The 72089-nt window shown below is 44.3% G+C and overlaps 1 long non-coding RNA gene across 3 annotated transcripts; it reads right to left on the bottom strand.

Moving 5' to 3' along the window:
- Positions 1-42150: 42150 nt before the first annotated feature.
- LOC143683494 (uncharacterized) lies at positions 42151-66669 on the bottom strand. 3 transcript variants are annotated; one of them, XR_013175474.1, is made up of 6 exons: positions 66414-66668; positions 63876-64077; positions 63331-63415; positions 57201-57274; positions 47294-47441; positions 42151-42898 (listed from the first exon to the last, which is right to left on the bottom strand). It is a non-coding gene; the product is annotated as an uncharacterized LOC143683494 (long non-coding RNA). The 3 variants fall into 3 exon arrangements; XR_013175476.1 differs by lacking the exon at positions 42151-42898 and adding an exon at positions 42974-43214; XR_013175473.1 differs by lacking the exon at positions 42151-42898 and having other exon boundaries at positions 46080-47441; positions 66414-66669.
- Positions 66670-72089: the final 5420 nt, after the last annotated feature.

The raw sequence follows: 72089 nt of genomic DNA, 5'->3' as shown, positions 1-72089 counted from the left end.
GGCACCCCGGAGAGGGTTTTACCCTAAATGGCATCATAACGCATTGCCTGAAACGATATGTTATAAATTGCACGATGGGGCTTTGCCTCACAACCAAGTTTTCCCTTCCTTTATTAAAATGTATTCCATTTTTGAGAGAGGATGTTCTTTCCTTCCCAATGGGAGGGGAAGAAAACAAAAACAAATGCTACAAAAACATGAACCAAGTTAAAAATGCAGCCCTGCCGCACTTCGGTCAGCTAGGTAGCCCGGGGGAACATGCATACGGCTGGAGTGAGCTTCCGGCGGGCAATGGTAGGGAGCAGAAGAACGGCACGTGAATTAGTGTGAAAACGCAAGGGTCACTATTGATGTCTGCAATTCAGTGTCATGTAAAACTGGGCCTGAAGGACACGGCCTGTCTCAGGAGGTTGGACTGCCACATGTGGTGCTGAAATGTCAGCCAACTCATGTCAAGGCAGGAAAAGTATTTTCTGGTTGGTACAGAGCCAGGTAATGAAAATGACGCAGGTAATGAAAATTCATAGCCCCAGGCTCAGGTGTGCTCTGGCCATACTGGTGATGTGTACTTGGGAATTTCAAGAAGTCTCTGTCTGCCTGTTTCTGAGAGAAAGTCAATCTAGAGAGTGGAGAAGGTGGAGGAATGAAAGATACAAAGAAGTTTCTTCCTGGGCTCCCAAGTACAACCCACCATTGGATCCATGAGACACGTGCCTCTGGTAATAAATTCCTGAACCTTAATTTAAGCAAGTGCTTGGGAAGTCCTGGGCTGGGGGCAATAGCTCAAAACCAGAAAAATCTAATGGATGAAGAAGCCAAAACAATAATAGTTTTGCAATGGCTCAGTAACACTTCCTTCCCACCCCCCAAATTTTCAGAATGCTTATATAATCCAACAGATACTCCTTAGGTTCCAATCAGTGATAACCAACAGAAGTTTGTAAGTAGGTAGGCATTTCTGAAATGATCTTCTGCCGTAGCTCACTCTTTTCAGTGACTCCTTAAATAACACTAGCGGCTGATACATATTTGCCCTCTTCGGGGGGATGTCTTAGTTTGCCAGGGCTGCTATGACAAATGCAGCACAGTGCATTAGCTTAAACAACAAAGATTTACTGTCGCACAGTTTGGAGGCTAGAAGCCCAAAATCAAGGTCTCAGCAGGCCCTGCTTCCTCCCAGAGTCTGGGGTGTTGTGGGCCCAGGTTGCTGCTACTCTCGGGGTGCCCCGGCTGGCCTCTCTGCCTGTGCCTTTGCTTCTCCCTCCAGCTTCTCCTCCTCCTGCTCAGTCTTCTGGTCTCTAGACTTCCTCTGCTTGTAGGGACTACAGTGAGATGGATTAAGGCCCATCCTGATTCAATTTGGGCTTGTCTGAATAGGATCCTCAAGATTCTGTCCACAAAGGAATCTGCACCTTAACTAATAAAAACATCCTCAAAGGTCCTGCTGCAGCCAGGTCCACACCCAAAGGAAGGCAGGCTGAGACCTGAACGTGGATGTCTTTTGTCGGGGGCATGATTTAGTGGCCCAAAAGGGGGTTCTCTTGCACCCATGCAGCCCCTCCTCGGGGTGCATAGAGCTTACTTGCTAAGTGTGTCTAGACAGCTGGCACTCTTAGGAAACCAGTTTATTTTTTCCCCATGCATTATGGGAGTCCAGTCTCTTTCATGTTTAAGCTACTCTGAGTCAGATTCTGTTATACTGAAAAGAAAAAAAAATCAAACAACAAATAAAAGAGACAACCTCTGAATAGCACATCAAAAGAAGGCCTCCAGCCTGCCTGTGCCGACTTCCAGCGATGGAGAGCTCACTACTTCCCAGGGAAGTCTGGCCTACCTTTGGCAGCTTTTCTGTTACTTTTATTTTACTCTTTAACCTATGGAAACACAAAGATAAATACTTTATGTCTTTCCTCAATTGTTAGCTCCAGGCATTAGAGACAGGTTAAAATTACAGAAATTTGGGCATGCAGCTCCAGAAGAAGAGGAGGAGGGGGTAAAGAAGTAATGCTTTCAATCTTGCAAGCAAAGTGAGGCAATGCCCACTGAACAGGACATGGATGAAGGGGACCTGCTAGTTCTTCCATCTGCCCCTTAAAGCCTCCACGGTGTAAACATTTCACAACCTGGAGAAGGACTGCAGTATCCAAAGAGATGTTTAGGGTACAGTGTGGCCCTAAAGGTGTCACCCTCTGCACTTGGAGCTCAGCAGCAGAAATGGTGGATTGCTGCCACACTGGACAGGGAGACAGACAGAACTTGACTTTTGGAGAAATGGCCAGAGGCTGGGGTTGTGGATCCCCCCTGGGTAATTTTCGCTATTTGAAATGGTTGCCGCCTTCAAAGCTGACAAGTGTTACCTTCTCCCCAGTAGGCCCTGCAACGCTAAGGAGCTTTCCCTCCCCAACCCACCCTCTCAGCATATGCCCCAGGCTCCAGGGTTCCCTGACACGGGGATCTGCAGATGCCTCCACACGCAGAGTCTCAGATGGCTGGGATCAGCTATATGAACTGTGTGTGCTGTGCATCCCATAACCATGAGGGCCACACCTTCACTTCCCCTGCATCACCCATGGCTGTGCTTTTTCTTCTTTTTTTAACAGAGCTGTCGATGATGGGTTTTTGTTTTGGTGTGGTTTGTTCGTGTGTGTATGTGTTACCAGCTGCATTCCACTAATGAAGAACATGACCTGCCGGCCATTTATTTAGCAGCGTGTCCCTGAGAACCTGTCCAGAGCCCAACCTTGCTCTGGGCCCAGGGAGACAAGCACATACCTTCAACTACTACTACTGATACAGACACTACTCGGCACAGGTGATGGGCCAGGAACGTTATGAGACATTACTAGAAACATAAGGCATCCTCAGGATGGACTGAGACTTTCCCAGTTTTTGCACTGAAAGTTTTGCAACCTGGGAAAACCCTCAGTCCCAGGAAAACTGGGAATGTTTGTCACCCAACTCAGAAAAATGTTATGAATTTTATCCTAGTGAGCTGAAATGCTGTGGTAATTTCTAACTTGTGTGACTCTGCACATTCAGGAAGCCCCTGTTCAGCTGGCCATCTGTTTCCTGGACTAAGGGCACCCTGGGGGCAGAGGTGGTGCCTTTCTCATCTCTGTGCTGGGACAAAGCAGTCATGAAGTATAAGTTGGCTTGTTTTTTAATTATGAGTTGAATCACACCATACAGAAATTAACTACATTAAATTAAAAAGAACTCAAGGCTGAGTAAGGTCTTGGAGTCTGTGCTGCAGCAGTTTGATTCTGTGGCCAAATGCATTCAAGAGTCATCCTGTAATCTACTACTTGGAGGAGGCAAACCTCTAGGACCAGGCCAGGGACCCAAAAGCCTCCAGGGCCAGGCAGGTGATGTAAATTAGTGACAGGGTCATTGGGGTAGCAGCTTTATAAAAATTTCCCTGAGCAGGAAAAAGGACTGAGTTTGTAAAAACTTTATGATCCTTTGATTCATCCATTACCTCCAAAGCTGCTTTTCTGCACTTAACAGAACTTCAAAAATTTGTTTACAGGCTACAGCAAACTCATCTTTCACCTGATAGATGGCTGCAGATACAGAGAATCAAGAAGTTGCATTATTAGGTATTGGGCAGGAATCTAAATTTAAAGTGCATTTCAATTTTTAATTTAAATTGCAATGGGATGCAAACATCGCAAGGACAGTTCCTAAATCCAAACAACAAGAAAGGAAACACTGCAGCTATCATACACGCCCTTGGAAGCGGCACCCCCAATCCCAGGCTTGTTCCTGCTTCCCAGAGGGAAATATAACATTCTGCACAAATCTTTCTGAGTATTTTTCTCCCCGCCTGCTGGGAGGCCTCACGCTCTTGCCTTGGTGTTTAAGCTAAGCTTCCCGAAGTCGGTGCAGCTGCAGCATCTTCGGCTGGAGGGGCAGCTGGATGACTGACCATCAGGATGGAGCAAGGGAAGTGGGAAGTCCAAGCTTCATCTTCTCCCATGACTCCACCATACTGCTCCAGAGAGAGAAGGACCCCCTCTCCTACTGTCTCTGCCCCACCCTAGGGTAAGGATCCAGGCTGGAGGACACACTTCTGAAGCAAATCGTTCCAAGATAAGGCAGACTAGGAAAAGTACTGAACTAAGAGGAACGTGAACTACTAATGGGAATGCCACCTGCATTCTTAATACCACGCTGAATGACCCTGGAAGAAAGGGATGCAAACGGATGAGCTCTGCATGGAACAGGGAATCAAGACAGAAATATGCACAAAACACTCTCCGTGTTTCCACAGGCCCGTATGTCTGGGAAATACCCAGACAAAGGTCTGGAAGCAATCGCAATTGGGCACTGGGATGAGGTGCAGGGTTGTCATCAATATTAATTTTTCCCTTTAATTTAATTTTCCTTTCAATTTAATATCCTTTTAATATGTTTATTAATGTTTATACTGAAACTTTTCTGCAACCAATTTTGATCTTCATGTTACACTGTGCATGCCCATTTCTTAGATAAGTAAGCAGATTTAAAAATGAAAACAGTGGAATGTTAGACAGGAATGGCAAAAATGAGCTTACACTTCATGAGATTATCTGCAGGTGTGGTAAATCACCCCCTATGCCCACTAGTCACCAACCATCATTAATTATTTTGCAAATTCAACAAAGCTGCATAGATATAAAATCCATTATGCATGTAGAACTCATGACCAATTAATCAAATTTGGGATCAACTGTATTTTCCTTCATCATGTCTAAGATGAAAGGGTTTCCCAAGTGAGGGGACAGGAGGGATTTCAGATGTTTAAACCAAATCAAGACAATCAGCATTTTAAGAGAGCTGCTGGCACATCTCATCTTATTGGCACACAGATGAGAATCATGTTAGCTATGAAAGGAGTAACAGGACATAATGACTAGTCCTCCAATTAGTCTCCAAAGAACATCACCATGCCACCCCAGAAATATTCTGTTAGTTTCAGGAGTTCAGAGTAATCTCAAATGTCCTTGATGTGTAATCATTTCTTTGACATTTCCTCTAATTCAGATCTTTCCCTCAATCAAAATAGCCACTTTAATTCTGTGGTCAGCATGTTTTACCCGGATCCTGCTGGCCTGGAGGAGCTGCTTTGGGTGGGGGTCATACCTGGGATTTGGTGCCCCGGGCCTGGGTTGCCCGGCCACCAGGCATGACAGCTGTGTGACCTTGAGGATCAAGCTGCCCCTCTCTGTGCCCAGACATCCTCAGGGGCCAAGGCAGGGCCAGCCTCAAGGGCGTGTTGGGAGGTCTGGAGGAGCTCACCCAGGGAGAACACTCAGAACGGGGCCTGGTGTAGGATAAGCACGGTAGGAGGGTGAGCCAGCATTACCTTCACCTTCCACAAAATACTGTGAATGTCTGTATTTCTGGTCTTGTTGTAAATTAGAAACTTTAATATCCAACTTTCTAGTATTCACTGGCACCCACTGCTTTGCCCTTGATTTCATTCCTTCTCCAACCTGCTCCTCTCAGAACTCACTCCTTAATAAACCTGGCAGTCCCCACCCTCTTCTCCTTCTTGGCACACTATCTCTAAGCCAAGCGCATTCACCCCACCTATAAAGGGTGGCCCCAGCCCACCCCTTTGCCTGGTCCAAGCCGCTGTCAGCTCTACTCTGGAGCCTGAAGCAGCCCCTCCTGGGTCGTCCCCCTGCACTCCTGACCACCCCAGACCTCCTCCCCCCAGCAGCCAGAGGGGCCTGTTAAACCAGAAAGCACATCACAGCCATCCCATAATCTCCACTGGGTCTTGATCATCGTAGCGAAAAATCTCAATTCCATGCCATTGTATCCAGGGCCCCGTGTGAACTGCATCCCACTGGCATTACACCTCACTTCCCGCCACCCCCCTCCTGCTCATCACCCTCCCCCCAACTACCTCCCTTTCCCCAAGACCCCCAGGAAGGCACCAGGTCATCTCCACCAGAAGCTCTCGGCTTTGTCTGGCTCACTCTTCCTCCAAGTCTTCTCACCTTTCCTCTTATTTCTTATAGACTCTGATTAAATATCACCTCCTCCAACAGACTCTCCGAGACCACCCTACTTAATGTACTGCTCTCCCCTCCCCTTCACTCCCCACACCTCCCCCTGCTTGAGAACACACAGCACTTGCCCCTTCTTGCCCCTTTTGCTGTGTGGCCTAGAGTAAACTTCAGGATCTCTCTGTACCTCAGCTGGTCTTCTGTGCTATGGGAAAAGAGCAACATTACCTACAGTGCTGGTTTGAAAGGATGTATGTACCCTAGAAAAGCCATGTTTTAATCTTAATCCCATTTTGTAAAGCCATTTCTTCTAATCCCTGTCAGTACTGTATGTTTCAAACTGTAATTAGATCATCTCCCTGGAGATGTGACTCAGTCAAGAGTGGTTGTCAAACTGGATTAGGTGGAGACATGTCTCCACTCATTCGGGTGGGTCTTGATTAGTTTACTGGAGTCCTATAAAAGAAGAAACATTTTGGAGAATGAGAGAGATTCAGAGAGAGCAGAGAAGAATGGCATAGCCATGAGAAGCAGAGAGTTCGCAAGCCAGTGACCTTTGGAGATGAAGAAGGAAAATGCCTCCCGTGGAGTTTCATGAAACAGGAAGCCAGGAAGGAAAGTAGCTAGCCTTCATTGGCCTTCTTGAACCAAGGTATCTTTCCCTGGATGCCTTAGATTGGACATCTCTATAGACTGGCTTTAATTGGGACATTTCCATGGCCTAAAAACTGTTAACTTGTAATTTATTAAACTCCCTTTTTGAAAAGCCATTCCATTTCTGGTACATTGCATTCCAGCAGCTAGCAACTAGAATACCTACTCTTAGAATTATGGTGAGGATTGAGTGAGCCAATATCAGAAAAGTTCCTAGAAGAGCGACTACTGCACAGGAACAACTATGCTAGTGTGAGCCACAAATCTTATTTCACTCACACCTGTCTCAACCTCTGTAATGGAACATCCCATAGGAGCAGGGCCAGGTCTCATTTACTCACCCAGGTGCCCTCTACACCCAGAAGAGAGCAGGGCACATGGAAGACACTGGTTAATTAATATGTGTTGAATACACGAATAAAAGAAAGATTACGAATAGAATAAGTGCTTGCAGGGTAGAAACTCAAACATTTTCATCAGCAACTATATGTGGAACAACAAAACCGACCCTATTCCCTGAATGCAGTTATTCCAACTAGAGCTGGCCCAGCCTGTTGTGCTCTCAAGGGCACAAAGGCCTAGTTTGGCATTGGATCATTTTACTTTAATTTTGTTTTGCAATTTGCCTATTGAGTTAGAGCACATTTTAAAAGAAAGCAATAAACAGATGTCGCTCAGCACAAAAGAACTCTAATCTTTCACACTGCTTTAATTTTATCTTCCTGTTTAATGCTTATCTGTAAATATTGTGAAATAAAGACTTGAGCCCAAATAATCTAATTTCATGAAAACTCGGCAGAGTTGAGACAGAGGGCACACCAACTTGGCCAAATGGAACCAGCCACACTCCCACCATTTAAAATTTTTCCTAGGACTAAATGATCTACCCAAAACTCATCCAAAGACTGTGTTATCTCTAAAGAACTCTTTATTTAGAGTTCATTCCAAAGTAACAGTGGCAAAACCAAAAAAGACTCAGCAGTGACCCTGACCTGACCATGGGGCCACCCCATGTGTTTCTAAACTCCAGTGTTCAGAGGAGTCTGGAAATAACCCTGATATCTCTCTGGGCTACAGAATCTGTCCAGGTTCATCAGTCTGCAGTCTGAGAGCTCCCAAGCTCAAATCCCTACAAGGAGCAGGCAAATCTATAAGGGAGTAAAGCAGCCAGGGAATTTCCTTAATGACACACTTATTGATATATTAAACAAACTGCGATGTTAATAACTTTCCTAAAGAAAAGTGAAATTCTCTTATTTTCTGGAAACAAATGGCCATGTTGGTTTAGCTTTTATTTCTCTACTGTTGATAAAGATGTGGGGGCAAGGTAAATTTCACTTTTTTACTGCAAGATTCACACAACACACGAGTGACTCTAACCCATGTTGCCACAATGTTAAGGGCAACAAAGGTGGCCTTACGTCAATGTTTACCTATTTTTCTTGAATTTCCAAGTCCTAACTTCTACTCTTCACACCTCCCAGAATCAGAATACATTATCTGAGCCAATACCTTGGATGCATGCATTTTCTTCTTCAGCTCTCTCTTCAGCAAAAATCAGATTTAGATTCAATCCTTAGTTATATGATCAGATTGGTGGCCAAATTGAGGCCATCTCATTTGAGTGAATGTGGCCGTACAGATGTGAGATGGCACAATTCCAGTTATGTCCATTAATTGCTAATTATATGTAACTGGAAAAATTATTGGTGGCATTGCAATACTCAGCAAATGTCCTCAAAGTGGCCCCAGGGAGCACACGTCAATTTAGTAACTGACTTCCCAACCCTAACAAGTAAGTGACTAAAGATTTCTCCTAATGTTGGTTATAAATTAACTACAGAACATTGGACATCTCCTGCTGTCTTCTGAGCAGGAGATATCAATCTGTTTCAATTTGTCAATATCTCCATAAGTCTGGGATCATTAAAATATAAACCCAAGCAGAATATCTTTCTGGTTGAGTTAAACATACTTAACTCAATCTAGAGAGTTACTGTTCTAAGCCCAAAATATTTCCATTTCATACCCCTACTTTTGTTTCCTCATGAGTTTGATATATTAGTTCTAACACTGAGTGGTAGAATCTTCCCAGCACTATAAGAAGATGGAAGAAATAAGGAAAATGCCTGCAGACATCCCCTAACACGCCTTTTCATTCGCCAGCCATAAAACAGAGGCAAGAAAACAGTCTCCCAGAGTTTCCACTTAGGGATTATTTCTTCTCACTCATAATTCTCCCCATCTTTGTGTCACAGATACGGTGAAATACATTTAAATGTATTTAAACTCTAAGAACTCAAAATTCGTTAAGACCCAATCTTTGGTGATAGCACATGGATTTCTGGGTCAAGAGTTCTCTCCCGTGCCACACAATTCAAACAAAATGTAGATCGTGGCTTCCAGAATCACTAAACTGAAATAATAATGTTACCAAAACAATTGTGGAAAACCTGTTGATTGTATTTACTATCATTTTTCACACTTGGAGAAATGCCCACGCTTACTGCTGCTTTTCATCTTGGAAGGAGTGAGAAACCCAGTTCCCCTCCCAACAGTATAATCCAGAATGAAAACAAAGACTGAGAACATACCATGCAGTGCATGGGACCACAAAGATACTGCTTCCTAGAGGAGAGGGAACATGTAACCCTGTGAATGGGGAGTTGAATTTCTAGGGCTACACCATGCATGCCCCAAACAAAATGTATGCTAAAACCTAGGGCAGCCCCTGTGCTTTGGCCCGGAGCTATTCTCTACACTCATTGTATGGATAAATTCTGAAGAAGAACACTTGCACAGGTCAATCTGCAGAGAAGGGGAAAGGTGTTTTCATTTTTTATCTTCCTTATCCTCCTATGTCTCCTCCTCCTCATTCTATAGTTGTCAGCTCCAGGCATTCAAGGAAAGCTCTATTAGTACACTGGCTGGATACTATCTTAAGAAAAGTCTAAATGCCAGTGATGATGAAGCTATCTATGATAGGGAGAGAGGAGAGAGGCAATACTGAAAAGTAAACCCCTTGAACAAGAGCAGCTCATCAAGGTCAGGAGGGCCTGTCCCTGTAGACACCCTGTCCGTGGGCCACCCACTTTCGGGAAGCACCATGTGGGAGCAGACCCACCCAAATGTAGCATCTACCACCAGGCACCACCCCGGAGAGATGGGAGGGTAGGAGAAAGAGCCCAGGCAAGTGAGGGGGAGGGAGAGTAGGTAAGCTGAGCAAACAGAGCAGATGGCCCCAACACTTTGGGCCTCTCGCCCCTCACCTCTGTCTTGGTGAGAGCACCTGCATGCCCCCTCATATGTGTTCTCAATATATTTTCTGCCTGCTTACTCTATGCTGTGTTATATCCTTGAATTCTTTCTTGCAGCATGGCCAAGAACCTGGAAAGCTGAATCTGGTAACGATAACATACTAAAGTATAAAAATATCAAAAATAAAAAAAACACAAAACCTTTTTTTGCAACAACAGGTTGCAAAGCATACAATGAAACAGGAAGCTATTGCCCAGACAAAGGAGAAGATTTAAACCTTAGGAACCATCACCGAGGAGGACCAGACAAGGGATATAAGAAACAAAACTTAAAAAAAAGAAAATGGTCCTAAATACACTCAAAGGGCTAAGGGAAAATATTGACAAGAAATCAGGACAATGATAAATATAAAGAGAATAAAGAGAATATCAATAGAGAGACTGAAATTATGAGAAGGAACCACACAGAGCTGAAGTTCACAGTAACAAAATTTAAAAATTTCCTAGAGGGGTACAACAGTAGATTGGAGGTGGCAGAATAAAGTATCAGTGAACTTGAAAATAAGACATTCAAAATCACTCTGTCTGAGGAAAAGGAAAGATGAGGAAAAGTGAACAGAGCCTGAGGAACTTGTGGGGCACTGTCAAGCTTTCCAATATACACATTGTGGGAGTCCCAGAAGGAAAAGAGAAAAAGGGGTAGAACGACTATTGAAAGAAATATTGATTATTGACTGAAAGCAGTATGATAACGTATTTAAAGAGCTAAAAGCTAAAAAAAAAAAAAAATTGCCAACCAAGAATTCAATATTAGCAAAACCTTCTTTCAAAAACGAGGTGGAGCGTGCACAGGTGGTTCAGTGGTAGAATGTTCACCTTCCATGCAGGAGACCTGGCTTCAATTCCCAGACCATGCAGCCCACTCCACTTGGCCCCCCTAAAAAATGGGGGAGAGACTAAGACATTCTAAGATAAGCAAAAGCTGAGGAAGTTTCATCACCTGTAAACTGGACTAGAAGAGAAGCTAAAGAGAATTCTGCAGGTTGAAAGAAAAGGACAATAGGAAACAGATTCAAACTGCATAAAGAAATAAAGATTGGTGGTGATGGTATAGCATGGTAAATATAAAGTCAGGACTACTGCACTTTTGGTTTGTGACTCCACTTTTTACATGTTACAGGATCTAAAAAGCAAATGCATAAAACATAGTAAATCAATGGTTTTAAACTATTAATGTATAAACATGTAATCTGTGACAAAAAGAGATGGAGAAATACAGGAACATACTTTTGAGTATACCATTGAAGTTAAATTGGTATCAAAGCAAATGTGATTGTTATTGGTTAAGGATGTTAAATTTAGGCCCCATGATAACTACAAAGAAAATATCACAAATATAATTTATGCAGGCTCATGAAGACATAAATTAGAGTATAAGTGGCCGGGAGCTGGGGGGTGGTGCAGACAGGGCAATTAATACTTAATGGGCATAGGGTTTCTGTTCGGGGAGATGGTAATTGAGGGTGGTTAGGGTGCTGCAATATTGGGGATGTGATTAATCCTGTTGAATGGTGTGCTTGGGAGTGATTTGAATTAGTTAGCTTGGGCTTCATTGAGTCAAACTGTGAGCAGCTTTTAGAAGGATGGATGGACTCGTTAGACCAAACAAAGAGGGTGGACACTGGTGGCAGGCTCATATGCCATGGGCTGAGCAGACTTCAGGGATACAGACCTATGAAAGCTAACTGCTGGGAATAACCAAAGCCTCAGCTGGGGAAAGTTAGAGAAACATGTCAATTATGATCCACTCGGCTGCACAAACAGGGAATCGAGCTAGCAGCTCCTTAGACCATGAGGATTTGTTACTTATTTACACCATATCTGCTGTGTATGCACTAAACGCTGGTCACCCTGGCTCTTTCTGAGCCAGCCCCACCCCACCCCAGCTGGCACATTTTGCTTTCATCTTCAGGATTGGCACTGTACTTGGAAGACGGCTGCTGCAGCTTCAGGTACTCCATCTTCCTAGGGGAGGACCACTGGAGCAGTGTGGGAAGAAAGGGACAAGAGGGGGCCACACTGCTTTCATATTGTTTCTATGAGGAGTAAACTTTTTCTCTGATCCCCTAGAGGACTCCTTCCTATGTCTCATTTGTCAGAACTGGGTCACCTGCCCCAGACAAGCCCGAGGCCTGGCTCAGGCCTTTGAGGAAAGGGCAAAGGAGAAAGGGATCCCAGGGCTGGCATGGACCAGTCAAGACCCACCCCTGCAGCTGGGGCAGGAAAACAGCCTGGGGAATGGCAGTGGGTTGGTGGGTGCCCACAGAAAGCTTCTGGGGAAAATGAGATGATTGTTTTTAGGGCCACAGTTCTATGATTTGAAGATCACAGTGGCAAAGTTGTTCCCTATCTTATTCTGTTTCAGCATTTCTGATTACATCAGGGAGACAAACTGTCTGCTGCTAATGTGTCTGTAACATGGACACATACCACTCACCCTCTTCAGAAAAGCAGTAGGCGTAGGGCAAAGACTTATACAGGCAACAGCGTCAAGACATAACATCCTGATTTCACTGCAGATGTCTCATAACCGTCCTCCATTTATGCTAAGTCATCATTGCAGTAATGATGTCCTCTCTGAAGACCTTTACTAGTAATACAGTTTAATTTAAATAAAATATCAGATAAATAACAGCATAAATGTTATGGTGATGTGACATAAGTAACAAAGGTTATTGGAGTAAAGTCTGACTATTAAAAGCAGCTGATTATGCAAATGTGAGACCTTGAACATAGTTTAGGACCTATAAGGAAAAATTTTTAAATGCTTCTAGGTTAATTTTTAAGGCAAAATCAATGGAAAGCAAGTCTCTCTGCTGGGCCTTTTTTCTAACATCATTGTGATATTCCAAGTAAATCTTCAGTTGCTGTGAATTTCCTCATCAATAAATGGTGTGTTGTTTTATTATTCATTTAATGATGAAATGCCACATTGACATTTCTCATTGTTTGATGTCCCAAATTCTGTCGTTTCTAAAAATGAAGCCATGGTATTAAAAGTCATGATTCAAAACACATCGATTTCTTCTCTTACAATTTAGAATAAGATGATGAAGCCACCGAGCTAAGAGAGAAAGAGATGATAGATAAATCATCTATTCCAGTTTTTCAAGACAGGCTAAAAATATGATGACGATGATGATGATGATGATGATGAAGATAAACAGATAGATGATATAGACATAGGTATGGATAAACCAATAGAAATTGATATTACACTGAGATAGAGAATCTCCTTGCCCATGTAGTGTATCTTTGACAACAGCATTTCTGCTTCAGTCTACATATCTGAAATTTGCTCGGTGGCACACAATATTGATTCTGTACGGCACGTATTATAAGTGAGATTGTTAAGGGTAGAAGCAGGCCTCTGACCACATGCGATTGGATTTTAGGTGGTGCCCAAATAGGGCATTAAAAACAGAGATGCCCATAGTGAGAATTATTGTCAACATTTAATAGAATCCCAAGTGAATGCACCTTACAACACAGATGTGAAATTGGCTCCAGGGCTGGTCAGGGACCCTCGGGGCCATTCCTGTGTGGTCACAAGACGGCTGCCCGGCCCTCCAGACTCATATCCTCACACACTTAGCCTCCCAAGCAAGAAGCAAGGTGAGAGAGCCCCCAGATGTTTTTCTTCTTAAAGGCCATTATTTTCTATGGATTTTCCCCTAACGCTCCAGATCTGAAAGCCCCTTCTGTGTCAAGGGCAGACCCTGGGCATGTGCCCAGGCCGAGGCCTCTAGCTGACAAAGGGGAGCTGCTGCAGACTGACCGAGCCCATCCCTGAGGCCTCGCAGTAAAAAACAGGGGGGAGCTTGAAAGAGGGGGTTCTGCTGCCAGGGAGGCAACATTTGATTTTTTATTTGCACTGTATTTTCTATTTAACTTTCACTTATGGTAGTGATCTAAACCTCAAAAAAAAAAAAAAGTGAGCTGAATAGAAGAAAATATTAAATCATATAACAATGGTATGTGATGGTAAGTAGGGTTAAGTTGATATGGCAAACGTTATGAAGATGGTATCTCGACAACTTTAGAATCAGGGTATTTGATGCTGGCTTTCATGAACAGAAGCCCAGAGTTTCAGTCATTCCAATTTTTTAAGAGAGGCTAAAAATATGGAATTTATGTTAACTCTCCTGAATTTTAAAAATAGGCAAGTAGATTTAAAAAATAATTCATTCTGTTCAAGCTGAGCACAGCAGGTCAGTACGTGGATTAGGACTCTGCATGCCCTTTTCCTTCCACTGGCACTGAAGGCCCTTGCTGGGACCCTTCCACATTGCCCATCCTGCTCCATGTGCTCCAATTCCTTCTTCCACTTCACTGAACCGCAGATCCTCCCAGGAGAGGGGCTCATAAATTAATTCACAAGAGACAATGACTGTCAACAGCTCAGTGGGTGGTCTCTCCCAGAGAAGCAGGACTGAAAGGCCTACTCTGGCACAAGGCTGTCTGAGTGCTAAGCCTGTTCCCGCCTCCTTCCTCCTGCTTGCTGCATGTCCAGGATGACCAGCTTCTCTTTGTTCATCCAGGATTGCCCTAGTTTTATAATCAAAGTTCTATACCCAGGGAACTCCCTCAGTCTCAGGCAAACTGGGATGGCCTGTCACCTTACCCACACTCCACAACAGACAGATTTTCATTTTCCCAGATGCTTTTGTATGAGATGGCATGTAACCCAAACCTAGCCAATGGGATATCATAATACTCATGGAGTCTTCCATAAAGATTTGTTTCCCTAATTTAAAGAAGCACAGATTAAACTCACCTTATTCCTTCCTTTTAATGGGATTGTATGAGGACATGATGATTGGAGCTCGGGCAGCCATTTTAGAGTCATGAGGAGAAGGGTCTATGGAGTAAGCCAATATGATCAGGATGGCAGAACACAGAGACGGAAAGAGCCTGGATCTTTGAACACATTAGGGAACTGCTGAACCAGACCAACCACAGCCTTCATGGTGTGTGAGATAAAAACAACCATCTATCTATCTGTCTTCATTCTACTCCTATTTGAGTACTCAATTACCTGGCATCAATACAAATAGCAGGTAGCATCAGATGATGCCCAAAGAAAATGAGTGTCTCATTATGAACAAGAATCATGATACGTGGGTGAAGATAGTCTGGGATTGAATGCATTCTTTCCAGAGGTCCTCAGTCCAAAACCCAGAACTCTGCCTACATTGCTTAAGCGTGAAACTGACCTTAGGACAACCACTCTGTCTTTACCAGTGCAATTGCCAAACGTTTCTTCTTACTTGTGTGTCTTTGAAGGTGTTGGCATACACTCTCATGACACCAACCCAGGAAAGCAGGCAGACACATCCCAAAACTCTAATCATGTTCCAGAGATTTGACCCAAAATAATGGAGCACACAGGTTCGATAAAGAAAAATGTCAAGTATGGACAAAACTGTTTGATTAGGAAAATCAGGCTGAGGGAATCTGGCTGATTTCTTTCTATCCCCTGTGAAAGGGGCACTCACCCAACCCCAAACTCTGTTGGAAAATCTCATGTGGAAAATATAAAAGCAATAGAATTTTTCTTAGCCTGTTAAATAACTGTGTGAAAAACTCCTAGAAACTTCAGCTGACAGTGAATATTAATAATTATTTTCCAGCTCAGAACTACCTATTTGTTTTCCAAACCCAGGCTGAATTCAAGCTCACAGATATTTCCTAAGTTCTGTCTGCTTGCCTCTGTGGGATCCAGTCCTGCCCCGTGCTGGGCTTAGTCCACACCACAAGAAGCATTTGCCTTGGACTCACTTCCTGACAAAAACAAGGGCTTTTACTAAACAATTGCTCCATGACAGGCTGAGTGCACATAACATAATGAGATTAAATGGGCCAGGATTTAGATACCTGCAGTCTTTTCAGCAATGAGCAGTGTCAAAACAGATGGGAAATGATGCATAGTTGATGCCAGTCCATTTCTCAGCTGGAGAGCCAATGGTCACCCCTCGGAATGTTCCAGATGTGTGTTTCCTCTAATAATGGGGAGCTTGAGTGACAGTCCCAAAGACAGCAGGCATTCTGCATGAGGGAGCCTTCTTGGTTATCATCTGGTGGCTTGGCAATGACACAAAGACGCATGTTCACATTATTTAAATAAATTTTAATTAGTTAAGTGTGTGCCAAATCTTTCCACATAGGCTTATGATAATGAACTTTCTGTGCTTTTCTTTTCTCCCACATACCGAGTCATATTAAATGCACTGCAACTAAAAATATTGCTGGGGAGGAATGTCATTAGTGCTGGATTGCCATTAATTTCCCCTTGGTTTTAGGGCCTGATGAAATGTCTTAATTTCCCCAAGTCCTGTCCTTACTGCAGGAATTCTTCTCTAAAAATCTCTTCGTTGGAGTGAAATGACAGAATTTACATAGCTTTAAGAGCTGAAAGAAAAGTTTCCAAACATGAGATTTTGAGGGATTCTTTAATTTTCAAGCACACTTGAAAACAACTGAACAACTGCAGCCCTTCCTCCAGCCACACCAGTTTATGAGTAGGACAGAGAGTAACACCTGGGTTACCTGCTGTCTCTTCACCTCCCAGCCATGGCAGCTAATTCTCTATGCCCTGAGGTAGCACTGGGAACTCAACAGCTGCCTGGCTGACATGTTCCCTCATGTTTTAGTCAGTATTTCTACCATAGTTGATGTCTCTGCTACATTTCCCATTAGCCTTATTACATAGCTGCGATGCAAACAACAGGAAGAGCACAGCCTGAACTGAGCCAAAAATGGCACACCATCAATGTATTCAACGATCAAGTTCTTCAGTGCCTGCTATGCTGGACACTGTTCTAGTAGATAGGGATATAACAGAGAACAAAACAGATTCAAAAAGAAAGATCTGCCCACGTGACGCTGCCATGCAAATGAGAAACACATGAGGAAATATATTCTAGCACAGACAGCAATGTGTGCTACGGGAAACTAAAATTCAGTGAGGTACAATGGGGATATTTTGTGGGAGGGTAGAACATAAACAGGATGGAAGGTGGATGATAGTAGAAAGAAGACCAGAAGGTAAGGAAATGACTCCTGTAGATTTCTGGGGATGGGGACATCCAAGGCAGAGGGAATACAATGAGGGGAAGGGGTCACAAGGCCCAAAGGAGAATGCAAAGCTCACCTCGAGGTCAGAGTGGGCTCTGAGACCAGCTGAATAACAATGGTTACAATTTTTTTAGCGATTTACTAGCAGCCCAGTCTTGGAAAAGTACTTGCATTGCTACTGTGCTTGTTATAAAATGTCTCATTACTGAAAAATGCTCCCAAATGGCAACGTGATATCAATAGCAATGTACACAGCATTCAGTTCCACAGGCTAATTATGGGCTGCAGTAATGGGAATTAAGTAATGGGGAATGAATTCTTACCAGGGCCAGGCTGCATTTTCAAGGGCAGCAGTAGGGAACGTGTCTAAGGTCAAATGTTAGATGGACATATTTCCTCCTAAGTGTGGTCACAAATCAGCTGTTAAATGCAACTTGTCTACTGACACATGTCAGGAAATCTCATCCTCGTTAACTTCCAGCAACCAGTGTTTATTTAAGTTCTCTCAGGAACCCCAGGTTACAGTCTGTGAGCAGAGGCCCTGACTAACCACCCTTCCCCTCCATCTCCTGCCATCGCTGTGAGTGCCCATGGGCAGTGCGAGTGTCCCCTGGCCTGGCCAAGAGGCTCAACTTCTCCCTGTACCCACAACTGGGTGAGGTTTATTTCTTCACAAAGTGCCAGGTCTTCTTCAGATGCATGCTGAACAAACAGGGAAAAGCTGGCTGTAGAAGCAGATGCATTCTCCTTCAGAGGAGAGGTCCACAGGGGAGAGTCCCAGGAGCAGCAAGCCCCAGAAGTTAGGAGGCCCAGCAGGTGTCCTAACAGCCCCAGCAATGAAAGCATTCCATGGGGAAGCATCTGACAGAGGCTCCCTCATACTCCATGGCTGGGGTGCCTCAGGTCTGGGGAGAAGCACATTTCCCCAGAAAGCAGCAGGCATCTAGAGATTATCTGTTGTGCAAACAAAGACCCTCCGTCAGAGGGTAGGTTGATCAGAGAGTTTCTGCTCAGGAAGGAACTTAATCAAGGTGATGGGTCATTTCAGTGGATTATGTCAGTGGTATTTAGAGCTAATTATGGTTTCCCTTCGGGTTGGAGAAATGAGCAGTCTGTATATGCCTTGACAGAAATATTGATAATTGACATTGTGGCTGTCTGGAAACTGGACTGTTTATCCCTAATTATAAGCTTTGCTTTCGAATGTCAGGGACATAGGAAGCCCAGTTGGGGTCACCTGACTGGATGAGTGAGTAGAAAGGAGAGATGTTCAGGAAAGTTAACCATTAAGCATAGGCCATTAGCTACACGTGCTTCCACGGGACTGCTACACCCGCTGGGTCTTGACATAGCAGTGTCTTGTTCTGGGAGAAAGGGCAAATGCAGTATCTGCAGAGGAGGCACCTGACACCCCACCCCCCTGGTTCTCTCACGTCCAACGTCTGCAGGTAGTGGGGAGAGAGACTTCTGGTCCCTCTATCCCATGCGTGCTCGGAGTGCTTTACTGTTCACAGAGATTCTGCTAACCATAAAGGGCCTGCCAAGGCCCAGGGCGGGCAGCTCCTGGAGAGTAAAATAAAATAGGACTGATGGGTCCTCCTCAGCCCACACTTAATCACTATGAAGTGAGATATAGGGACACAGGGCTTCCGATGGGACCCCACAAAGCCTGGCATGGGTTTGGCTGCAGAGTTGGTACCAACCAGATATAAGGGCAAAGGGGCTCTCAACAAGCCTGCCAGACCCTATCCTCTCTGTCCCTGGGCCACAGCCAGGGCCTTTGGTCCTATAGGGCTAGCCCCATGGACTGCATCATCCATGCCAGGGCCTCTGGTCTTATGGGGCTAGCACGATGGACTGTGTCATCTAGGTTAGGGCCTCTGATCCTATAGGGCTAGTCCTATGGACAATGATGTCCAGTTCAGGGCCTCTGGTCCTAACAGGGCTGGCGCCATGGACTGTGTCATCCAGGTTAGGGCCTCTGGTCCTACAGAGCTGGTGCTATGGACGATGATGTCCAGTTCAGGGCCTTTGGTCCTAACAGGGCTGGCCCCATGGACTGCATCATCCAGGTCAGGGCCTCTGGTCTCACAGGGCTGGCCCCAAGGATGGCAATGCCAGGTCAGGGCCTCTAATCTTATGGAACTGGCCCCATGGACTGCATCACCAGGTCAGGGCTTCTGTTCCTATGGGGCCAGCCCCATGGATGGCACTGCCCAGGTCAGGGCCTCTGTTAAGGGTTTCCCATGCTTGCCAGCCTCTAAGTGCCCTGCCACCCCTCATTTGTTCCTTTAGTCCCGTCCATACCTTGGTGCTATTGTTTATCGAGGGCACTTCACTGGGACTATCTGGGGCAAACTGTTTCCAGCGGGGATGCAACTGGTAAAACCAATCTGTTTCTCGTTACCCTTTCAGCACAATGAATGTGGATGAACTGCTGCAGGGTCACAGCCTCTCCAGGGCCCTGTCTGGGAGTCGTGTGTGCATCTCCCCTAAGCCAATTAGGATAGCCTCTCCAACAGCAAATAAGGGGATTTCACTTCCCAGACAGCACAGGCTGCTCTGTTCAGTCCTTGTTAATATTTCAATTAATAATTAGCAAAACATGAATAACTGTTTTATTCATGAGGACTGCACCGTGCCCCTTGACAGGCTGTCAGCATGAGAATATGCTGCCTTGTCACCTCCGGGCTGTCACCACACAACTGGAAAACGGGAAGCATCAGACGGAGCATCACGCAGGACAGGATGTCATGGACGGGACATTTGCAGATTCCAGGACCAGCTACTCCCTGGGTTTAATATTCCATACCTGTTACTCATCCCAGTCTAAAGAAGCTCCGTATATAATTCAGGCTAAGGATGTAATATATTTTCCTGCTTTTCGCAGCATGTTGTCTAATGCGGAGCTTTGCTTTCGCACATAGCTCTACCAGGGCTGTGGACTGGGTCCAGAAAGGAAGAGCAAATTTCTCCCCTCCTGCAGCGGAGGGGTGTGAGAGGCTCCCAAGGCCCTTCCAGCCATTTCTACCCGATCCCACAGCCACCCACTCATCTTCTTGGAAGAAGCCAGGCTCCTGCTTCTTAACAACTCCCCAGCTCAGCCCCTTGGTGCTTTAGGGACAAGACCCTAAGCAACTCATTCTGGAGCCCTCTCCATGTGCACATTCTGACTCCAGGTCACAAGGTCCAACCAATGTCATTACAGATGCCCACGCAGCCTAACGGCGTCCTCTCAGGGACTGCTGCCATCAAGGAGTACAGACTTGGTTCATGCTGCAAGTCAAGTTTTGGCTGAAGTCAATGGTGCATTTCTTATGGAAGGCCTTTTACGGTGTGCAGAGTCCTCGGGCAGCACTAGATCACCTGCCACAACAATCCTGGAGGCAGGTCCTATCAGCAGCCGCATTTACAGCCAACACAAGGGGAGCCCTGTGAGATCCAGGGCTGGGAGCCTGCATGGAGGAGCTGGGCTCAAGCACAGGCTGTGGGCTACAGACCGAGCGCTCCTTCCCCTGCACCCCACCACTAGGAGGACATGCACAAAGTACCGTGGACCTCAGAACAAAGGAGGGCAAAGACCAGGGAAGAACGCTCCAGAGTAGAGGTCCCTAACCAGGAGCAGTTCCCTCCCTGGGACCAGGGTAATGTCTGGAGACATTTTCTATTGTCACTGGCTCCTGCTGTGCAGAAACACAGATGGTGGTAAACAGCCTGTGACACCGGCAGGACAGCTCCCCACAAAACACATCTCCATCCCACGCTGTTAACAGGCTGAGGTGCAATGCCCCACTCCAGAGAAGAATGGCGAGAAAGTGAAAAGCCACAGTCCCATGGTCCTCCCTCTGGACCTGTCCTCCACCTCTATTCTCTCCTGCTGAGCTCACCACGCAGCCTGTCCACCCAGCATAGCGGCTCCATCCACATTCTTAAACCTCCTTTCATTCTGTGACTCACCTGATAGCGGGCACGTCTCCCTTTGTCTGTGTGACTCAACCATGGTCACAACTCTTTCTGTTCTTGAGCCTTTGCTTCAGAACTCTAGTTTTCTTTCCCACTGCTTCCCTGTAGTTGTCGCTGGCTTGTGGCCCTGCTACCCAGCCAGGCTCCTTCACACCTCGGGGCCTTTGCTCAGGCTGCTCTCCTGCACAGTCAGTCACAGCCTCTCATCCTTGGCTCTCGGCCATGGTCCCAGGTCCTCATATCATGCGTGAGGCCTTTCTTGGGCATGTCACCCCATGACTGATTCTCTTGTGTCCTAGTTCCTATTTAACTGTATTTATATATTCTCATTATACACTGGGCAATGGTTTCCTCAGCCCAGGTTATCTAGAAACAAAGCTGGAGCCAGGATTTACCATGTGGATGCTTTATTGGTGAGCTGCAAGCCCATGGCAATGCAGGTGAAGACACAAGGGGATGATGATGGGGCCCATGATGATGAATAAGGGACTCTGATGCCAGTCGCTTTATAATGCCAGGTCTCTTGAGAGGCGCACAAGTGGCTCAGAGGTCTCTGCAGACAGGCTTCACGGGGCAGTCATTTAACAGAGCAGGTCCTGGAGGAAAGGGCTCCCTTCCACTTCTGTTCCCCATGCTTCATGCTCATGCCATGGGGTAGTAGCAGTTCATGGGAAGGCCCCCCATTCCAGGGAATGGACCGTGCTGGTCCCTGGCAGCCACTGTCCAACCAGCAAGTGACGCCAAGGAGATCTGAGGACAGATGCACACTTACATCAGGCACCGTGGATACAAGACACAGTCCCCAGTGCGTGGAGCTCACCTTGTAAGTGTGTGCACTGGGGCAACCCAGCAATTGGTTTACTCAGAACAATTCACTGGAGATTTTGGTAATGGAGAGTGGTGATGGCTGCACAACATTATGAATGTAATTAAAACCACTGAATTGCATAGATGAATGTGTTAAAGGGGGAAATTTTAGACTACATATAGTTTATTAGAATAAAAAAAGTTTAAATCATAGGACTATTCAATACAAACAGGGAACTGTTATGTAAACTATCGACTAGTTAATAGTTCAATTACAATAATATCCTTTCATCAATTGAAACGAGAGTACCACACTAATGTAAGGTGTCAACAATAAGAGTGTGTATGTAGGAACTCGATTCTCTACATGGTTCTTCTGTAATCTACTACTTCTTAATTAAAAACATTTTAGTTCACTAAACCTGCACAAAACCCCTAGGTGCCGGTAACACTGCTATCCCCATTTTACAGAGGAGAAAACTGAGACTAAGCGACACTGGTTCTTGCTCACAATGAGGGAGGCTGCATGCATAGAGCTGAGGCTTAGGCCAGGGTTTTTCTGACTTCTGGATGCTCCCGCCTCACTGCTGGCCAGCAGGGCCTCTCCCACATGCTCATGCATCCTTCCACTAGGATCAGTGTAAAGTGGATTCACCAGGAGCTGCTGGGTGTGAACTTGTGTAACATCCGCACAGACACATCGTGGGGTCTCCTTAATTACACTATACAACTTAATCTTGTTCCTACTTTGTTTTAAATTGCAATTCCCATGTTTTGCTTTGGCCTTTAGGGTACTTATTTAGTTTAGCATTCTGAGGTATCACACATAAAACCAAATGGAGTCAAGATATAGCAGGAAAACATAAAAGGAAAACTCAGGTCATGCCCATGAAGATCCGGCAATGTCCTAAATGCCAGAGTACCTGGGCAGGGCACTAGACACCTCCTCACCCTGTAGGGCCCCAGCTGGCAATGCTCATGGAAGGGAGGGCTCTCTGACCCCATCCAGCTCTCTCCACCTGCTTGGCTCTCCACTAGCCCCATCATCATCTCCACTCACCTGCAGTAATGGCCTAATGGGTCTCCTGCTCCCATTCTAGCAGCCAAAGTGAGATTTTTTTTTTTTTTTTTACTTAAATCAGGTCATCTAGGAGATTGTTATGAGCTTGACTTCCAAAGGCATTAATAAAACCCAAATATGCAACCACCACCTGCCAGACCCTGATGGCAGACCCCTACATCTCTCTCTGGCCTCCCCCAGAGCAGCTCCTCCTCACTCATTATGCTCCGGTCACATGAGCCTTCTAGGGTTCCTCAGATACAGCTCATTCACTTCCTCCCCACCGCAGGGTCTGGTCCCTTCCTGTCTCCTCTGCCCGAGACACCTTCCCCTGGACCTTCATGTGGATCCTCATCATTCATATCTAGGCTCAAATGCCACCTGCTTAGAGACATCACCCCATATAGGAAGCAATGCCTATGTCCCTTCACGCTCTGTGCTGGTTTGAAAGGATGTATGTCCCCTAGAAAAGCCATGTTTTAATCTAAATCCCATTTCATAAAGGCAGAACAATCCCTATTCAATACTGTATGTTTGAAACTATAATGAGATCAATTCCCTGGAGATGTGATTTAATGAAGAGTGGTTGTTAAGCTGGATTAGGTGATGACATGTCTCCACCAATTTGGGTGGGTCTTGATTAGTTTCTGGAGTCCTATAAAAGAGGAAACACTTTGGGGAATGAAAGAGATTCAGAAAGAGCAGAGAATGCTGCAGCACCATGAAGCAGAGAGTCTATGAGACAGCGCTTTGGAGATGAAGAAGGAAAACGCCTCCCAGGGAGCTTCATGAAGCAGGAAGCCAGAAGAGAAAGCTAGCAGATGACGCTGTGCTCACCATGAGCCTTTCCAGATGAGAGAGGAACCCTGACTGGGTTCACCATGTGCCTTCTCCAATGAGAGAGACCCTAAATGTCATCGGCCTTTTTGATGCAAGGTATCTTTCCCTGGATGCCTTAGATTGGACATTTCTATAGACTTATTTTAATTGGGACATTTTCTCAGCCTTAGAACTATAAACTAGCAACTCACTAACAATTTCCCTTTTTAAAAGCCATTCTGTTTCTGGTATATTGCATTCCGGCAGCTAGCAAACTAAAACACGCTCCCTCCAGTTACTATTTTATATGTTACTCGTAGCCCTGAAATATTCTTAGTTGTTCACTTGTTTGTCATTTCCACTAAAAATTTAGCTTGTGAAAATGTGTCTTAACCCTGATCTCATGGGGTGGAAGGGGGGAGAGCCCCTAAACATGCTTATGCAGGGCAGCAATCCCAGGCAGCAGGAGCGGGGGGGGGGGGGGGGGGGCGAGGGGACAAAATGAAAGGAGGAGGAAGAGGAACACAGGGAGGGAGATGGGGAGGAGGAAAGAAGAAAATACCCAAAATACCGAGGTGGTCTCAGCTTGACTAGAACAGAATGTCTGATTTCTTGGCGACGTGAAACATCCTGACAGTTTATATGTAAGGACAGTGCCTCAAAACAGTAAGGGTTCAACAAGAAGAGGAAGTGAGAGGAAATTATCTTCCCTCTCCCCATTTTCTCTCTCTCACTGGTCAAAATTCAACTCACAGGACATTCACCCCCTCCCCAGTCCTTTTGGGGTGCTCACCCAGGCCTCCTGAGCAGTTCCTGTGGAAGCTGGAGCTCCCTCCACACCATGGACCACCATCTGCACCCGCAGGTGGTGGGGGCCCGCGGAACTCCGTCTACACCCGGAAGTTGGGGGGAAACCCACAGGTTCGAGTGTCCAATGAGGACAGTCCTGAGCCCCAGAGCCACTGCAGCCTCTCCCTCTCCCACCCCCAAGGGCATGATGGAAGCTGTGCTGGATTCCAGCCTCACCCTGGGCAGAGGTAAGAGAACAAGGTACTGGCAGCAGCAACAACCTGAGCAGGAAGCTGAGGGTCCAGGGGATAGGTGAGGCCATCCTAAATAGTAGAGGTGAAATGCTGCGTCCAACAGAACAGGGCCACCATCTGCCACTCTCTCTCCTCTTTTCTAAGACCCTAGAATACTCTCTAGCACATAGATGAAATTCAATCAATATCTGTAGAATTAAACCACTGATCAGGTAATCTGATGAACTCTAAAGGCAAAAAGCTATGTCTTGTCACCTATGCAAGAGGCCAAACCCTTTCATTTGGAATTTGATTGGTCAAACAATTGATATTTTCACATTTGTCTGGATATACATATCAGACAGGTGAATTCATCCAGAAAGTTACAAATCACCATGATTCCCGAGGCCATCAAATCCAGGCAAAAACTAATTGCAACCATATTCAAATCTGCTGGAGACATAAAATTAAGTCTTTTTCCAAGCCTTCCAAATGACTTCTGGTATTTGCTCTTAAAAAAAAAAATGTTTCTCTAAAATGTCTGGCATCCCTGTGGGTCTAGAGTAAGCAACTCCAACAGCATCATATATTTACATAATATCTTAATTACGCATTTGAAATCCCTATTCATCATATGCAATTAGCAAATTGCTAATAAAACCAGAGTACCTCCTAATTAAAGGATCAACTAACAATTTTATATTAGGATTGAGCCATACTTCTTTATTCAGCTTGCTTCTGGACAGAGTAGATAGCAATTAAATAGAGAAGCATCTAATAGTCCTTGATGATTCTAGATGCATTTGAAGAAATTAAAAACTGACTCAAAACATAGCTCAAGTAGATCTGCATACAAATTTCAAAAAATATGCAAGCCAGTTATAAATAGTGTATTTGCATTCTTACAAAGAAATATATAATTAGAGCATTCAGAATTTCAAATTTCCCTCTTCTGGATGAATTCTAGAATAGATAAATGAGACAAGTGCTTTAGCCACCTTCTCCAGTACAGAGTCCTAATTTCCCTCATTTCTCTGAACAATGGGCATGGTCACAAAAAAAAAAGCAGATTCTCTGATATCCTTCAGGGCTCTACCCTCAAGAGAAAGCACATGTTTACTCCAGGGAGTCATTCATTCATTAATTCCTTTACTTGAATAGCTGTCTTCCCACACCCTGTCTTGGAGGACCCAGTTCTGATGCCACAGTGAGCCAGCCAGCAGATCTTAGCCCTCCCCCCTGCCCCAGGCTCTCCCCCTGCCCAAGGTACACGGTTAAATAAGAAATCGGTACACGCAATAAACAACACAGCGGGAAGTCCAAGATGTATGGCAAGGCAGTTAAGGTGGCTTTTAGCAATGCTGGCTCTGAATTATAAATCTAGCTCTACTCTTCAGTCTTTGTGACTCTGGGCATGTTTCTTCACCTCTCCAGGCCTGTGTCTTAGCTATAAAATTAATAATTATATTCCTACTTAACAGGGTTGGCAAAAAAAAAATAATAAATGTACACATTCCTTAAAACAATGGCAAAAAATTATATTATTCATCACTGATATATAAACACTACAAAATACATCCCCAAGGTATCAATGACTTAACGTGATAAAAGGTAAAGAGTTTTCTTTCATCCACGAGGGCGACGAGTTTTCACTTCCAGACCGTGGAGTGGGAAGCGGGGAAGGGGCACTAGAATGGGGGGTAGGGGTAGGGGTGTTGCTCTTTGGAAGGTTTTATGGTCCAAGCCATAAATGGTGTGCCTCCCTGGCAGTTTCCCTTGGCTTAGAATACAGTCACCTGACCACGCTGGGCTGCAAGGAGGCTGGGAAGTTTGTCTGGCTGTGTGCAAGGTGAGTTCCTACAGGATGAAATGTAAACTGTGACTAGAAGTTAGGGATGGAGGGACACATGTTCTGGGAGAAAGGCCAGGCCTGAGCCTCACTGCCTGTGGAGGAGCCAGAGCCTGCGGCTGCCCTGACCATAGACAAGACAAGGACAGAGATCACTGGCTGAACAGACCCCTCCAGGGCCCCCTGGAGCCCAGCGCCCAGAGTGTTTAGAGCTCTGGGCAGAGCTCAGGAACGCCTGGGAGATGCCCTGGGCTCCAGGTACTCCTGTTCCGCACCACTTCTGTGATATTCACCAGGCCTAGATGGGGAGGAAAACAAAGTGAGGCAGGAGGAGGGACGAGGTTCCAGCCAGCTCTGACGGAAACTGCAATTACTCCATCACTGTCCCCAGCCCCTGCCACCTCCTCTCTGCATACACTTAACTCCTGAGCTATGAATGGAACTAACGGAACCCAGGCAGGCCTGGCTCTTAATATTAAATATTAAATAAAATTGTACCTTGTTCGGCATCAGATGCTTCCCACAGTGATAACATCTGAGTGCCAGCCATGCAGGGGCAAAGGTGGCCCTGAGCACTCACAGAACTGATGGCTTCCCCCATAGAACTGCCAGCCAGGGGCTGGGAGAAAGGACAGCTTAGCAGCTGAGGCTAGTGCTAATTTTCTGCAAGTCTTAAGGTCAGCCATCCACTCTCTGTGACTCAGTTTCCTCAGCTAAAAAACAGGGGGAATAATATATTTCCTTCTTTTAATTTGTTCCTAAGACATGGCCACTATGGGGGAACTGGTCTGGGAGGGGAAAGGGCATGTTTTAGGCCCATCAACCCACTGTAATAACCAGGGATTCCTCCAGGTAATTTACCTGTCAGCTTTGGGGTTCCAAGACGGGGCTCTGACCTCTGGCCACCTTCTACTGTGGAAGGGTGAGTGAGGTCCTGGGGCCCCCTCTTAACTCCTCTTGCAGAGCTGTGGGGGTTTCATGTTGTTCCCAGCCCACTGCTGTCCTAGTGGGGGGCGATGCACATCTCTGCCCAGTTCCCTCATTTGTAAAAAGGACTCGACAGCAGCACCTCCACTCAGGGTTTTTGGGAGCGTGGCTACCCAAGGCCTGCGGCCAGGGCACCCCTAGGTCAGGTTCTCTCCTTACCACCAACAGGGCTCCCACAAACCCTCTGTACCCCTTGGCCAGAAGGCCAGCAGGACGGGGCCTCATGTGCACCAACCACCTGGGTTTACTTTTCTGCCACCTTCTCCAGGGGAGGTCGCAGGTCCAGAAAGTCACCAAAAGAGAACAGCTCAACTAGCACTCTTCACACTCTATACCCTGACCCCAACCCAACACCCAAGGCTCCCCTGAAATTAGTACTGAAATTAGTACCGGCATGTGTTTTTTGTCGTAATAAAAATATTGCACTTTTTAAAGCATTCATTTGTCCATTATGGACAATTAACATACACCACATATTTTTAAAACCAAGACTGGCGATTCTTCATTATTTATTTACACAAGACTCTAAAAACCCACATTATTTTAAGAGCCGGGCCCTCCCATACATCCAAGAAGCTCCACCAAGACACAAATAGAGGAGAGGTGCTAGGCGAGAGGCGGGGGCACATGGGAGCCTGGAAGTGCAGCCTGGGGTCTTGCACTGCGCATTTTTCAATAAGCAACTTGATCACTTTAACTAGAATATCAAAGAAGGAAAGAAGGGGAAGAACAAGAGAAGTGAAAAGGGAGGGAGGCCAGTGAGGGAAACAGGAGAGGGCTGTGCTGAGGTGGGGGCTGGGGTCCCAGTCTTTGACGGGGAAACCCAGGTGCAAGCCCCACCCCTGCAGGAAGAAGCCCATAGCACCTGGCGCCTTCCCACCCACCCACCCAAAAGGAAACAAGGATTTCCACAGAGAGCGGAAGAATCCCCCTTCCCCTACGCGGGCAGGTGAGAAAGGCTCAGATCTGAGGGAGCGGGTGCCAGAGCACGGCTTGGTGGTCAGCCTGCACCCACCTTCGGGCTCATCCCCACCCTGGCTGGGTGAACTACAAAGAGCCCCACTGCACCAAGGCTCAGCCGCTGCCTCTTACATCATGGAGGTAACAGAGGCCCTTAGCACCCTATCACAGAAGCGGGACCATACAAGGATGCAGTTACAGGGCTCCACAGACCTTAAAGCAGCCTCAGGGAATTCCAGCCTGGGAGCAGGTGCAGCAGTTCTCAGTCTACCTCGGCACTGCTGCCCCTTCCCTTAAGTGCAACGCGGCAGCCGAGCCGAGCTGCACAGGATGCATGCACCTGCCCTTCCAGGGTCCAGCTCCTACTCAGGAGAGAAACATGCCCTTTCCATCAAAGCAGGTAACATCCTTCCAGGCACTCAGTCTGAGAGTTGTTTCACTATTTGCTCCTAATTAGATCTAGATGTTGACTCAGTTATAAAACCAGACACTGCACAGAAACTGAGTAACGTCTATCACACCTGCCCCCAAATTCCACCACAGGTCAAGTGACACCTGCTGGAGGATTTCCAGAGTTGGTCCCAAGGACACAGTGAGCCAAAGCTGAAGGAAACAAAGTAAATCTAATTTTCCCCAAGCCCTAAGTACAGGGTGTTATTCCATCCAGAGGAGTGCTTAGCCAGTAGGGTGTGCTTATTCCTCAACTATGTAAAAGCTTAATTGCCACTTAGATACTGCATGTTATTTAAAATATAAAATTCATTATCTTTAGACAACTTATAATTATAACCCTTAAGTATCATTTGGAATATATTTGCATGGGTAACAATTTGTCATTTTCCTCTAAGGCAGAAATGCACCCTGATGTCTTCTGACCTTGAACATCAAGAGGCAGGCATGGAGCCCTGCCTGATGCCTGAGAAACACACAACAAATGAAGGGACAGTGCATCGGGAAAGGGTGTGGCTGCCACACCAACACTCGTGATGTATTTTTCCTCCTGGTGTGGCCTAAACAGTTCTCCTTTCCTCCTGCCAACTCAATTAACTGACTAAAAGTCATTGTGGACCGCCACTAACGTTAGCTCCAATCCCAAGGACAATGCTGAACATGATGGCCCAGCTGGAAAATGCCTCCAGCTGGAATTGCCATGTTATTTCTCTAAGGTGGACATCACCAATTTTTTTACTGCACACCTCTCAATAAAAATTAAAAAGAAAAAAATTGGCCTATGTAACCCTAATACCAACACCACGGCAGTCAATCATTCTGATCATCAAACATGTGCTGGTTTCTCCCAGTGAAGGCACCTGGTCGGATGGTCATTCCTGGCCTCCTCTTATGGAGGGGAGGCACAAGGCTCAGCCCGGACAGGATGCAGTGAGCAGATTGGACGTGTGCTGCATGGAGAAGGATACATGTGGTGGGCAGCAGGGCTGGGGAAAATCCCAACAGCTTCTGCCTCCTCCAGGCCTTCCGGCTGGTCCCCACCACCACGGCCACCACATCTGCAGGAGGTGGAACCCCTGCCGCTGCACCTGAAATGCTTCAGGCCCACTCCCCACTTGGGGCTTTGCAAGTGCTCTTCCCTCTATTCAGCATGCTCCATCCCCAGAGGTGTCTCAGGGCTCACCCAGGCACTTCTTCAGTCCCTGCTGCAGTGCCAGCTCTGTGATCAGTCTTCACTGACCATCCTGTTGGAAATAAGCTCTGCCTCCCTCCCCACCAGGCACTCCCTGTACCCCTCTCTGCTTTGTTTTTCCACAAGAATTTTCATCACCTACCTGCCATTTTAGTTTGCTAGGGCTGCCATAATAAAATACAAAATAACTGGGTGGCTTAAAACAATATGCTTTAAGCAGTACAGCATACAGAGGAAAGTGGGCGAGGCTCCTGCCATCAGAGGCCACCCGCTCTAGGGCTCCCATCACCCCACACACAACAGAACAAGCAAAATGATCACAGTTCAGCCACGCCATCGTACATTCCCCATCCGCAGTGTGGCAAGAAGGGCGAGCTGCTCCCTGGGAGAAGACACAAGCTTCTGCACCTGTTTAACACTGTAGGCTCTGTTCTTGTAAAACATTCCTTCCATAGCCCTGGATGCCTACAAAAGTCACAGAACTCTCCAAAACCCTTCTGCTTAGCCTAGTATTTTGTGGTCTCTTCAAAAGTATGGAAGCAGAACAGCTGAGGTCCACACCAAGGTTATCTTTAAGTGAATTTACTTTATTTTGGCTCTTTAATTATTGTAAAATTTACATGCACTGTGATACAACGATGTTGAATTCAATATTTGATCAGTGTTGACATATGCATTCATTTCTGTAACCCACACACCTGCAAAGATGCAGTGTATTTAAAGGGTTTCTCCAATAAAAACCCCTCGGGCCCCTTCCAGTATATTTCTCCTCCTCCCTGAAACGCTGATCCGATTTCTCTTCCATTGCAGTTTGATCTAATATAAAAATCCATGTAAATGGAAACATATAGAATACTGTCTATTTTGTCACGTACTTTGTATTTACTTTTTTTTTCCTTTTAAGATTCATTCGTATTGTTGCATTTCATTCAGCCATGGAGTCTGTTATTTTTTTATTGCTGAAAAATACTCCATTTCATGGATATACCAAAATTGGTGTATTTTATTGATGGAGATTCTGGTTGTTTCCAGTTTGGAGATACTGAGTCTGCCTGTCATGATCACCTTCCTGACCGCCTTTCTGCACACATACGCTATCACTTCTAGATAGAATGACTATCTAGGTGTGAAACTGCTGGGCCCATAGTGTTGGGGATGTTTAAGTAAAGAATCTGCCGAACTGTTTTCTGAAGCTATTGATCACACCATTTTAGATTCTCCCCAGCAAGAAATGAGAATTTCAGTTTCTTCGCATCCTTGGCAACATTTGGTATGTTAGCCTTTTTTGTTCTAAGCCACTCTGTTGGGTTTATAATATTTCATTATGGTTTTAATTTGCATCTCCCTGATATTCAATGATGCTGACCTGTTCCAGTGTACTTATTAGTTATCCATCTATCTTCTTTAGTGAAATATCTGTTAAATCATTTGCCCACTTGTATTGGTTAGTCTTTTTACTATTAAGTTATAAGAGTTCAGTTCTTGATCAGAAAAACAAATTGGAAAGTTTTTTCTTAGTTTGTGGTATGCCTTTCCATTCTCTTCCCCAAATGTCTATTTTCAAAGTGCTGCCGGCATGGCTGCTTCCACTTGCCCCAGCACAGATCCCTTCGCAGTGGACCTCACAAAATCTGTATGGCTTTGCAAAGAGATTTCTGGTGGGGGAAAGAATGAAGAACCTAAAACCCTTCCTTATGGAATGCTGATCCCTCTATCCAACACCTCCAATATCCTTACCTCCGATGGCCACTCTCTTGCAGATAAAACGGTCAAATCAATTCAGAGCAAAGCCAAACCTGGCCTAATCATAAGATGGGTGCAGGTGCACAGAACGAGGAGACAGCTTTAGGTATTGTGTCAGAATCAAATCATAAAATGATGATAATCGATAACATTCAGACATACTTGCTGGGTGCCAAACACAATTACACGCAACTTACATGCTTACACAGGCTCACTTATTTAGTCTTAATAACAGCACTATGAAGCAAACAGAGTTCTACAGTGACCACAGTCAACTTATTCACGCTTGTGGAATCTCAGTTTTCTCATCCCTACAAGGGAATTGTTATTCCAGCAGATCACTGCTGCCTCTCCCCAGAATGTCTGCTTCAGGGCTCCTCTGGGTCTGGGCACTGCCCTCCTGCTGAGCTCTGCACACCTCTCTGGAGCACAGTTCACTCTTGGGCTCCTGGGCTGGGAGGCAGGGTGGGGCCATGCCTGGGCCTTCCACTCACCTTCCAGCCTCCAGCCATGAAAGTCTCTTCCCCTCCCACCTGGGTAAGGAGAAACTCTGTGAGACCTGGCAGCTTGGAGATGTCGTTCCTTCTGTGAGATGTTGCCTCTCTCTGGAATTTTCTCTGGAGTGTGGTACCTGCTCCCCTTTCATCGTGCTAACTGGGCTTTCTCGCATCCCCACCACCTAAGGCCCAGCCCCGGACAGAAGGTGATGACACACCAGTCCCTAGAATCTCTTCTTCTCTATGCTCCTCTCCCCTGCTCCAATTCTGGGTGACCTGACTTCTTTGTTCCCTAGATGTGAGGTTTTCTAGGTTCTGCCTACTTTATAGGAGCCATTCAGCCCCTAAGGCCAATAAATGGCATATGTAGTTACAAGAGTACCCCATACATTCAGTTCAACAATTTGAAAACTGTAAGTAAGCTCACAAACTGTTAAATATATTATGCTCCATTTTCTTAAAAGATCAGGTTTAAACTTAAGAATTTAGAATTTTTTTAATACGAAGTGTGGCACAGATCAGCCTCTAGTTCCTGGTCCATCCATCTTCTCATCCCTGGTTTGTCCCAAAGCTTAAAGAGACTCAAGTACATCGACAGACACTGCAGTTTACAAGCTCAAGATTAACCCCACCTGAGACCTGAGGAAGAGACAACAGGCAGCAGTGTCTGCACTCTCGACAGAATGGCGCTAGGGAAGCAGCACACACAAGCCACAGAACTGGCCGGAGAATTCAGGGCCCTTGGGTAGGATACCATGGGGTATGGTGAGCTCCAGGGCAGCACAGCCCCTTGCAGCTGCAGGTCTCCCACTTCATGGGGAGCAGTAGGTTTGGTGGAGGGCAAGAGTACAGGGCACGTCTATGGAGAGTACCAGCTAGGTGACCAAGCATGGAGAGCTCACACGTTAAAGTAAATAGAGAAAATAATGACAGCTCAATTTACTAACATTCTAGCTTTTCAAAAGTTAATTGTATGACAGTTTGTCAATGGGTCTTGGATAAATATGAAATGGATTATGCTAGTTGTCCTGCTGGCTTCCTTCCAGCACTTTGATTTTTAACATGGTGCTTGTCACAACAACAGTAGTGGCTGACGTGCACAAAGACTCATCCATTTGATTGTTTATTCTTTTAACAATTCCTTTTCTGTTCCTTTCTTTGCTCAGATGATATAGTCCTTCTATCTGCCCTTTTTTATCTCCACATGTAAGTCAAAGTATTACACTCATGAAAGAAAGTCTCTACCCCTCAAAGATCTTGCTTGAAATAGCAAGAGCAAGAAAATTCTCTGCACTCTTACGGCACTGAGCCTTTGGCCAAAGTAATGGCCATAATTATCCAATCATGTGTCTTTTGCTTTATATTCCAGAGTTTGTCCATGAGCCCAATTTGAGGCCCACATGCCCTATGAATCGGTAAATACAGGCATCATTGGATCCATCTTACCAAGGGGGCCCAGAGTTTGGCTGACACATCTGGAACCACTACCATGTGAGTGATGGAAAAGAGGTAGAAGCTGTTCCTTGAGCCTCCAAATCCGACACTGACTACAGTGCCCTTGTTCCCTAGAAGGAATGAGATGCACCAAGAAACATACAGCCTCCCAGCCCACTGTGTTGGGCTCACTGATCCATGAGCATTATTTAGCCCAGGGGTTTCAGGGGTGAGGGAGGATTGGGCAGGTGTGTGGTGCCTGTAGCACAGGTTGACAAAAAACCTGCCTTTTCTCAAAGTGCCAGAAGAGTGGCTCTCCTTGATCCTTGTAGTTAAAAGTCCTTCTTCATTAGCATCTATGGCACAAACCAACAAGCTGTCTGCTAGGATGTTAATGTGTAAGACCCCACAATGCTCAAAGGATGATCTCCAATCAATTTATTTATGTGGTAGATTTAGAGAATGGAATTATTGTTCACAAGTAAACATGGACATTGACAGGTTTGCCCACCCTCCTAAGAGTGTGCCACCTAAAGTATCTTCTTTAGCCAAAAGCTTCCCTCTCTAGTTTCAGAAACCATAAAAGGCTTAGTCTGAGGTCAGTTATGGAAATAGCAGTGTCCAAGGAACTTTCTGGATTTTCAATCTGCTCTGAAATCTACTCAGTAACAGAATGGAGACTGACATGAAGGTTGCAGGATGAAAACCAAAAAACCCAAAGACACGATTACCATAACAACCTGGTTTGTGAGCTTTTCACAGCACAGACCTCCTGTGAAGTTTATTAGCATGCAAAGGGGAAGGATGTAAAGGTAAGCCCAAACTGAAAGGGAAAGGTGTGAGTTTTTGTTCCTTCCTTCACGCATCATTCATCTTTCAATTTTTTGAAACATATATTTTAAAGCACCTGGCACTGTCCTCTGTCCGGTGATGAATTAGGGGACCGTCATTGCCCCTTCAGGTTCAGAGATGAACAACGCAATTCAGACAATATTCAAGGAAAACAGATAAGCAAATGACGTAGTTGCAGGTCGTGATTTGCCTTATGAGGACCACAAAGCAAGGTGATAGGGCAGGGTTGCCTGGGTCTACAGTGACTTGGATCTGGGAGGTCAGGGAAGGGCCCTCTGAGGAGTGACATGTGAGGCAAAACTTGTGGGAGCAGAAGCAGTTAGCAGAATGAAGGTCAGGGCAAGAATGTCAGCCACAGGAAATGGCAAGTGCAACCCCCGTGAGGAAGGAACAAGCTTGTCTTGTTGGTGGAACAGCAAGAAAGAACCTCACTGTGGCTTAGAGCAGGGAGCAGCAGGAGATACCAGACACTAGGCAAGGAGGGGGTATGGGGGGGCAGATGGACCCCTACAGCTACAGAGCATACCCTAGTGCTCCAGAACTAAGGGGCACGGCTCTGGCCTTTGCAGAGCTTAGGATTTAGCTAGGGGAAACACCATCCAGATCTAAAGAACAGACGTTCAAGGACTGTCCAGCATTTCGTCCCACCACAGCTCCTTCCTAGAGAGCTGCCTCCTCATGAGAAGGGACCCTCCCTGTCCATTCTAATGCTGTGTGACATCGGCCCCTGGTTTCGATGACTGGACCACAAAAGGCCACCTGGCCTAAGCTAGGCCACCTGGATTTTCTCTGCTTGGAACTGAGAATGAGACCCAGTCCCCTGTAGGGAGTGGACAGGGGAGATTTTGTGGATCCTGGGTCTCCGACATAAGTGGTCCCCAACCATGGGAAAGCAGAGGAGCCACAGCAGGCGGGGATCATGCCCTGAGCCCCCATCGCCAGCTGGGCTTCCACTGGGCCGCCTGCTGCATCTCAGCAGGGCAGATGCATTCAAGGCTCAGAACCCAGGCTGGGGAGCCCCAGTATTCACCTTCATTCACTAGTTAGTTACAGTCCATTCCACCCTCCATTGACTATTTCAGAAAGACAGTAAGTTCCTACCTGGGCCATGGTGATGAGTGACAGGAGGGACAGGAGGGTGCTTCTGTTCTGTAGACAGCCAATCTACTCATGAGTCATTGAGGGACTGGGTTGTCGCAGCAAAAATAATTATCTCTGGCTTTCATTTTTAATTAAAGCAAAATTACACTTTTCTTCTTTTTTAACTTAAGTTGAAAATCACATCTTAAAATCACCCCACTATCAAACCTCAATGGTAACAGAAATAAGTATACTCTCAGAATATTCCTCCCTTCAGCTTAGAAGCAATAGTGAGAAGCAGTTATGGGAATCAACTGACCTTTTATCTGGGGAAACTTAGGAAAGCTTCATTTGGAATAATGCCCCAGAATAGAAATGTCTGCTTTGCCCAGAGATAAATCTAAGGATATAAGCACAGCAAAGTACAGACCAGAAGAGGAGAGACAAATTGGGATTCAAGGAGAAAAAAAAATAGATTCCAATTAGCATTACTATATTTTCACTTTACAAGAAATATGAAGGAATTTAAAGTACATTATCATCAGTTATTTCTCAAATCAGTGTAGCTACAAAAAGGAACAATATGAATATATTCCCTATCCCTTATAAGAAACTTAGATCCCATGATCACCTTGTATGAAGCACAAGCAAAAAACCATATCCACAGCTTGCTTCTTAACAAAAGCTTCCCTTCTAAGGAGAGTACTTGATGTAAGACAGTTTCAGGATGATTTACAAACCACTGAGAAACTCGGCAATTAGCTTCAATTATGGCTTACAGAGATTTAGGTATTTAAAGGTGAGATTTGATCCTGACTACATTCAAAGACCTTGTCAAATAGTGTTTGAGGAAATAATGGTATAAGGGAAGGTATTATAACTCTGGCAGCTCCGCCTGCCTTTTGTCAGGAACGCTCCTGTCACCCAGGAGAATCCCCTTCCTCGCCTCACCAGTGTGGCCAGCCACCAGCAAAGGTGAACCTCAGTGACCCAGGGTCTCCGTTTCATACATCTTGGGGCACAGAATACTGGTGATTGTCCTTGCTACAAATGAGTTCAGAGGTTGACACTGAACCAATATAACAATGCCTCAGTAATTCCACATTAAATCTTTTTCATTTTTTCTCATTGGAGTTGATACCTTTTTAACCTTTGCTGACACTTTCAGATTTTCTTTTATAACAAAGAGAAAGCTGGTCTCAGGCACAGAGCACTGGCAGGAAACTGAATCTATCTAGAATTTTGAAACATCATTTCAACGTGTTCTAGGTTTCCTTCTATTTGTGGCAAGTGATGCTGTCTACTTAGAGTAATGAGATAAATGTTCCTCTTGAAATATATTTACTTAAAGAAAGCCTGTGCCTATTTCAAGAAAAAAAAATATGAATGAACAAAATAATGATATGCTTTTGCAGATGTGGCCAAGCCTCTGAAGGAGGCATGGAATGGATATTTAGACCAGTAGAGAGGATTTTATATAAGGAACAGGCTACACATTGTGGGAAGAGCTGAAAGCAGAGGAAGCTGACCCAACTCTGAGACTAATAACTGTAAAAATCCTCTCCTACCTCTAGGGCTGGAGGAATAAAGGGAGTGGATGGTGCTGAAAGAGCCCAGGAGTCACGGCCAAGCACAGCAAGAGCTCTGGAAAGGGGCCACTCTATCGGCCTTCGGGTCAAGGGGAGGCCTGCCAGGGCAGCCTGGATAACCAAGAAAGGGTCTTCCTACTGAGAGATGGGACCACAGAGAGAAGCTACTGCCGGAAACACTGTCCAAACGGAGAGAGACATGAGAAAAACCCTGGCTTCTCCCTCCTCCATGGCTCCAATCTCCCACCAGTGCCCCCTCCCCCTAATCCAAATCTATCAGAAACCAGTAATCAAGAGGACCTGGAGAATAAAACCTCAGAGTAGAGCAGAGAGCGTGGGGAATGGATCTGCACAGGGAGAAAACTGAAGCTGGGTCATTCTCTGTCATTTCTATAGTCTGATAAATGACAAGTGTGGGGCACCTTCAGCTTCCCTTATTCACTTCAGTTCTATACCTCCTGCTTCCAGGGTCAGAACTGCAGGCACCCTTGTTTCATGGAGATGATTTCACAGTCTGTCCATACCTGGATTTCTTATGCTATATTAAAAATCTTTGGGTTAGTCATTGTGCCAGTTTGAAAGGAATATATTGCTAGAAAAGCCATGTTCGAATCCTGATCTATCATGTGGAGGCAGCCGTTTCTTTTAAACCCTAGTCAGTGCTGTCGGTTGGGAGCTTGATTAGATTATCTCCACAGAGATGTAACTCATCCAATTGTGGGTAGTAACCTTGGATTAGAGGGAGATGTGACTCCACTCATTCCAGGTGGATCTTGATTAGTTTAGTGGAATCCTTCAAAAAAGGAAAAATTTTTGAAAATGCTTCAGAGCCACAAAAGCTACAGAGCCCAGGAAGCTACAGACATTTAGGGATGAAGAAGGGAACCACCCCCAGGGGAGCGTGATGAAACAAGAATCCTGAAGAGAAAGCTAGCAGACACTGCCATGTTTGCCACATGCCCCTCCAGTTGAGAGAGAAACCCTGAATGTCACTGGCCTTCTTGAACAAAGAAGGCCACCTTGAACCCTGAATGCTTTAGATTGGACATTTCTATATTTTTGCTTAATTTGGACATTTTCATAGATTTAGAAGTGTAAATTTGCAACTTAATAAGTTCCCCTTTTTAAAAACCATTCTGTTTCTGGCATATCGCATTCTGGCAGCTAGCAAACTAGAAGTCATAAATGATTGGATTCAGGGAAGAATAGGTCAGAGCAGAGAGCTGCCTCTGTGGGTATCAGGTTCACTCACACCTTGGCCCCAATCCCACTTCTAACCAGGTGATATGGCAGGGCTGGGATCCAGGGCACATAAGAGACTTCCCACATGAGCCTGAGACTCCATGTTCTCAGGAGCTCACCTGATTCCCTGGATTTATATAAGTGTCAGTGTGCACAGATGATGCTCTGCTGCCATTCTGAATTTGTGTCACAAGGAAAGAAAGACATGTCATGCGTATAGGAAAGATAGCCTACTCCAAATTTTACCCCTAGGAAGAAGAGATTATAAGTTCTTTGCCTTAAAAGTTTACCTGAGTCTCCACTCTCTCCAGATAAATGCAATAATTCGGTTCATATGAGAAGGAAATGGTCTGCCTAAAACTGGGTCGGTAGGCCCACAGAGAGGAAGCTAGAGAACGGTTCCTTTCTTTTCCCATTAAATGATGACAAGGACAGCCATCACGTCCCCCAGGGAAGCACTCTTATTTCACCTTTCAAGATACTTTGAGGTCTCTTCCTTCTCCACCATTGGCTACTGAACAAAACATCAAACATTAGTGACTGAGAAACCCAAGCTCCAAACCTCTGGGTATCTTAAAATAAATGAGAAGTAGCTAAAATAGAAGGGAAGCCAGTGGGGCTGCACCAAACCACGGGGAAGTGGGCTCTCTCTGGCAATGTGAGTGGAAGTCAGGTGACAATTACTAGTATTAATTTAAAATTCCAACTTCTACTTTTTCCAAAACTGTAGAAAATGTTATATAACCTAATAATCTGTGCATGTCTCATCTTAATCTCTCTCTTAGGCAATTCAGATTTTAATTTTACCTGAAGTTATGCCATCATGTCTGAAGGTCAATTGGGTCCATCACACTTACATGAATGTGACTGGACAGATGTGATGGCACATTCCCAGCTGTCTCATTTAACTGCTATTGTGTAAGTGGAAACATTATCCTAAGTGTTTATAATGTTCAGCAAATGTCCTCAAAATGGCCCCTAGGCACACATAAGGGTTCAGTAGTTGGCTTTGCAACTCTAACGAATAAGTGCTTGAAATCCCAGCTGCAGTTATACACTGACTTGGAGACTCTGGAGGTATTTTCAAAAATATCTGTGGCTGGAGATATGAACCCATGTCAATTCTCCAAAGCCATGCATAAATCTGAGAGCTTCCAACAGGTTTACCAGTTGCTCTCCTACCTCAGTGAACACACATGCTCCAATGCACCGCAGGGAATCATGATTAACTCACAAGGGTGAAAAGTCTTTCTCAGTGAATCAGAAACATTACTTAATTTAGCAGAGTTATTACTCTGAAGCCAAAATGCCCTCATCACAACTCCTCACATTTGTTTTGCATATTGTGTGCCTGAAATCACTTTCTCATTTTATGCAGAATTTTCTCAGCACTATAAGAAGATTGGCAAAATAATTCCTGAGCACTCTCTGACATCCCTTTTCATCTCACGGCACAGTCCCAGCACAGCAGCAAAACATATCACAGGCTTGCATTAAATTCTATAATTAATTTGGTAACTGAGATGAGTCTCTGACCCTTGGCAACTCTCATTTGGGATGTATTTCTTCTCTATTATGTTTTTTCCCCCCAAGCATTTGCATAAGTAATGCACTCACATAAAAAACCTTTAAGAACTTGAAATTCATTAGGACCTGTTCTCTTTTTATTGCATAAGTATTTCTGGTTCTAGTAGTCTTTCCTTTGTCAGTTTAATCTGAACATAATTACAGTATTTGATGCAGGAATCACCAAAATGAAACTGTAGTGCCTTCGAAGCAAACCTGAAACCCTACCTGAGATTTGTATTTACTTTTCATCTTTTTAGTAGTTGAAAAATACCCAAGCAAGACTTTTGCTGCTTTTTACCTTGAAGGAGCAGGGAAACCATCACCCTCTGTTGAAGTCTAATTCAGAAATAAAATCAAGATTACCAAAGCATTTGCTTCTAGAAAATAATCACTAAATTCAGAACCTGGGCTGTTAAAATGACCAGTTTTTATGTTCACTGAGCTAAATGGCAGTGGAAATTGACATCTGTAAAGAAAGAGAAAAACTCAAATATGATGGGAAATTTCCCAATTTCTTTACCTCTAACCCATAAAACACCAAAGGGATGCTAACCACCTCGCCTCTTATCAGCTCTGTGAGGCATTCCTAAGGCTAGGGAGAAAACATCACTAAAATCTTATTTTGTAAAGGGATAGAAACACGGAAAAAGGTGGGAAAGAGGTGTATTTGCATCTTTTCCTTTATGTTTCTCTTTGTTTTTCTCTCAATTTTTTTTTATTTCACCCCCTTTCAGTCCCCACTTACTGATTGTGTAACCATGAACAAAAACTAAATACTAATAATAACCACGGTCCAATCAGGTAGTTACTCAATTTCAGTCAGGCAAACCCCAGCAAACAGCACTTTAGTATAAGAAGGTTTGGTACTTAGTAAGAAGTTGGAGGTGAAATCAGAATTGACTCAAACTAGATGTCATCGAGGTCCCTCACTCTCCATCCTTCTAGCCTTCCATCCTCAACACATTAGTTAACTCGACCACCTGACCTCATGTAATAGGAAGACTGCCACAGCTCCAGGCATCAAGTCCTCACAGCTGGGAGAAGAGAGGGAAAAGAACTGACCCTTGCTTCAAGTTTTCTTTGACCAGGGAAGCAAAGTTCTGGGAATTCCCAGAGGATCTCCCTGTGCCTCTCAGTGGCCAGAACTGGGATACTCACCTGCCCCCAGACCAATCACTGGGGTAGGGGAATGAGGTCACATGAGCAGTTCATACCAACAACTACAAACCCTGGGCTGGGGAGGAGTGGCTGCTGCCCTCCCTGCAGTATCAAAAACAAAGTGGGGTGCACATTTCTGGAGTTCCATAGGATGAACCAGATGGTTCCTAGTACAATGCAATGCTGAAATCCATCCAATAGCACAGTGACTTAGATGCTGATCAAGCTTTCTAATTTCAATGGAGTCTCCGTTTTCTGTTCCTGCATCTTTAACGTCAATCCAGCACCCACCAACCTCCCTTTGTGACTGAGAGGAAGCGGCCTGGGTCAAAACCTTATGCAGACAGTGGTATCTAAGTACAATGGCACAACATGTAGCTTATGCCACATTTAGTTTCATAATTACCTTACTCATGGTAAGTGATAATGGTTTTCCATCTATAGGACTGACGTTTTCTGTTGAACTACATTTACATTAAATAAGCCTGTTGGAGACACTTTAAATAAGATGAGAAACATTATGGTAAATGTCAGAAGTCACCAGCATTACAGCAAACACTGAAAACTAGGAGATGCTGCTGGAAAGAAGAGGGAGAGACCGAACCACACAAGGTTTCCAGGAGGACCTGGGACCAACGAGGGGAGCCGGTAAGTTAGCATCTGGCTACTCTATGACTTAAGTGATAAGTCATAAGTGATAAGAGTAGCATCCAGGCTACTCTGTGACTTAAGTGATGGAAACCCAAGCTTCTCAGGGCATTCTTCCCTCTGATACCTCCCTGCCACTCCAAAGAAAATCCCACTGTAATGAATTAACCCACCAACCAGTATTCACTTCATCATTTAATGACACAAATTACTACTTATCAGGGACTGTGGTTGATTGTTGACACATGATCTGTGTTTCTGAAAGTAAGCCGAGGTATTCAAAGTCATGATTAACAATACACTGATTTTTTGACTTGACATTTGTACTAGATGCCAGGAATACATGAGCATGTGTGTTCACACACACATATATTTCAAAGTTACTAAAACTCTCATTCACAAAAGCTATGATAGTCACGAACCAGTTACAGAAGTCCAGAATATCTAAAACATTCTGCTGTGGACATTTCATACAGGCTTAGCATCAAAATAATATTAACCCTATATATAAATATCCTATATATTATGACATCATTTATCAAACTGTGAACTCCGCCCAGCGGCAGTGTGCTGTGTGATTTTAGGCAGTGCCAGAAAGGACATCAGAAGGCAGAATTACAGCACAAAATGTTATTTCCTTTTCAATTCTCTTTTGATGTTTCTTCTTATATGAAGCAGACATTCTCATTTTGAGGATAGAAACCTCCAGCAGTTCTAACACTTGCCAATATCCCTTTCTAACCCAGACTGAGCCAGCCTCAGGCCCAGAGCGTTGGCGGGAACCAGCACCTCACTGGAGACTCTGGGGGCGCAGCTCAGTGCTGTGAGCGTGTCCAACAGCAGTGTGTCCTGAAGGAGCCTCTGCCGGTGGGCGGCTCCAGGGCTGGCAGGAAAACGGTAGGGATCCAGGGGCAGGTCTGCAGTTCTGGTCTGCCCAAGTGATTTCAAAATGTCCTGCCTTCAGACATCCATTCTCAAACATTAGTTCCTGAGCATGAAGTCAGGTGAGGTGGGTTCACCGTTCCCACCCCCAGAGAAGACTTTCTTTTGCAAAGAATCTGTTTGACCTGGCGCTTTCTACTTCAGCTTTGACTGCGGGGGTGGGGGTGTCTCCTGCACAGCAGGGAGCTCTTTGCTTCCCCAGGTAACCCCTAGGCTCTTGTGGTCGGGACAAGCTGTGCACACCTTCACTTCTCAGCCCAGGAACTGCTTGCTACCCTCTATCTAAACTTGGGTCTGGGACTCCCTGTGAAAACAGAGAGAGAGAACAATTTCTTCTGGCAGCACTGTAATAAAGGCCATAAGCAGAGAAAGCCCAGATCTCCCTCTTTGTAGATAGCTTTCCCTTTTACAAGAAACGCCACTAGGGACTCAGAAATGCAGCTAAACTGCTTCCATTTAACTAGATTTAACATTCAAGTTATTACGTTTTGCAAAGAAATATGATTTTTTATTCAAATGCAAAATCTAAAACAATTAAAACTAGGTAATCCAACAATGAAACACAACATTTTAATAATTAGATAATATTAAGCTGTCATCATTCTATTGTGCGGGTACAAGTGGAGGCCTGTTTTCGTGGTTGGTTGGTCTCCTTTCAGATGTTGTATTTCAATCCTTACTCTTATTTACACTATTAATTTGGGCACCTGGCCCTTACTTAACAAGCATTTTGTTAGTGAACTTCTAACCTGAGCCACTTAAATATGATGAATTTAAAGTCAGGGGCACATAAGTTGATGAAGCTGTTACATTCTGAGCAACAGACAGACAACTGTATTTTAAGAGAAAAATAGTCAGCTTTGGGGTCCAGAGACCAGGGGCAGCAACAGGCACAACAATGGCTGTGATCTCACCAGGGGCTCTCCTTCTCCCTGCACAGGAGGCAGGCCTTCTCTGCTTCAACCAGATCAGGCCACACCTGACAGGGAAACGGTAGCAGCAGGGATTTCAAGGAAGAACTGAAACACCTCCAGAACCAAGCAGATTCAGCTATGGGAAGCTGGATGGCTTCTATAAAGGGTTTCCTCCCTGAAAAAGGGTGGCACACAAAAGCTTACCTTCTCCCTGCCTTTGGAAGTAGACCCTGACAACGTGATACTAGAGCTTTGGCAGCCATTTTGTGGCTATAAAGCAAAAAGATTATTAACCAGCCAATATACTGAAGTGCAGATAAAAGTAAGATGGAAAGAGTTTTGGTTTCTGGAGACATGAGAGAACTGCTGAACCAAACTTGAAACAGGTTTCTTGGTGTGCATGAAAGCAAACTTCTATTTTTAAAGTCTTGTGGTGGTTATTCTTTTACTTGGCACCAATACAAAGAAGAATGAATACAAAGAAGGACTGGCTCAAAGATACTGAGATTTCAATTGTGAAATTCCAATATCTATGATGTGTCAATTGAGTAACAACAAATAACAATGCTAAATGCAGAACACAAACTGTGTTGAGTGAGAATCTAATTGTGGTTTTAGCATAACTGCCCTATCGTTTCCAGGATGATCCTACCAGCTTCCCACAAGTCTCTGTGGGCACTGACGTGTGTTCTCATAGTCCAAACACAGGGCCTGACAGGCACCTCTGAGGTTCTGACTTTTTGTTCACAGCTTCGACCTGGATTTGTAGGTGGACAGCTTCAATGAAGAGAGACTGTTAGAGGCAGCCAAAACCATGGGTCTGTGGATTTTAATTACAGGATTCTGCCTGACTTCTTTCCATCCCAAGAGGGGTGCAACTGCCCTACACCACCATCTGCAGGAAGCTCATATGGAAAAAATACACAAATGAAATGTCCTTTTGTCACCCTGAAAGCCCCAAACCCTTTCAGTCAACTGTAAATATAAATAAATGTTCCAGTTCAGAAATGCTCATCATTCCTCAAACCCCAGGCTGACATCAGCTCCCCAGACATCTTCTGAGTTAGAGCCCTTCCCCAGTTGGTCTCCCTGCACCCACCATGTGCTAACATACCCGTCGAATGCCAGCTGTCTTGGTCTCACAGCCTGTTCATTAAACAGCTCCTCCACAGAAGCCTGGGGAGATACTGGTATAGGAGGCTAAGTGGGTGGGATTTTAGATGCCCAGAGTGTCTACAGCAAAGAGCAGAGTCAAAAGGGGTAGGAACCAGGCTGAAACCAGGGAACCTCTCAGCTGGACAGCAGATAGTCACCTCCTCCATTCGCCACAGTGTCCCACAGGTGGGCACTTCCTCTAACATCAGGGCTTAAAAGCAACACCTGCTTCTTCTCTGAAGGAGGATGCCAGGCCCTCTGCCACCAGGCACTCCACCCAATGGGGGGCTGGCTCACTGCTGTGGAAAGGCCTGAGCATAAAATAAGTAACCATGTGTACCTCATTCAAATGGAATTTCAATTAATGCAAAGTTTGCTCTAAACCTTCCCAAGACAGCCCACTCCAAGGCCTTCTCTGGGCTCTTGCTCAGGCGTGTGATGCCCCGTGCTCAGTGCCCTGCAGCGGGCACCATGGGTAGATGGAAATGCACTGGTGTAGGATGGCAACTGGGGCCCAGGCTTCAGGACTTCTGGCACATCTCCCTCCCCCTGCACCCATGACCGCCTCTGCCTCCTTCTCCACAGTGGGGACACTGAGGGGGTTCTTCTGGGTGCCAGAGCTGCATGGGGAGAGCCTCAGTCAAGGGCTTGGCTTGAGGTTCTCTTGAGTGTGCATCCTGGAAAGCAACCCTAGCCTCACTCCTACCAAAGCATCTCATGAAGAGCCAAGAGATTGAGGTGAATTACCTGTCACCCTTGACCCCAAGGTGAGACGGCCTTGTTCTACACTGAGGGCAGCATAGGTCATCCCATGGGGCCCACAGGGCAGCAGGGACCCTGTGGTCTGACAGCTGAATCCTGTCCCTGACTCCCACCCATGCCCAGTGCTGCTGGGGCAGGCCTACCTGCCTGGTATCCCCACCTGGATAATAAAGGTGATGGTACCTGCCCTGCTGCTCTTGAGGGTCTTGAAAAGGACAAATGAAGTGAAGAGGGTGAAACACTGTGAGCAACAAGGAGCACCCGCCCTGCAAGTCAGCAGCCCCTTCCTCCACCAGGTAATCTCAGGCTCAGACCTGGACGGTGAGGTCCGTGGAGGGCAGAAGCCGAGCTCGCAGGGCTGCCACCTCACCGGGACGGGGACAGTTGGGTCAAGTGGGCCAGAGAAGGAAAAGCTGATTATACTCTCATAATTGAGACTTTGTCCACAGCACATTTTCAATCTCTTTCCAAGGTCACATGCCTGATAAACACCAAACAGTATAACTTGTGGCTTGAGATAAAAGCATAATTTAACCTTTGTCTCCCCAAGCCATTTGTGAATTAGCTGGGCTTTTCCCCTTACCCCTGATGGAGAACTCCAGGATACCCCACAACTGTTCTGCTCACTGTTAAACAATGGACTAGCCCATGGTCATTCTGGGCCTTGAACACAACTTCAATTCTGCAGTCAAAACATTCTGAGGAAGACTCAGATGAAGACTCTGCTTCTGATTTAACTGTACGCCTTCTCTCCCCTAGCTCAGGCGTATTCAGGCTGCCTCAGCCCTCACCACACCAAGCTCAGTCCCTCCTGAAAGCCTTTGGAAGATGCCAGGGAACAAATTATTCCAGAAACCTCAAGTTTGAGGTAAAAACAAAATGCATCCATCTGACATTTCCTGCTTGGTCTATACCTCAGGGTAAACAGGTTCCAGGAAAAGATTGTCTCTTGAGAAAAATCCAACAACAATGACTATTACCACTTCGAAACCCCTGATGAAAATATGCATCCAAAGTATTTAGGGTCTACTAAGCCCATAGGTGAAACGCTAATGGGAAACCTTATAATGGCTGGTCAAGCTAACATCCCCTGAACCCTCAGATTAATCTCAACTTCAGTAAAAACAGACAACCAGATCACATGTCTCTTGGCATTTTACAATAGGAAGTAAACAGCACCATATGTAAAGTACTTTCACCAAAAATGTGAACCTGAATTTGACCAAGAAAGCCTGAAGATTTAATATCTATCAGAGTGTGGGAAACACAAGGGAAGGAGGAAAGGGCTACACACCAACAAAGGGACACAAACAGGAAATCAGAATTCAAGAAACTCTGTCAGATGCACAATTAATGATCAATAAATTACTGCAATTAATGTAAATTGCAAAAACAAAAGGGGGGGCAATAAATGAAAATAGATATCAACCAAACACAAGGAGTAGAAGGCGAGACTCTGCTCTGGTGGAGAATTCCTAGAGGTTCAAGAATTTAAACCTGGGCTTTCAGTTGTATGTACCTGTCAAGGTAAGAATATAGATTGTTTACTCACCAGCTTGTTTTCCTTTCTTCAGGACTTGTAATTATTGAGACATGATAGGTGGAATGCAGTCTTAATAGCTCCTGTTGTGCTCTTGCTCAATGCCTCACAAATGTTAGAGGTGAGCCTGCTTGATGGAATTCCAGTTCAAACAAACCAACTGTAAAAATAAAGACACAAGCCACAACTGAGGAAATCTGAACACCGATGGGACAGTTGAGGATACTGTTTAATTTGGGGGTGTCTGTGACACTGGATGATTTAAAACAAGTCTTTATCTTTTGAGGACACATACTAAAGTGTTCACAGGTATAATGGTGTCATATCTGGGATGTGCTTCAGTGCAATGCAGGGGGAAAGAGCACAGTAGGTGGAACAGAGTTGAAACAAAATTAGCTGCATGTTGATGGGGGCAGGAGCTGGGTTACAGATCAGTGGATTTTCATGATACTATTATTCTCTACTCTTTTGTAGGTTTGAAATTTTCAATAAGAAAGAAAGAGAACAAAAGTATGATTCAAACAGAACACTTCTGCAGACTGGATTCAGTTCATGGATCTTAGGTTTGCAGCCCCTGATTCAGGCTAATTTCCTTTGGTCACAAGTGATTAAAAAAACAAACTGCTGTCAGAAGTCTCCTAGCCACCAAGAATCTGGGAGAAACTAAACACAACATCATGTTGGCCCTCTGGAGATGTCAAAGGAATAGAGTTACTGCCTAACACTGCCAAGTTCTTGTCTTTGCTCTTAAGGGGTAAAAAACACAACTATACGCACACACTCCAACATACCTACGTATCTATACCTATATACAAATCTATCATTTCCCAGTGTTTGCAGACCCCATAGTTCTAAAGTTGGCAAATCTAACAGAATAATGCTTACACAATGTGATGGTTACCTTCACGAGTCAACTTGGCCAGATTATGGTGCTCAGGTGTTTGGTCAAACAAACACTGGCTTGATCGTTACTATGAGGATACATTGTGGATTTAAATCATTAGTCAGTTGATTACATTTATGGATGATTACATCTACAATCAACAAAGGAGATTGCCTTCATCAATAAGGGAACTTGCATTCAATCATCTGGAGGCCTTACAGAGAGAATTGATGAGTTCACTCAGGAACAATGTCTCTAATTCAGCCAGCCAGCTTCTCCAGGAGAATTCATGGAAAGCTTCATCTGTGGCCCCAAACTGCAGCCTACCCTACAGAATTCAGAGTTGCCAATCCCCATGGTCACTTGAGCCAATTTCTATAATGAATATCTTAACAATTACATTTGTACGTATACATATAAATCCTGCTGGTTCAGTTTCTCAGAAGAACCCTGAATAATATACATAACAATTTTTAAAATCACACAGTTGACCAAATGTAATATGGAAGCCTGGAAGGGATTCTGGAACCAGAGAAATATAAATAAAATACCAGGCTTAGTTAATAATAATGTATCAACATCAGTTCATCAATTGTAACAAATGTGCTATGTTAAGACACAGGATGTTACTAATGGGGCAAATGGGTGTGCAGTATAAGGGAACTCTCTGTACTAGCTTCATAATTTTTCTGTAGTCTGAAACTGTTCTAAACTAAAAAGATTATTTTTAAAAATGCACAGTTGAAATTTCTATTTCTCACATGCAATTAATAAGTTGTTAATAAAAAGAAAATTGGTGATAAAGAAAAGGGGCCAGTTAATTTTATGAAATGATCAAGCCAGATCTCTTTCTTAGACTTGCTTTGGATAACTGTGGCAAGCAGAAATAAAAGGTCCAGGTACAATCTTCAATGTGATGACTCCACATGTCGCTGAGAAAATTAAACACTGACTTGAGATACATCTCAAGTGGAATTAAATCAATCTTGAAAAATTAACCTAGTTATGGAGGATATCTTTTATCCACATGAAGGAAGGGCAAAATTTACAAGATATTTCAGAACTTAAACAAAGTCCCCTTTCTGGGCCAGTTCACAGTCTGTAGACAAAGGGGCTGCGGGCTGACTTCTCTGGAATACTGTGCTAGCTCCCCACGGTCCTCACAGAGTCCACATGACCAAGGCAGGCAGATTCTCTACAGTCCTCCTAAGTGCTTTCACAGGGAGAGGAAACGTGTTGGCTGTAGGGATTCGCATGTCATTCACTCCATGCCACTCATTAGAGATGACCTGGTGGTGACAGCAGAGATCACAGGGACAGTTGGGCACACATGGTCTCTATCTGTCTCCCATCTGGATGGTGAGGCAGAGGGGTGCTGGACAGGAGACAAGGGAGGTGGCAGTGAGTACAGAGTTTGGAGCAAGGGACATGGTTAAGGGCACAAGTTCTCGTAGAACCCTGGCTATACCACCGGCTCACTATATGATCTGAGAAAGTAACTTAGTCTTTCTCTGCCATGGTTTCCAAGGTACAAAAAGGAGAAACATTAGCACCAACTTCATGGGGTTGGTCAGGAGGTGAGGCGAGTCCCTTCATGTGGACCTGCTTAAACAGTGCCTGGCACACCATGGGCATGTGCATTAGGCAGGATAGTCTAAATGCCAACACTCAGAAAGACTAAAAGGAAGACAATAGCCTAGCTCAGGCAATGTAGAAAACAGAAGAGAAAGAGCTGGTCAGGAATGGGGGAAGAAGAAGACATCTTAAGTTTAATTTCCCAAGATTTTGTGTGTCTATGGTGTGTGTGTGTGTGTGTGTATGTATATATATGTATATACATATATATACACACATACTTTATATATACAGTAAAACTTATTTTTTATATTTCAGCATGTATGTATGTGTGTATATATATGTGGTGTGTGCATATTAAATATATATATATGCATACATACACACACACTTAGTGGCTCAAAGGAATGATATCAGATTATGACTAATATGTATTGGATGACCACCATATTCTAGACACTGGAATTAGTCTATGTACTAATTTATTTCTGATGATGATCCTTGAGTTTGATGCTTTCATTATCCCTGTTTGACAGGTGAGGAGACAGAAGCACAGGAGCAGCCCACACCTCCCAGGGATGCATGCAGGATACAAACCCTCATGTCCAAGTAAGGACAGAAAAGGCCTACGTTCAAGCCTTGAGCTTACACAATATTTCTATGCTGCATAGTGAGGGAGGAACTTGTGAAGAACACAGTAGAGCAAAATGGCAAGAAAACTACTGTGGTCTCAAGGCATATGGGTTTTTCATCAAGGAGGGAGTGGTTCTGCTCATACATGCTGCTGAGAAAGAAGGTAAAATGCCCATCCATTTTAGTGGCATGGGTGGCCTTCCTCTCCTGAGCAAAATCAGCACTGGTGGCAGCTGGGCCAGACCAGACTGCTGTGGGTTGAAGTGAAAATAGCTTCCTCGAAAGGCTCTTCTGGAAAGTTTGGCCCTGCAGGGAGTCAGAGAAAGTGCTGTAGAGGTAGGAGGAAATGTCCTAATTTGAGTTTGCTTTTGCTGTAGCAGGATGCTAGAAAATGTTGGTGCTACCCCAAACAGGGTGGGATCCTGCCTCTGTTGTCCAAGGCTGACTGTGCACCTCACTGCAGTGTCAGGAGGGTTTACTGAGACACTGGGTGAGGCTACCCTGTGAACAGGACAAACCCAGAGCCTAGGGTTTCTCCCAACCTGTAGCTCAGGACAGAACATTTGGAGGCATGTGGACAGGGCCAGTGAAGGTCAGAGAAATGTTCTGCAGCAGCCAGACCTTTCCTTGGCTCTCAGTGGATCATTAGTTCCCTCTGATATTTTTTAAATGTTCATACTAATTTTATTCATAATGCTAAAAAATCTGGAAACAACATAACCTATCAAGGGATATGAGAAACCAAGGTCTATTCATGCCACTTAGCAATGAAAAAAAAGAATGACAATGGATACATAATACAATATTGCTGGATATCAAAATCATGATGTTATGTGAAAGAAGCCAGGCAGAAAAAAACTACGTATTATGATTTCATTAACATAAAGTTAATTCTAAAACAGGCAAAAACTATAATAATAATGAGAATCTGATCATTGATTACCTGGGGAATGGGGAGGGGAAAGTAAGAATTTTGTGGGTGGTGGACATGCTCTATAAACTGATTGGCATTATAGTTACACAGACACATGGTTTTGCCAAAATTCATCAGAGTGTATACTCAAGCCATATACATTTTATAGCATGTAAATTACTTCTCAACAATGTTGTCTCTTGGGCAGTTCCCTTAACAGACAAACAAAACCTAAGTTGGAGGGCAGGTTTTCTTAGACTGCATCTGAAGCTCCCCCTCAGCTGTGGCATCCCCTCGGTGTTTTGTTCGTTTACAGTGTTTTGAATATTCCTACCTAAAACCCTGCTTGCCAGCCAGGCAGTCACCAGCATCTGGCATCTCTGATTAGTTTCATTTTTCTTGTAGTTTCAGGATCTTCAAACATCTTCACTTTTCAACATGGTTCATTTTCAACTTGAAAATGTTATGCAAAAAACGTCGTCTTTTCTAAGGACAAGGAAAGGCCAAACCTTATTGATACAGCTGAACTGCAAACAAGGCTGCCAACTCTCCTGCATCGGGTATGAAAAACTGCCTGCAGCTCTGTTCCATGCAGGGGCAGCTGGGAGGCTCAACTGGTGCTCATAAGATCTGCTCCTGAAGGGGTCATATGCTAAGCTGGTGCTGGCTTTTCCAGGGAGCTCAGTGTGGGCTGTGGGCCAGGGTCACAGCTCCTCCCCACACTTCACCTGGTCTCTCCAGTCTTCATGACAGGATCCCTGTCTGAAGATTCCAAGCAATCTCTGATTTGAACAGCTGGGGATCTGAGAGATAAATGTACATAAAGGGTGGGAGGAAGCAACAACACAGGAATGGATGTATTTAACAACCTTTAAGGGACATTTCTGGTTCATTAATCCCTAATTTCTGCTGCCATCCACTCTGCATTTGCTTCCACTTAAATCCATGATTTATTAATGGAATTAATAGAAACCAATCAAGCAAGTTATGGATATAACATCATGTTCAACCCAGATGTTTCCCTGGGTTACGGTGATTACATTAAAATAACAACAGCAAAACACCTGGTCATGAGGCCTGTCTTGTGAGTGCTAACAAGGCTGCAGTTTTGTCAATAAAATTGTAGCTATGGAGACAGGAAGAAAGAAAGTTTAAGAGGCAAGCACTAGCAGCAATTTTCTGTACACTTTAGATCACACTACCAAATTCACTATGCCTCTGTTTCCTTCACTGGATGGTAGAGATGAAATAATTTACTGTTTTAGTTTGTTGTACAAAATAAAGGTGACTTGGGAAAATTGATTTGAGAGGGGGAGGAGGAATTTCCCCAGATGTCATTTTCACTGAATTCCCTCTGGTTCCCATATATCAGGGGTTGACAAATGTTTTCTTTAAAACAAACAACAAAAAATGTGTAGGCTTTGTGAGCAATAATGGTGTCTGTCACAACTGCACAAGTCTGCCACGCACCAACAAGGAGAGTTTCTGAGTTACATTAACATTTTATTTACAGTAAGCAGCCAGCAGCCAGATGTGCAGGAACTATGGTCTACCAAATCCTGCTGTGAAGGTTTTAGCTTTGGGTTCTACAATGGTGACCTGAATCTGGCCCGAGTTAAGTTGTTCAGAATCTACTTTACCAGTCTGTACCTCATTCAGATGGGCTTGTTTTCCTGTAGTCTTCATGCAAAAATCACACACCCTAATGGGAAATTTCTGAGTCAGATATACCTGGTTTGGGGTCTTCACACCCTCCACATTGCCTTTGCAATATGGCAATGTGCTGTAACTGCCTCTGTGCATTCCAGCCCCCTAATATTTAACACAGAATCAATAACAGCACTTACTTCAAGAGGGTGTGTAAGCTTTACATGGCATCACACAGTGTTTAGCTAAAAGTCCAGCATATGGCATATGTTCCACAAACCTGGATGTTGTGTAGCACTTGTGACATACAGTGTCCTTATGTTGGAGCACCACCTGCTCAATGGCTGACCCACTAGGAACAGAAAACAGAAGCCAAGCACTTCCATCAGGTTGTCATGTCAGGCTTGAAAGAGTGAACCTCAATGTAGTTATTTCTTTATTTTCCTCTGACTTCAATCAGGTTGCATGCCTGGATATGACAAGACTGAGCATAAAACCACATAAAACTTCTAATCCATTATAGGACAACACTTTCCTCTGTGCACTGGTCTGTTGGTGACAATTTTCCTTAGTTTTCCCTTATCTGAAAATGATATGATTTTTCCTTTCTTCCTGCAAGATATTTTCAATGATGTAGACTTCTGACTTTCCTTGTTGTATTTCTCCTTACATCACTGAAAGGGCATTTCATGGCTTCTGCATCCCTGGTTTCTTAAGGGACTCTGCCATCATTCAACTCATGAGTCCCTAGTATCTAATGGGTCATCCACTCTGGATGATTTCAAGATTGTCTTTTTAACTTTGATTTTCAGCCATTTTAACACAGTGAATTTTGGTGAGATTTTCTTTGTATTTATCCTGCTCAGGATTGACTGAGCTTCCTGAATCTGTAATTTATTTCTTTCAACAAATTAGGCAACTTTGGGCTGTTTATTTCTTCAAGTGTTTTTTTTTTTATGACTCAGTATCTCTCCAGTCCTTCAGGACTTCAATTATACATGTGTTATACCTCTAGCTGTTATCCCACGTCTGTGCTTACTGATCTCTCTGTTCTTCCACACTGGATTTTTCTCTATTCATCAACTCTTCCAATGCATTCCTAGTCTTCTATTTAGCCCTTTCAGTGCATAATTAATGTTAGAAACTGTATTTTTACTTTTCAGTTCTAAAACTTCTACTCAGCCCTTTTTAAATATATTTTCTACTTTTCTACTGAGAAGCAGAGGGTCTCTGGGGCAGATGGGCCCTCATAGCACTGGTGTCAAAGACAAACACCTGGTAGCAACAACACAGGGTTTGGACCCCAGGGAAACCCCACAGTGTCAGCCTCAACCACAAGAAGCCAGCTGGGGACTCTCTAAATAGAGAGCCAGGGCAAATGAGCCAGCAGGAGACAGAACTCAGAGGTTTCTCTGAACCTGTCCCAGACCACAGCTGGCTAAGGGGGCAGGAGGAAGAAGAAATTCTGGACTGGGGGAGGAATTCCAACTTTCACATGTCTCCATTTCCTGAGGGTGCTGTGCTGGTTTGAATCTATGGTGGACCCAGAAAAGCCATGTTCTTTAATCCTCACTCAATATTGCTGGGTGGGAGCATTTTGATTGTTCCCATGAAGACGTGACCCACCCAACTGTGGGTGGTAACTTTTGATTAGATGATTTCCATGGAGGTGTGTCTCCACCCATTGAAACTGGGTGATTAGATGATTTCCATGGAGTTGCTTACTGGAATCCTTTAAAAGAGGAATCATTTTGAAGAGTTCCTTTTTGTAGAGCCACAAGAAAGCCAGCAGATGCCACCATGTTCACCACGTGCCCTTCCAGCTGAGAGAGAAACACTGAACTTCATCAGCCTTCTTGAACCAAGGTATATTTCCCTGGATGTCTTAAACTGGACATTTCTATAGACTTGTTTTAATTGGGACATTTTCTCAGCATAAGAACTGTAAACTAGCAACTTATTAAATTCCCCCTTTATAAAAGCCATTCCATTTCTGGTATATTGCATTCCAGCAGGTAACAAACTGGACCAGGTAACTTTTGCTGTTCCCGACAATCCTGTGATCTCTGCAAAGATATCACAATGTCCTGGCAGCCCACAGATCTGTTTGACTCTCAGCTCATGCATTTACTGAGTAACTCTGAACAAGTGAAGTTACCTGAATCTCAGTTCCCACAACATGTACAGTAGAGATAATTTAGATTTTGACAGTGGATCTAGGGCCTGGTATGGGCTCATAAACAAGCACATGCATACATGCCTGTATGCACACACACACTGGACTTCATGAGTCAGACTCTATTTATGAACAGAAATGTGCACTTTCCATTAGAAAAAAGAATAGTTTCACATAGCTAATCATCTCAAAAGTCATTCCATTATTAGCTCCTAAGTGAATGTGGCTGCTGATCCAATTATCCAGGTCTGTATCAGCTACAACCCTGAGTTGAAGGAAGTTGTTTTCAACCACTCTGATTTTCAACCTGGCAGGAAAGAGTGACTGCTGTGTTTGAAGGATGTTTCAGAATTGTCCTCAAGATTGGTGCAAGCTAAAACGAGAGGTAGCAAAGGAAATCTTATTTTCCTCCAAGACCAAATTAATTACAGTATGTCATCACTGATGAATATTTATTTTTCCAATAAAACAAAACAATGTTTTTGTTTCTGAAACCCCCTAAAAACAAAGTTTGTCATTAAATAAGGCTTGATACTTAAAATACTAAATTTATTAAATTCTAGAATCTTATGTCTATCATTTAACTGCTCAGAATATCCTTGCACATGTAAAAAAGTTATCATTATTTTTTCTATGCCATAAAAGGCTAATGTTTTGATTTCTGATCCTGAACATTAAGAGGTTGGGGTGAGTGGAAGAGGGGGGAGTCAATTAGATATTCCTGCCTGCTCAGTGCATGAGAAATAAAGAACAAGCAGAACAAAAGGGTGGAAGTGTCACATCCATCATTTGTGATGCATTTTTAATTACCATGTGGCTTTAAGAAGTTCATCCCCTCTGCTGTCCACTCAGTCACCAGGTTAAAAGTCACTGTGGAATGACTCAAAGTCAAAATAAAAATAAATCACTGCAGGAATACTGGACTTTATTATCTGACTGCAAAATGCTCTAGAAAGAATTGTTATGTTCTCTCTCTAGGGTAGTAGTCTCCAGTTTTTTGTGTGTGTACATCTGTCGGTAAAAAATATTCCTATTTGCCTCCATAATATAGATGCCACTAGAACCATTCTCCAAATATTTCTAAGTTTGTCCCCTCCCAGAATGTGGCAGTATTCTAATCCCAGGCCCCCTGGGCAAAGCCATGTGACTAGTCCTGGCCCAAGAGTCATGGGCACAGGTGACATGCTGTAAGGAAAGGCATCCATGATGGGCAGCAAAGGAGCAACCACTGCTGATACCACCTCAACCCTTGCAGTGAGTGCCAAGCCACCTCAGCTACCAAACCCTGGATAATCTGCAGCCCCTGCCCCAGCGTTCCTTACCTCATCATACACTACACTCTCCACAGGTGCAGCACTGGCTGGCCTGCTGCACCTCTAACATGACACCATTTGGGGCCTCTCCAATTGTTCTTCCCTCTCTCTGGAACATTCCTTCCCCCCAGACATGTCATGGCTGACCCAGTGACTTCAGTCAGGTCCAGGCTCAAATGGCAGCTTATCAATGAGCACTTGGCTTGTCATTCTCTTTTCAGATATTGCTGCCACTAGCAGGCTCTCTATGCCCCTCCCTTACTTCAATTTTCTCCACAACACTTTACCCAAGCTGACTGAATGCATATTCTACATTTAATGCTGTGTTGTCTGCACCCCTCACCCCCCACCAGCACATACATAATGATCTAAGCACCTAAGGAGCTGGAAGCTTGTCTCCTTGTTTAACATCACATCCGCCCTGCACAGAACAACAATGGTCACACAGCAGGTGCTCAATAAATAGAGTTAAAAGAAAGAATGGATAAATATCAACTGCAAAAACCCAATATGACTGCAAAAATCCAACCCACATGGCAACAGGTGATTCGGATTTCCTTTCTCTGCCCAACCTGCTTCTGGAGATGACCCAAAAAACAGTATTTTACACCTTCATGTGGATTTCTGTGGCCTTGCCCAAGACTGTGTCCCCTACAAGCCTGCTGGAGTTGGTGACTATTTTGAAGCAAACTAAAAAAGTTGCAACCTCTGTAAGAAGCTAGAAGTGTGAGGCCTGGTGAGTGGTTTCCTAAAAGCAACTGCAACAGCCCCAAGCTTACCTTTCACCTCTGTCATCCTGGATTGTGTCATCTTCATGTTGCAAAACTGTCCTGGTCAATGTCAGTTCAGAGACCTGGAGTCCAATGCACAAAGAAGCAATCTGTGAGTCACATTCATCCTTCCTGTCTGACACAGTGATTTATTTCAACAGTCATTTCACCAACTTGTGAACCATTTGGGGTCACAAAAATTGTATAGCCACCTTTATATAATTTGGCAATTTTCCTCCATTTTATTTCTTCTATTTTGTGAAAGAAATCAATCTTCTCTAAGAGAAACAAAATTGCTTTTTACTCTGAGGCCAAGGTTGGAGGTGATTGTTTTGACTAGAACATTTGTTTTTCTTACGATTTTCTATAAAAACAGAACATTTTTATTTCTTAATCTATGCTTGACATAAGCACAAAGCCTGAAGGATGAGAAGCCCCTGCGTCTGCTGTGCTCCTTCCTTAGGTACACAGCTCACCCTCCTCCTGCTTCCACCCTCAGCTCCCACTCATCACAGAGTACCCCCTCCATACATATGGTTGGGTCAGGGGGAGAGTAACAAATGTCAGACTGGCAGGACTCTCTCTCTGCATGCAGGTCCTGACCTACAGTCAGCACTCGAATCAACTTCTGAGCTGGCAGCACCATCATATGCCCTCACACCCAAGACCTTATACCTCCATTGGCTTCCCTGTCATCACCTATTAATGGACACAATAAATCAGCTTGCTGGCAACTGGCAGGATGGCCAAAAAAGTTCACACACTGCTAATACCTAGAGGTCACTCTCAAGTCACCAGGATTACTGGGCTCTGGTAACTTTCCTCGCATGGGGAAGCTTGTGAAGGCATCTGGACCACCACTCTTGAGTAACTTCTTATCCTTCTCTTCCACGGGACACTGTGGGGTTGTGCTTTTGTTGGTGCTTTCCTCTTGGTCAACAGATGTGCCATGCTGGAACTACTCCTGAACTACCCTCTTCCAGTTTCCTTCATTCTCCTGGGCTAAAAGTGTTTTAGTTTCCTTGACTTCTCAAAGCAAATACCATAAAAAGTGCTAGCTTAAACAATGGGAATTTATTTTTGAAGCCAGAAAAATGTCTAAATCAAGGCATCATCAAGGTAACACCTTTTTTTCCTGAAGTGATCCTTGGCTGCCAGTGATCCTTGGTCCCTCCTTCCACAAGGCAAGGCACATGGCAGCATCTGCTTGTCTCTCTTTTGGGTTTTACTGATTTCAGCTTCTTGCTTCCAAGGCTTTCTTTCTGTCTCTGAATTTCATTCTTTATAAAGGATTCCAGTAATATGATTAAGATCTACCCTCAGGGGGCGGGGATACATCTTAACTAAAATAGCCTCATTGAAGGTCCTTCTTACAATGGGTTCACACCCACAGAAATGGATTAAGTTTAAGAACATATTGTTCTAGGGTGAATACAGCTTCAAACCACATATCCAGGTCATTCAGCCTGATTTTTGCTCTCAAATCACTGGTGCCTCCTGTGCTCATCATATTTGGCTCAAATTTGACCTTAACATTTCTTTACCAACAGAAAACACTCTTTCTCTTGGTGTCTGAAAATAGTGTTACTTCTAACTTAATCAAGGGTCCTTGCCCTTCACCCTCTGCAACACAACTGCCCATGTGGACTGAATATTTGAATGGAGAGATATTGCTATTTTATCCTATGAAATATAACAATCAAAAATCCTTGGGACCGATGTAGCCTCAGTCTCTCTAAGCCCAACTCTGCAAGTGAAATCACTGCTCTCCCCGCTATGTGGGGCATGACATTCAGTGGTGAAAGTCTCCCTGGTGACATGGGAGATTTCCCAGGGATGAATATGGCCCTGGCACCATGGGATCAACAATTCCATCCTGACCGAATGGGGGAAAAGAAGTGTAATTAATAAAGTATCAGTGGCAGAGAGAGTTCAAATAGAGTTCAGAGGCTACTCTGAAGGTTGCTCTTATGCAAGCTTCAGTTAGACATTGCTCCCTATCATAACCTGCCAAACCCCAACCAGGACCATTCCAGCCAATCCTAAAGAACACTTAGGGCAATATATAAGATTCTATAAAAGTTCCAGGCACTAGAGTAATATTCCAGAAACCTATACCCTCCAGATAGGTCCCTGGTCCAGATAAGTACTGAAACCTAGAGGGCCCAGCCTCTCTAGCACATCGGGTATTTCCATCTCCCTACCCCATATTAGTGACAGCCCCTTGCAACATGAAAAAGTTAGAATGGCCACAGCCCAAACACCCCTAAAGAAAGGGATAGAAAGATCAAAGGTGATGGTGGAGTTATACAGAGAAGATAGTATTTAACAAATGAATACAATTGCTGAATCATTAAATTGGTAACTCTTTTAATCTCCAGTATCTCAGGGCAGCAAGAAGTAAAAACCTAAAATTGTGGAATCATAACCCATGTCAAACTCTGAAATGTGTTCTACAACTAATTGTGGTACTATGCTTTGAAATTTATTGCTTTTTTGTATATATGTTATTTTTCACAAAAAAGTTGATTATGGTGACAAAAAAATATTTAAGCCTTCTAGCCTCTTATATTCTGGAACAACTAGAAGGAAAAACCTGAGAGGATCATATGATAGCCCTTGACAAACTCTGGGATCTGTCCTATAACTACCTGTTGAGGAGTGCTTTGAAAACTATTGCTTTCTTATTTCTTTGCATTGTATATATGTTATACTACACAATAAAAAAGTTGAACAAAAAATCCTTGGGATCATCAATATCTAAGGGTCTCAGCAAATCAGTACTGAACAAAATCTAAGAACTAACTACTGTTTCCTAAGAAAAATGAAACCAAAGCATTATGTTGTAATTAGGTTACTTCAAATGTGCAAACATAAATGTGATTTCCAATATACAGAATGAAATAATACACTCCTATGTTTTGTAATCCTGATCAATGTTTGGCACACCTTGAACTTGCATTGATAATATGCTTTAATGCCACTGATGTGAGGAAAAAATAATATGCCTTAATGAATACGCCAAAGTTTACATAAATGTGTTGCATGCCATACAACAGAATTTGACTTTGACCTCTCCAAAAACATTTGAAAGATCAGGCAATCTATCTGAATCAATTTCAGGTGCAGTTAATCAGGCTGCTGCTCAAGATAATATTGCATTGAACATTCTTTATGAGAAAGCTGATGTTGATAAAGCAAAGCATACATGGGCTGGAAGTACTTCAGAGAAAGATGCATTATGAGACTGCCTTGATGAAAGCACAGCACCTCTGGTACCTTAATAATTGACTTGATATAAATTTAATGATGGAAAAGAATTTTAGAGTTGACAGTAATTGCAATAAACAGCAGTAATTTGATACCTATTAGCCATGCTTTTTCAAGTAGCTCAAAAAGAATTTCCAAATACCAAAACCCACTTGCTTTGGGAAAAGTGAAAACTAGATCATTTTTGCATAATCTAGCAGCAAACAGTACCTAGCTCAGAGATGCCCACTAGAAAGCAAATAGCATATGAGCAGGGGGTCGATGTGCAAAGACATAAAACAGGACAATTTATCCAAGCCACTGAGCACTTTACTCAGAGACAAGACACAATGGATAAGCAGCAGGAAGAAGCTTCAGGAATCACTGGTCCTTGCCGCAAGTGCTCGAGGACTGTCCTTTGCAGGGCCTGATAAAGAGAGAACCATCTCAACTGCCAGGGACACAGGGCCCTCTGGGATTTCACCTGCTGTAGGGCTCAAAGAATGTCCTGGGCAGCTGCCATTGCGATAATGGCTCTCCTATCTGCTCTGTGCGGCTGCAGGGACAGAGACAAGCCAACCACAAGCTGAGTGGCCAGGTCTGTAAAGGTGACATGGTCATCCAGGACAACACTGTCTTCTGAGGACTCACACTGAGGCAAGAGGACCTTCAAAAGTAAGTGGGAGGGCGGGCCACAGTGGCTTAGCAGGCAGAGTTCTCACCTGCCATGTTGGAGACCTGAGCTCGATTCCCAGTGCCTGCCCATCAAAAAAAAAAAAAAAGTAAATGGGAAAGCTCAGGTCTCTGCTCCTTGAAGCATTTTAAACTCCTAAACTGATGGGTCCTTTAGTGTGTTCTCCCAATTCTCTGCTCAAAGGCACTCATGGGAATGGCTTAGGAATGGGCCATGCTGACTGTTCACTTGCATTCATTAAAGGAAGGAGTTTACAAAAATCACAAAGTTCCATTTTCTTTCCTTTGATTCATACTGAAATAGAAATGGTGATTCTCTGTGAAGAACTTGATTTAATTTGGGAACAATGACTAAGAAATACCTATCCTGGCAGGAGGCACTCAAAGAGTAACATAATCCCAACAATATTTATGTTGCAACAACAGCAGAAATGTGGTAACACTGTTTAAAGGAATGGTGCTTAACCTAGTTCTCTGGCTTATAATCCTTCCCTATCCATTTGGGAATAATATTGATGATTGCATGAGTTACTGTAAACAAAGTCTGATTGGGAATCTCAATGTCCTACAGAGCTTTTCCTCCTAATGAGCCATCTAATTCGCAACTGGGGATAACTGAGACTTGGGGAGGAATTAGTGCAGTAGGCAGAATTTCTAGAATGGTCCCCAACGTTGTCCTGACCTAATTCTGCAGCTCATGGCTATAGAGAGAAATCACACTGTGACTGTGTCATGTTTGATGGCACAGAAGACCCAGAGATGGGAAGAGTTCCTGGAAGACCCAGGTATACCCAAGGTATACCTTTTACTGACTTTTGAACTCTTCAATTTTGTTACTTTTTTCAAAGAATAAAATGAAGTTTAAAAATCCAGTACTGCTTTTCTCTCTGACCTCCTTCAGCGCAGAGCACTTTCTGCAGTAATTCAGAATCAGGATACAGAGAAAATTTAATTCCCTATGCTCTTTGAATCAGGGCAAATAAGACGCTTTCTTTCTAATTGAAGATGTCAGGTTTTCTGGGTTGTGGGAATCTATTGCCATCTGAAGCTTCCCTATCAAGAAAAAAATGCCTCCCAGTCTAACCTACAAGAATCATTCCTTAGTTATGTTATTAATATACCACCTTTGAAGAAAGGATGCTGAATAATTTAGTTTGTTAAACAGTGAAAATATTTCATCCTATAAGTTGTGGTTTATCTTATCTTTTTCCTAGACCCTCAAATTGCTCTCGAGTCACACTCACTGGCATGCTCTGCTACAAGGGAAATAGCCGAGCTCGCTTTTGACTGTTAACTTTTCACTTCTGTTGACTGTAGGGAGGTAAAACAACAACCAGAAAGGATCACTTAAAGATCTGGACAGGGGCGGGCCGCGGTGGCTCAGCGGGCAAAGTGCTTGCCTGCTATGCCGGAGGACCTCGGTTCGATTCCCGGCCCCAGCCCATGTAACAAAAATGGAGAAACAGAATACAATAAAACAAGAAAATGTTTAAAAATGTTTCCCTTTCTTCCTTCTATCCTTCCTTCCTTCTCTCTGTCTTTCCTTTAAAAAAAAAAAAAAAAAGATCTGGACAGAAGCCAGAGGGAGATGTGATCAATCTGCTTGTGGCACCTTCTTCCCAGGAGCTAACAAAATCTCTTGTGGGAACTCCCCCTCCTTCTTTTTCTCCTTTTTTATCTTACCCAAAGCAAAAAGGCACACTTGGCAAAGGAGAGTCAAATAAATTAGAGATCCTAAGAATGTAGCAGTGGTAGGAGAACTATCCCCCACCCAAATCTTCCCTTCTCCCACGGCAGAGCAGGGCTTACATTCTCCAGTAGCCCCTGTGTACTAGAAATGTGTCATGTGAGCATGTTTAGCTCATGGAAGGCAAGAGAAATTATTTATGCCATTTCTGGCCACAGATTTTAAGAATTGTCTTTGCCTCTTCCCTGCTCTCTTGCCTCATCCTCCTGCAAGAAGATATCAGTAAGGGTTTCTGGCAATGGCAGCACCATGGGTGCAGGGACTCTGGGTCTCTGGATGCCATGGAGGACTGCTGCCTGATGCCCAGGAACAGTCACCATCAACTGTTACGTGCAGTCAAGAAAACTCGTCCTATGTTTGACCCAGCGGCCATCAGAGCCATCTTTGCCTCAAAAGTTTAGCATATTTGAAGTAATAAAGAGCTAATTTCTAACATTTATGAGTGCTTACTCTGTGCCAGCTTTAAGTGCTTTGTAGGAATCTTCCCACTGAATTCTCAAGACAACTCTATGGACATATGATGTTCACCCTCAGCCTGCAGAGGAGGGGAGCAAGGGATAGAGAGGATAAGTAACCTGCCCAAGGTCACACGAGAAGCGGCAGAACCAGGTGTAACATACAGGCAGTCTGATTCCAGGACTTACACCTTATCTGTCACATGCCCCAGACGTGGGAGGACGTTCAGGAGAACCGAGAATGAGTACCACAGGGATGAACAACAGGCCACCAGGGAAGAGAGTAACTACTGAGCACCTTCTCAAGGCCAGGCCTTGTACATTATGTGTTATTGTAGTTCATCCAAACTACCATACCATGGGGTAGAAGCTATTAATACTCCCATCATTTAAGTTTCTCATGTCAAAATGCTAGTAAGTAGCCAGGTCAGACCCACCTGAACCCCAAGCCCCGTATGGGGTGGCCGCCTATGGATACTGCTTCCCTGAGGGTCAGCTCACTCCCTCCTTCTGAGAGTCTTTCCACTCTGGGTCTCTCACCTTCTGCTGGAGGCCACTGGGACCCTCCAGCCTTTGACCTGGCTCAGCTCCATGTCCGAGATCTCAATCTGCAGAGGGAGTCGGGGCACACGGTGACCTCTAACTGGGAGGCGATGTGCTGGCGGGTGAAGTCCACAATCGTGTTCACTCTGCTCTTCATTTCCTTCCCATTCACAAAATTGGACTCACAGTTGTTGGAAGCCTTTGGGGAAGGGGTAGAATCTTGAGATGCATCAACAGGAAAAACACAAGCAAAAGATTCCAACAATGAAAAGTTCATGAACTGCCACAGTCCTGATTTATTAGACACTGAGACAACCAGAAGAGCATGACTCAGAGAGAAGGCAATCTGTAGGTGCTAATTAGTGACAGATACTGATAAATGGACTTCAGGAAAACCATTTTGTATTACTCAGTGCTGACAAGCAGGAACATAAACATGATTTAATGGAGTTATATAATCTCTGTAGTCTTTTTGCTTTTTTTATTTACCAGGTGTTCTCAACTCTCCACCAATCAAATCCGAAGTATATCATATTTTACCTTGCACCATATTTGAAGATGCATAAAAAGTGGCCATATGTTTCTAAAAATATCACTTTATTCAGCCCATAAAGGGAATCCATTTTGAAAAAATCAAGACAGCTTCACACTAGATTAAAATCTTGATAGGGAATATGTTCATGGAATGCCCTGGAAACAGGGGTGTAATTATTTTTGCAGCATTAAATTATAACTTTGTAGCAAAGAAGAAAGGATGTGGCATTTCATTATGGCCTTCTGACTCAGCACTTGGGGGCCTCTCTCTAATGTGCAAGGCATTTGCAGATCATATATTAGACAATTTAAGCCCCATTACACTTAATATTTTCTTTATAAGCAGCTAAAATGTTGATGTCTTTCTCTCCTGGACCATCAGGAAAATATCCTCTGTGCATCTAAGCTGGGAGAGGAAGGAGGGAGCAAGCATCACTTTATGAGAAGAAGACACAAAATCAACAATCATCTCACCACAGAATCACACAACTGCAAGGGCTCCACTGTCTCCTTCTACAGGTGAGGAGACTCAGGCCCCAGTGAGCTGGCATGACTGGCTGAGGTTGCACTACTTTTTTAGGGGAGCACTGTCAGGCTCAAGCTCCTTGAAGGGCTCCCCAGCTTGGCAAATGGTACCATCACAAAGCTCCACTGAAAGCCACAAAATTAGGAGGTTTTTCTAGATGCTCCTCTTCTTCATCTGAGTTTCCATCTGCAGCTTCTGAGCCCCAGTCACACACGTTCATAAGCCTCCTTGACGTTGTCAGGTGAACAGCCAAGTGACATCTCAGATGCCACACGTCCAAATCAAATTCATGATACCCAAAACCCTCCTGCCACATCCTCCACCTCAGTTCCTGGCATCATGGCCCATCTAGTCGTACAAATCGAAAATCAGAATATCACCCTTCACCCCTCCCCCTCCAAAACGCCTCACAGACAACACTGCTCTGAGTTGTTGATTTCACTCCCAACTCCCTCTTGTAGCTGCCATCTTCTCTTCACCTCTGCTGCCATCAACAAGCTCAGGCCTCCATCACCTCCCCCCAGGACACATGCCACAGCTTCCAAACTGACCCCTCCACCACCCTCCTCCTACTCTTTGCAGTATGCAAAAATAATCCATCATTCCCCACTTAAAACCTATTGGTGGGTTCCCATGGCTTTCTGGATCCCCATCCTGGCCTCCAGTACCACCCCCTAATCTGAAGCTCCTTCCACACATTCTCTGGATCACTCACTGCTCTGGGCTCCTTCTGGCATCCCTAGTCACTGTTTTCTAATCCTTCCTAGGACCGTGACCATTCAGTTCCCCAAGTCAACCCTTAGGTTTTACTCCTCTGACTACTCGTCCTTCCCTCATCAGCCCAAACCTCTCCTCCTCAGAGAAGGCCTCTCGCTACACTCAGACCAGGTAAAACCTCCCTGCAGCACACTGCTTTGAAACCCTAATCCTGCCATCTAATCCAAGTCCATCTGTCTCCCCCCGCAGGTAAGCACCTATGTTGAGGCATCCCCAGGGATCAGTGCATGCCTGACACACACAGGCTCTCAGGAATGGGCTGCTGCCTTGGAAGCCAGCCTGGAACTGGACCACCTGAGGCCTCATCCTGGTCTGTTCCCACTCACCTCACCTTCCCAACAGGGAAAGAGGCAGAGGCAAGATGGCTGAGACTGAAAGGCATGGAGATGGAGGTAGAGACTTCTCCTGCAAGAACTGGCAGAGAAGTAAGCTGAATGTTCATAAATAATACGCACAAGGCATCCCAAAAATGTACCTTTAAGAAAATGAGTCCCCTTGTATTCAAATTCTTCTGACAAAATCTCATATTACACAGTGTTCTAGTTTGCTAGCTGCTGGAATGCAATATACCAGAAATGGGATGGTTTTAACAGGAGGAATTTAATAAATTGCTAGTTTATAGTTCTAAGACTGAGAAAATGTTCCAAATAAAGCAAGTCTATAAAAATGTCAAAATTAAGGCATTAATATGAGGTTACCTCTACTCAGAAAAGGTCGATGAAGTTCAGGGTTTCTTTGTCAACTGGAAGGGCACATGGTGGCATCTGCTTGTTTCCTCTCCAGGCCTCTTGCTTCATGAAGCTCTCTGGTGGCCTTCTCCTTCTTCATCTCCAAAGGCCATGGCCGGGGGGACTCTTGGTTCTCTCTTCCTTCTGTCGCCAAGTAACCCACGTAGAATGGGTGGAGACACGTCTTCATCTAACCAAGTTTAATACTAACACCTGATTGAGTCACCTCTCAGTGGAAATAACCTAATCAAGCCTCCAACCTATAGTACTGAATAGGGATTAGAAGAAACCGTGGCTCTCACAAGACTGATTAGGATTAAAACATGGCTTTTCTGGGGTACACAAATCCTTTCAAACCAGCACACACAGGATTTTCTCATTTCTTTTATCTTGCAGCAAATACTTTGCCTGGGGACAGTGTCTCCACCTGAAACATTCATTCAAGTCTAATTATTTTGATACTGCAGTCACTGAACAGATAGGGGAGGAAAAAGCAACGGAATTTATAAAGTTTAATTATCTTCTCTCTTGGTGGTATCACTCCTGATGCTGAAATGAGCCCGTCTTGTAAAAACCACTTTAACGGTGACACAGGGAGCGTCCCAGCAGCACTTCTGACACGGCGTAAACGGCGTGGAAGTTACTCCAAACCCACATCGAGACACCAACTGAAAGTCAGTGAGCTTTCCTCTGCCCACGAGAGAAATGAGGTCGCAGGCCAGCGTCCCCCCAGGACTCTGAAGAGACGGGAGAGTGAGAGAGGAGCTGGGGGCCTCCTGATAAGCGCGGGGAACTGAGAGGCCAGGCCGCGGGGCAAGAGGAACGACCTGCCGGCCGGCTCGGGACATCAGCTCCGGAACTACAGGCAATTGCACCAGCCTCTCACAAGAAGGGCCCTCTTGGCTCCACCAGGAAGAGGCAAAAGTGATGGCCGGGACACACCCTCAGCCTTCTCCACAGGGCCCGGAGCCCAGGTTGTGGAACGACCACGCTGCACTTCCGACCTCGCCACAGCGGGCCAAGCCCGCCATTAGAACACTGCTCTGGCAGGCGATTGGCTAAGGGATGGGCATGTGACACAGTTTGGGCCAATGAGGTAATACGAGTCTGCTGGGGATTCTGGGGAAAAAGCTATTTGCGGTCTCCCTCCTCCCACTGGATGCTGTCACGTCGGACGTGACACCAAGAACCGCTACAGTGATCCGAGGATCGGGAGGGCGCTGGCCGAGGACTGGGGTGACACGATGAGCACGGCAGGTCAGAAGGACTGAAGGACTGCAGGGCACAGAGACAGAAGAAACTTGGGTCCTGGATGACCTGAACAGGTTACTGGACCGGCCACCTGGAGCTGATCGACTTTGGGACTTCCCATTAGGCAACGGTTGTTCCTCTCCATCAATCAGGCTGAACCACGGTTTTCTGAAGGTGCAGCCAAAAGCATCATAAGGAGAGAAGCCACAGCATAAACGTCAGTCTCATCAGGAGTGCCCTCAGTCACTCCTGATTTATACCTGGAACTCCCTCAACTCCACCCAGGCAAGGCTTTGTGCTCTAGATCACCTACACTGTGCACACTCACACTGAGCACTAGCTCTGTCACTTGCACTGTATTATACTGGCTTACATCAGACCACTTACACCACATTGCTTACACTGTCATGGACTGAGCTGTGTCCCCAAAAAGACAGGTCCAAGTCCTAGCCCCCGGTCCTCGAAATGTGATCCCATTTACAGACAGGGTCTTTGAAGATGTAATTAGTTAAGATGAGGACAAACTAGGTTAAGGTGGGCCCAGACTCAGTATGACTTAAAAGAATTGGACATAGACAGAATGGAGAGCACCATGCTACGAACCAGACAGCACCAGGGATTACAGACAAGTCATGACCAGATGCCAGGAGAGAGGCAAGGAGCAAATTCTCCCCTAAGGTTTTGGAGGGAGCATGGCCCCACCAACACCTTGATTTCACACGCTAACGTCCGTCCTGGAAGACAATAAATTCCTGTCATTTTAAGCTGCCCATTTGTGGTACTTCGTTGCAGCAGCCCCAGGAATCTAAGACACATGCCAGACTGCCCCACATAATTGTATATAATTTACTTTCCAATACTTACCACACTCCAAATGATCTTAGTTGTAAACTTGTTTCTCATCTCTGGTCCCTACTTGACAGCAATTGAGGAATTCCTTAGATTGAGAGCTCTGTGTGTCACATGACAATTGGTATGTGTGTGTCTGGTCTGGGGGTGAGGTGAGGAGACTGGAGGCACCCATCCTGACACCTTCAGTGCCTTTGGCACCCCAAGAGAAAGGAAGAGAACCAAACTCTACAAATCCTAATATGACAAGAGCCAAGAAAAACAGGAACTTGGAAGCAAAAACAGACGGTTTATGCCATTTTAATGTTTGAACATGTGTGAGATGGCCTGTAAATATCATTTCTGTGAAGTTGTCTTGGAGAATAATACTTTTACTGCCAAATTAACACTCTTGTAGCTACATTTCTTTAGGGTAATCAAGGCAAAAAAGGACCCTTATAATCAAACTTTGCTTCCTCAGGGAATCCAATAAGAAATACCACTGCTTTATTTTCTATTTGGTGTGCTGGTTTGAAATGATGTATGTACCCTAGAAAAGCCATGTTAAATCCTAATCCCATTTTGTAAAGGCAGCCGTTTCTTCTAATCCCTATTCAGTATTGTATGTCTGAAACTGTAATTAGATCATCTCCCTGGAGATGTGCTTTAATCAAGAGTGGTTGTTAAACTGGATTAGGTAGAGGCGTGTTTCCACCCATTTGGTGGTCTTGATTAGTTTCTGAAGTCCTGTAAAAGAGGAAACATTTTGGAGAATGAGAGATTCAGAGAGAGCAGAGCAGAACAACATAGCCATGAGAAGCAGAGTCCACCAGCCAGTGACCTTTGGAGATGAAGAAGGAAAATGCCTCCCAGGGAGCTTCATGAAACAGGAAGCCAGGAGAAGTTAGCAGATGACACCATATTCACCATGTGCCCTTCCAGATGAGAGAGGAACCCGGACCGTGTTCACCATGTGCCTTTCCACTTGAGAAAGAAACCCAGAACTTCATCAGCCTTCTTAAACCAAGGTATCTTTCTCTGGATGCCTTAGATTGGACATTTCTATAGACTTGTTGTAATTGGGACATTTTCTTGGCCTTAGAACTGTAAAGTAGCAACTTATTAAATTCCCCTTTTTAAAAGCCATTCCGTTTCTGGTATATTGCATTTCGGCAGCTAGCAAACTAGAACACAAGTGTTTAACCTATGCCAGCCCCTGCCAAGTTTGCCACGGCACTGGTCCACCTGTCTGCACTGTGTAGGACCATCCTTCACCAGGGACCTTGCTGTCACCTGAGCCCTGTCTAACCATGTTAGAGGAAGAAAGGCCACAGAGTCAGATAGAATGTTTACACACACAGACAACAAAAACGCAGAAGCTCTGAATTAGGAAAAGAAAAAAACTTATCTGAGCTACATAAAGAAACCAATTTGATACTCTTTTGTTATCAGAATACAACATTTAGCATTCATTACAGAATTTAATAATGTACTAGCACTGTATCTGACATGCAGAGGTTCGCAAGAAATGCCTTCAGTTTTCACCTTTCCTAGAAATTCAATAAAATAGTAACAATACTAATTGCTGAGTACTTACTACATGCCATGCACTTTAAAAAATAGACTTTAATTTTTAGAGCAATTGTAGGTACACAGAAAAATTGAGCAAAATGTACAGGGAGTTCCCCTCTACCCCTTGCTGACCCTACCCCATCCACCCCACCCCCCACACACTTTCCCATGTTATTAACATCCTGCATGAGTGTGGTACATTTGTTACAAGAGGTGATGCCAATATTAATGCATTATTATTAGCCAAAGTCTACAATCTTCATGTGGCATAGTTTTATGGGTTTTGACAAATATGTAAAGCCAGGTACCCACCATCACAGTATCATACAGGATAGTTTCACCACCCTAAATGTGTCCCATGCTCCACCTATTCATTCCTTCTTCCCTTGCTAAGACCCTGGCAGCCACTAATATTTTACTGTCTATATTTCTGATTTCACAGTGTCATATACTTGGAATCATGAAATACATACACTTTTTCAACTAGCTTCTTTCACTTAACAACATGCATTTATGTTTCCTCTATGCGTTTTCACAGCTTGATAACTCATTTCTTTATATTGCTGAATAGTATTTCATTGTATGGATGCACCCATTTATTTATCCATTCATCTATTTGAAGTACATCTTGGTGCTTCCACTTCTTGACAATTATGAACAGAGCTACTATAAATAGTAGTGCGTAGGTTTTCATATGGCAGTGTTTTGGCTCATTTGGATAAATACCTGGAGAGTGACTGATAGTAAGATTATGTTTAGCTTTGTAGGAAACTGCCAAATCGTCTTCCAGTGTGGATGCATCAATTCAGTTCTCACTAGCACAGAATGAAAGTTCCTGTTGTTCCACATCCACGCCAACATTTGGTGCTGTTAATGTTTTGGATTTCAGCCATTCTAATAGTTGCGTAGTATCTCATTTTTGTTTTAATTTGCAGTTCCCTAACAACATGATGTTGAACATCTTTTCATGTGCTTGTTTGCCATCAGAATATCTTCTTTGGTAATGTATCTTTTCAGATCTCTTGCCCATGTTTTAATTGGATTGTATGCTTTCCTACTGTTGAGTTTTAGGAGCTGTTTGTAGCTTTTCAATACAAGCCCCTTATTAGATATGTGCTATGCAAATATTTTCTCCCAGTGTGGGTGGCTTTTCTTTTCATTCCTTAAGAGTGTCTATGGCAGAGCAGAAGCTTTTCATTTTAATTTAATCCAAATTATCAAGTTTTTCTTTCAAGTTGAGAAGGAAAAACTTTTTCTTTCTAAAAGGACATCACCAAACCCAAGATGACCTAGGTTTTCCCCTATGTTGTATTCTAGAAGTTTTATAGTTTTGCATTTTACATTTCAGTCTATGATCCATTTTAAGTTAATTTTTGTCAACGGTATAGAGTGTCTAGATTCATTTTCCTTACATGTGGCTATCCAGTCCGTTCCAGCGCAATCTGTTGAAAAGACTATCTTTCCTCCATTGAGTTACTTAGCTCCCTTGTCAAAGAGCAGTAGACTATCGGTATAGGTCTATTTCTGAGCTCTCTATTCTGGTCCACTGATCAATATGTCTGTTCTTTTTCAGCCAATGCCACATTGTCTTGATTACTAAGGTTTATAGTAGGGTTTGAGGTTGGATAGTCACGCACTGATTTTAGAACTTTATAACAATTATGCCCATTAAATTCCTCAAATCACTCTACCTGGTAGGTGTTTTGTCCCTACATTGAGGATGAGAAAATCAATGCCCAGGAGAAGCCACTTTTCCAAGGAAACACAGCTATTAAGGGGCCTGAACTGTGGCCTTCTAAATCCAGAGGTATTTTTTATTTTTATTTTTTATTTTATTTATTTATTTATTTTTTGCATGGGCAGGCCCCCGGAATCAAACCCAGGTATCTGGCATGGCAGGCGAGAACTCTGCCACTGAGCCACTGCTGTACCGCCCTAGAGGCATTTTTTTGTTTTGTTTTGTTTTTAACTTTTTTTTATTAATTTAAAAAAATT

The sequence above is a fragment of the Tamandua tetradactyla genome, chromosome 5 (assembly GCF_023851605.1).
Source record: "Tamandua tetradactyla isolate mTamTet1 chromosome 5, mTamTet1.pri, whole genome shotgun sequence".
Taxonomy (NCBI): domain Eukaryota; kingdom Metazoa; phylum Chordata; class Mammalia; order Pilosa; family Myrmecophagidae; genus Tamandua; species Tamandua tetradactyla.
The sequence above is the reverse complement of the archived record's forward strand: the minus strand, read 5'-3'. Positions and strand labels throughout refer to the sequence as shown.